Here is a 72,089-nt window from a genome sequence, read left to right on the forward strand (position 1 = left end):
TTGGGATGATTACAATAATATATGCAAAAAAATAAGTGGCCATAATAAGTACAATATTCATGTTAGTCATTAACATTAGTTGTTTTCTATCATGTAGAGACAGGACAATCGACAAATCCAAATAAAAGAAGTATTGGTGGGAGAGAAATGTGATAGGGAACATGTGTGACAGAGAAATGAGAGCAGCAGGACATTTGCTTCCAGAAATTCAAAACAACATAATTTATTAATTATACATTTAGATATTTGTAATACACACATATATAGGAAATAAGTTATTTAGAGTACCTCCATAATTTTGTGTTGAATGTTATAAATTTTATTTTAAAATCATTTAACAAACCCCATTTTGCATTTTAATATTTTAAAATAAAATCCATTATATCAAAATCTCAAGCATCTAAAAATTGTAAAAACCATGGTTCAAGTCAACAATGATGTGTTTTGAGATTCGGTGGGTAAACATAATTTCATTTGTCTATGAAGAATTTACTCTGTTCCCTTCTGGCTTTTTCAAGGCTTTCGAAAGTGATCATTCCTTTTGGCAGCTGCAACTTACTCTTTTCTGTTTCCAGTATGTTCTCAGCTTCACCTTAAATAAAGTACAGAAATATGCAAGGTGACAAAATGGCCATTAGTGTTTTGTGAGAAGGCCAAATTGCTATATTGCAATGACAAGCTGTAACAGTGTTGGAGGCATGCCCCTAAATCTCACATTCACATGTTTCACCCATTGTCCTTAGGGGAAGGAAACTCCCAAAGGAAGGCCATTCTTTCCTTTGGGAGGAAAGGAATTCTGAAGACTCAGAGATAAATGATATGCCATAGATTTTATTTGATAGAAGACAGCATTTTAAAATGTAAAAGAAAAAGAATACCACGTGTAATACTTAGTCCCTTGAAGGAAAGTCAGGATGTTAAGCCTTAGTTGTGTTTGGAGGGGTTTGGGATGGAGAAGCCAAAAAGTCTTTGCTATATTGCCCTTAATATATAAGCGACACACATAAGAGAAAATAAAGCTTATTAAAATTCTACCTTTTCAGAAAAGCTAATCTTTTACCTGAAACCACTTATACCCAAAATAATATTAAATGTTCTTTAGTCTGTATACATACATATACACAAGAATATACATTAAAAAATTTTTTTAATGTTTTATTTTTTATATTTGAGAGAGAGAGGGAGAGAAAGTGAGACAGAGCGTGAGCAGGGGAGGGGCAGAGAGAGAGAGAGACACAGAATCTGAAGCAGGCTCCAGGCTCTGAGCTGTCAGCACAGAGCCCTAGGTGGGGCTCAAACTCACAAGCAGTGAGATCAGGACCTGAGCCGAAGTTGGACGCCTAACCAACTGAGCCACCCAGGCTTCCCAAGAATATACATTTTTATAAACAATTCCTCTTTCAAATAACAGCTAGTACTGTCTTGGGCCCAGTTGAAGACTAATTAGCAAGATTAAAAAAATTATAATCTACATTGTTGACATTCTATAAACTTTCCTTGGGAATGAAGGCAAATGTTTCCTTTAAGTACCTCTATTTTAGCACACAGTTAATTTGTACCCCAGGCCCAAGAGGGTGGGCTTACAATTTTCAAATTATAATGTTTCAACCATCTGCAAACATCTTTTTTTTTTTTTGCCTCTGTCTTAAGTAGTAAGTAAAAATCATTATAAATTATATGTAATTAGATAAGCCTTTGATGACATACTAGATGTTTCCTTGTGATAGGGCCTCACATACTGCAAATTCTCACCATGTGTTTGCAGAAAGGCTGATGATAAATTCAGTCAAATAAGGGTTGTATATATTGGGTCATCACTAGTTAACAGGGCTAAATGTTATAACCTAAACTTTCAAAGATGGCACATTTCCTGGTAAATTAGAGGAGCCCAACATGGGGCTCTAACTCACAACCGTAAGATCAAGACCTGAGCTGAGAAGAGCTGACCGAGCTGCCCATGTGCCCCTATATATTTTTTTTTAAATAGGAAATTCCCACAGTGTGTCTTGAAATTTTAAAATTATATGTTCTGTGGATTCTGATGGACCTGTAATAAAATTACTTCCCAAACATACAATCACAATGTTCTTAGAAAATAAACTTGTTCTCTATTAGTAATATGTTCAAGTGAATGCTGTGTAACAGGCTTGACATTTAATAGTACATATTAATTTTTATGAGGCGCTGAGAATTCTAATGTCCATATAAACAATGAAACAATTGAACTCAAGACTAGTGAGTTTTTCCCCCCATTCTTTTTTATGGTGGTAAATACATATAATACTTACTGTCTTATTAACCATGTTGAGTCGTACAGTTCAGTGGTATTAAAAACATTCATAATGCTGCGCAGGCATCCCTACCATCTATCTCCAGAGCTCCTCATCTTGCAAAATCAGACTAATGAATTCTTAAGCAGATGAGTAGCATGAAACTGAGTAGGTTATTGAAATGAGCTTTAACATTGGTAAATCAGTTGTGTAGTTAGTCTCCTGCATAAAATGAGATTGCACTCCAGAATTTAATTTGTAGGTCAGTGTTTAATTCATTTTCCCATAGTAATAATGCAATCAAGAAATTTCTAGGCCATCAACAAAAAACTATTTAGCCCACAATATAGCTGAACTATGATATGATACCAATAATGCTTGACCCCAAGGAACATTTTTGCAGAGTTTTTGTGTGGAAAATGTATTTCCATCTTCAAATGGGAATTTTTAAGAACATGTAACCCTTGTATCTCTCTAGGCTTGGGAAAGAGAAGTTCTACTCCCTGATTCCAATACCTTCCTATACTTCTTCCCTTCCTGTACCAAATCAGTCCCCACAGAGCTTGAGAGACAGTGATGTGCCCACAGAGCCCATGAGAGGAATATGCTCTGGGTCAAAGGCTCAAGAAGAAGGGACAGTGGCAGTGCTATTTTCTAGGGCAATAAAATCCAGAGTTCTGTGAGAACAGCATGGTGCTGGTGATTATTTAACAACCAGCTCTCCCGGAAAAAAAAAAAGCATATAAGTTTATTATGAACATAAGTTTATTATAAATTTTACTTATATAAAATAAATGTAGCACACAATTTATAAAAAAAATAAAATGTTCTGTATACTTTATCATAAATTTCCCATAGCAAATTGATTCTCAGAATGTTTTTATTGTTTTTTTCCTGAAATATTATATTCATAGCTAATCTATAGTTGTAATTGATGAGAGAGTATAATTCCAACTTGAATGTTTGTTGGTATTTTCATTTATACTAATGAGTAGGACAAAAGTGGAAACAGTAACATATGTTGGAATGTTATTTGTTTGAGAATGATATAGACAACTTAGCTGAATCGGATAACAGTTTTTATTTTATTTTACTTTATTTATTTTTCAGATAACAGTTTTTAAATGTTGGGAGAATATTTCCTCAACTGTTTGTGCTAGTCACAATGTAATAGCCATTGACACAACAAACATTTAAGCACAATCTACAGTATTAACATTTTCTTCTTCACTTCCTTCAGTCTAGACCATGTTGGCAAGCTTTCTTAAAAGGGCCAGACAGTAAATATTTTAGGCTTGTGGGACCTTATGTCTCTATTGCAGCCACTCAGCTCTGTTGTGGTAATGGGAATATATCCACAGACAATTCAGAAATCAATGGGCATGTCTGTGTTTTAATAAAACTTTATTTTCAAAAACATGTGGCCAGCCTGCAGGCCATAGTTTGCCAACCCCTGGCTTAGACAATCAACAAAATAGTAAGTCAAGCCTTGATTTGGTGTTTGCAGATTTCCATGTGTAAATATTCCCACCATGACCAACTTCAGGTTACCAATGGGATGCCACTGAAGTCAGGGTTGTATCTGTATCTTATTGTGTCTGTATATTGTATCTGCATTTCTGCATGCAGATACAGTAGATACACATAAAATAGATACACATAACTTAGGAGTACTGATAATAGTAAAATAATGAAAAACTGATAAGTTGAGTATATATTACCATTGTTTTTAATAGAATTTAATATTATTTTTATAATTTATTTAATTATAAGTTTATATAATTAAATTTTTAATAATGACTGTATTTAACAACCAGCTTACAAATTCCTGAAAATTTGATAGTTCACGTGAGCTGGTATGAGTTGACTCTAGCACGCTGCTGTGAGAGGGAGCAGATATGTTGGTCATTGGAAGCTCAGAGAGAGGGGTCTTGTCAAAATGCCCATAAATGAAGGGACCATAAGGAGAGGATCCTTGAACCAGAAGATGAATCAGAAATAGACTCTGCTTTATCAAAAACTGACCTTTCATTCTTTGGAGAAGGGTTCCATATCCTAAGTCATACTGGTAGGTGAAGACAAAGCCTAATGGAATGATAGGGAAGAGGAAGGCTGGCTTCTTCCTTCTTATTGCTCTGGTTCAAGAACAAAAAGGAATAAATATCAAGAATGGCCTGTAAATACTTATCTCCATACTCAATGAAAAAAAATTACCTGCTTTTGGACGAATGTCTTCCATTTTAGAAGGTACTTAGTTCATTTGAGTATTTTACAGAAATAGAATTTTCTTACCCACAATCTCTCCCCAGAGTCTGCAGTTCTCAAGAGCAGAGTCTATGACTTGCTCATCTTTATTTGATGTTGAGGCTCAGATTAATCATTTAAAAAATGGTTAAGTATTGCTATATCCCCCTTATGGTTTGTGGAGATAAATTAGCAGAGGACTTCTTCTATCTTGGTATCAAGTCAGTCCTGTAACTTATAAAATGGAGAAAAGGATAGAAGAAATCTGAGACACTAGAGGTAGAATTAACAATTTCTACCCTGGTTCTACAGTTATCTCCAAGGACTAAGCTATAAGGGATTACTGTTTTTACATATACATTATATGCAACAAAGTCCTATCTTGGTCAACTTTATGATAATATGTAATGTCAAAAGAAAAAATAAGTAAATTACTTACGACAAGTTTAAAGTAAATAGCAAACATACCCAGCTGTTAAAGAGATGGCTGCAATGCCAAAAAAAGTTCCAAAATATTTGAGGAATTCTCGAGACCAAGCAATCTGCAAAGCCATCTGCCTTTCTCTCATTTCATTCTGCATCATTAGCTGTCTTTCCAGCTGAGGAAGAAACAAATAGCAAAGTCTGGTTACTCATCTTTTGATTTGGAGCACAGAGTTAATAATCTGCTCTTCCAAGGGATTTTCATTCTTCATTTGTTTTTATTCGTCTTTTTTTTTTTTTTAATCTCAATAGACTTTGACTAAAGTTCCTCTGGACAGCTATCCACAGCTGTCACCTTGGCAGTGAAATCTTCCTGGAATATATATACAGACTGGATATGATATTCTTCTTCTGTGTCCTCAGGTCTTGAATGCATGTGATCTGGAACTTTTATTCAACCCTAAAATAGATGTTCAGCCTATTCTGTCACTTGTGAGGAAAGATCTATGTGCTTTTAAATGCAAGTACATCTTATTGGCCATTATTAGAAATTGCATTGAAATCATTTTGCTTTCCAAATTTATCTGGCTGCAAATTGACATTCACTTGATGTAGCAGGTCCATATCATTTTATGATATGATTGTAGAGGGGTATTACTCTGAGACATCAATAGAGATTTTTCTTTGCCATAATCTTCTTTTTGCCTCAAGTGCTTTGTCACTTTAGTCAGTGTCTTTCGCTTCATTGGAGCAGAAAGCAGATACAGCCCAGAGCACAGAAGGAGACTGGATTTCTGAAGGGATATTTAGAAAACAAGAGAAGCAACTGTCTGACAGCCCATTATTTTGAGAAATTCAGATTCTTTTTTTTAAATGTTTTTATTATTTATTTTTGAGAGCAAGAGACAGAGTGGGAGTGGGAGAGGGGCAGAGAGAGAGGGAGACCCAGGATCCAAAGCGGCTCCTGAGCTGTCAGCACAGAGCTGGACATGGGGCTCAAACCCACGAACCGTGAGATCATGACCTGAGCTGAAGTCGGATGCTTAACCGACTGAGCCATCCAGGCACCCCAAGAAAGTCAGATTCTTGAGAGAGAAAAGTTGTTTTTTAAATTCTAAAATCTTGGTACTGTGTATCATTAGCAGAACATAGAGGACAGCAAGCATAGAATTCATGATGTAAACCATAGGGTGGGAAGGAATGAGAACGTGACTCAGTTTTCCCTTCTTGCTGCCTTTCTACTGTAAGAAGGAACTAGAAGAAGAAAGGGAGATTTTAGATTTAAAGATGGGGCTTGGCTCCTTGGCCCCTCTTAGGGGTTGAAACTCTGGAGGGTTGTGATGGATTTAGGGTTTGGGGATCCCCAGAGTGCACCTGTGGGCCTATCTTCTGTTGGGAATTCTGGCAAGGGGCAACTGAAGTGGAGCAGAAATGGTTGCAAGGCAGATCTAGGCTTAGAGCAGACCTGAGAGAGGCCACTCAGTCTTCCTCAGCCGCCAGGGGGTATGGAGAATGTTTGCAGGGTTCCTGTGTCAACCTGAAGAGGGTCATAGAAGGTAGCTGACAATTGAAGGCAGGTCTGGGCTTACCAGATAGTCCACAAAACCTAGAGCCTGGGGACTCCTTAACAGACACTCAGGCAGGGGCCATAAACCACGTGCTGGGTAGGGAAAGTGGCTGGATATCAGGGGATTAGCAGCATCCTAGAGTCCAGAGATGATGGTCAAGCCAACCTGAAACATGGCTGAATACCCTTCGAGGAAATAACCTGGAGCTGCCCAGGTTGATCAAACAGGAAATAACAGCAGAAAAGCCTCCTCCAGCCAGAGTGTTTTGTGTACATGATTAGTTAGCATGTGAAATGCATCCTTGCCATATTACTTACTTAAAAACTTACATGACAGTTCATAGTATCTCCCCCCCAAAATGATGTAGATGCATCAATTAATCATTTGTGTTGTTATCAAAATGCAGCTGAATCCAGTCATGAAACAGATGAACACAAGATCAGTGGTTCTGAATCGTACCTGCACATTGTGAGCCTCTCAGGAACTTTTCAAAATCCCAATGCCCAGGCCCACACCCCGGACCAGTGAAACTAGGTTCTGGAGTGAGGACCAGTCATTAATATTTTTTAAAGGTTGCCAGGTAATTCCAGTGTGCAGCTAGGATTGAGAACCACTGCCTGAAAAAATTCACAGCCTAGGTTTTCCCAACCAAAGATCAAGCTGAAATATCAGTCTGAAAACTGATCCTCTGGGAATTCTCAAAAGATTGGGAACAGAGGGCTTTGTAAGTGTGGTGGAACTAATCTGTACGGCACTATTGTGGTGGAAAGGTGACACTGCATTTGCCAAAGACCTTTAAACTTCACGCACAAAGAGTGAATCGCCTTGTATACAGTAATGAAGCATCCTGGATGGGATTGTGGGACAGAAAAGGAAATTAGGGAAAAACTAATGAAATTTGAATATGGAATTTATTTAGTAGTAGATATACCAATGTTAATTTCTTAGTTGTGACAGTTAAAATAATGTTAGATATTACTGTAGAGTATACTAAGTATGGGGTATTCAAGAACCCTGTCCTCTTTTTTTTTAAGTTTATATATTTTGAGAGAGATGGACAGTATGAGTGGGGGAAGGGCAGAGAGAAAGAGAGAGAAAGAGAGAGAGAGAGAGAGAGAGAGAGAAAATCCCAAGCAGGCTCTGCACTGTCAGAGAGGAGCTGGATGCAGGGCTCAAACTCACAAAACCGTGTGACCATGACCTGAGCTGAAACCAAGAGTCAGACGCTTAACTGACTGAGCCACCCAGGCGCCCCGTCCTCATTTTCTATAAAACTAAAGCTGTTCTAAAATTTAAGTTTATTTTAAAAATGGTTATAAACAAATCTTATTTTATGTGTCTCTTCTAATAAGAATAGAGGCATTCATCTCTGTATATCATATATTGTGATAATCAGTAAGACTGTGTATCTACAATAAACTCTGAGCCTAGCATTAAAGAAAAATCTATGCACACCCTCTCTGTGGGCAAAAAAATTCCTGATGAAAGACATCACTGAGCTATAATTTAATTATCAATTAAAAGTTTATTAATTATGCTTCATAAATTATGCTTAAAATCATAGGCCTAGATCTAAATACATTTCAAACTTCAAATTAATTAATGAATTTTATTAACAAACTTTTTCAGCAGCCATAAGGGATAATTCTATTAATTTACCAATAATAGGCATCATGTAAATAAATGTACATTCATCTTCTTCCCCAAATATTGACACATAAGAAATACGAGAAAAAGAGAACATGTACAGTAAGTTTCCTTAGCAGTTTTTTTAATTAAAATAAATTTTTTTTGTTGTTTATTTTTGAGAGATAGAGACAGAGCATGAGTAGGGAAGGGGCAGAGAGAGAGGGAGAGACAGAATCTGAAATAGGCTCCAGGCTCTGAGCTGTCAGCACAGAGCCTGATGCAGGGCTTGAACCCACGAACCGTGAGATAATGATCTGAGCTGAAGTTGGATGCTTAACTGAGCCACCCAGGCACCCCTCCTTAGCAGTTTTTAACCCAAATCATAAATGTAAGATTCTTCATCCTATTTTAAAAGAATTTTAGATCTTTTTATACTACTAGGGTTTTTTTTGTCTCTTATTTTTGGTATTGCTTTACAAAACAGTTTGAAATTAGAATGTTACTGCTTATGACTTCAGACTCTAATGTTCTTATAGGTTTATCTGATACTAGTTTAACAGTTATAGAACCACAATTCATTTTAAAGAGAACATAATAAAAGGGAACTAGCTTATTAAAAATAATTGTAATAGGGGTACCTGGGTGGCTCAGTTGGCTAAGTGTCTGACTTCAGTTCAGGCCATGATCTCACGTTTGTGGGTTTGAGCCCCACATTAGGCTCTGTGCTGACAGATCAGACCCTGGAAGCTGCTTCGGATTCTGTGTCTCCCTCTCTCGTGGCCCCTCTTCCACTCATGCTCTGACTCTGTCTCTCTCTCCCTATCAAAAATAAATAAACATAAAAAAATTTTTTTTAATTGTACATAGTAGTAGAAACCATATCCTGACTACATTCATAAAACTGTTATATCTGCTCTTTCTTGTGTATTTTATTTAATTTTAATTTATTTATTTTAGAGAGAGAGTGCATGGGCAAGTGTGGGAGGGACAGAGAAAGAGAGACTCTCAAGCAGGCCCCATCCCAGCACAGAGCTGGACACAGGGCTCCATCTCACGACAGTGAGATCATGACCTGAGCTGAAATCAAGTTGGTTGCTCAACTGACTGGGCTACCCCAGGCAACCCCCTCTTGTGTATTTTAATTCTTCAGTTTCTGTGTTTATATATATATTTATATTATACATATATATTTTTAAATAAATATATATTTAACATATTAATATATTTAATTGTTATATTTAAATAATTTAATAAAATATATTTTATATTTTATATAAAAATATATATTTAAGCTTTATCTATCTATTTATTTATTTAGAGAGCACATGAGCAGGGAAAGAGGAGAGAGAGAATCCCAAGCCGACTCTGCACTGCCAGAGAGAAGCCAGTTGCAGGGGCTTAGTCCCACGAACCGTGAGATCATGACCTGAACTGAAATGAAGAGTCAGACACTTAACCAACTGAGCCACCCAGGCACCCCTCTTTGTTTAAAAAATATTAAGAACAGTCACAAAATTACTGACCTCAGTAATTTATCAATCTCTTGAGTTTCAGAAGGGACAATTACATAAAGTTCCACAGACCACTTAATGCAAGTTTCCCCTTAATACAATAATAAAGTGATTAAATTTCACTTGGATGCAGAAAATATTTTCAGAGCTCAAAGAAGGCAATGACATTGTCCTATAAATTATTTTCATTGCATTTTTTTCCATTGGAGCCTTTTCTATTTTTGAGAAATAATTAGACCAATCTTGAAAAAATTCAGTTACTTCTGTCTTTTTAGTTTCCAGTGGCCTTTTAACTTATGCATAATATATTCCCAAGTAACAGAAAAGTTGTGTTTTTATTTCCTTAATTGGGCAATGCCAAAAAGAATTCTGTGTGTCCTGTCACAAAAGAAGTTTTTTTTTTTTTTATCAGAATTGAAAATATTTCATATTTGTCTGGGCCTTTGTTAAATTAACAGAGACATCATTGATACCCCCTAAACTAAAAGCAAAATCAGAATTTCAGATAAATAGAACATAAACTAAGATTGCTAACATGAAGCATCCGTAATGAAAACTGTAACAAGTAGATTTGTCTTTAATTGGCTCTACAGATAGATATATTTTAAGTTTGTTTATTTATTTTGAGAGAGAGAGAGAGAGAGAGAGAGAATGCGTAGGGGAGGGGCAGAGAGAGAGGGAGACAGAGAATCCTAAGCAGGCTCTGCACTGTTGGCTCAGAGTCCAATGTGGGGCTCAAAACCAGGAACTATGAGATCATGACCTGAGCTGAAATCAAGAGTCAACTGACTGAGCCACCCAGGTGCCCTGCTCTACAGATATTTTAAATGCTCAACATCCAGTAAATAGTTTGGGGAGAATCCAGAAAGGAAAATGAGTAATAAATTCAAGTTGTTTTTTTTTAAAAAAACTACTATTTTTTTGGTCAATGACTTATGAAAGTAATTGAACATAAACAAAATCACAGTAGTATTTAGAAGCTTAAAAGCTTTGCTTACAGCATCTTGTTACATATCTTCCAATAAAGATTAAACACAATTAAATCCATTCTTACTCTCAAATGTTTGAAAACAGTAAGGTCTCCCTAAATAAAAGATAAGAATGCAAGTTTGGCAAAAACCTTCTATGTTAAGTTATGGATCTCCCCAATGAGATCAAAAGATGCTAACAAGATAAGCAGAGCCTGGGAAAGAACAAAAGACCTTTGACCTTCTCAGCCATTGTCTAAAAGTCTTTTAAGATCACTCCTAACTGTGTCTGGTACTGAAATTGAAGACAATTCCACAACTTAAGTAAAAAACAATACGGGCGTTTTCTTTTATCCTGGTTTTCCTCATTTTAAAGAGGACATGTTTCTTAGTTTGATAATTAATGTTTCACTTTGTCGATCCTAACTGTGCACAAAACTAAAACCTCTATAATACGTAGAACTAAGAATCTTAGAACCAAGATATGTTTCAAAAAATAAAATCAGAAAATCCTTAAGAAATTGCAGGATGCTTATTTTTACTTCATTGTGGACACTGATTCGCTAATTGTGACATACGATTGAGGACATACGATTCGCTAATAATAGTAACGTGGCTCATGAGGTGTTAAGCACTGTACTAGTTCACATACATTGCTTTTCCCACAAAACCCTATGAGGTTGGTCTATGAGTTGAAAAAAAGGGAATCCATTCCAACTAGTAGTTTAAACAAAATGACAATTATTGCAGGGTATTTAGCAGCTTAAGAATTTCTGGGGGAGCAGTGAAAATCAGTTTGCATTCTGTACTGTCAGGAACAACACAACCAGGAGAATCCTCGGCCAGAACATGGGACTTTTCTGGGGGACCCCCACAGCTACTGTCTCCTGTCACATACTTGGGTCCAAATGCTGAAACTCCACCTCCACATTCCCAAAATACCAGTCACTTCTACAGTGGTTACTACAAGATCCAGTGTCTTCTTGGAGCTTTACCCCGCCCACGTCTACCTCCAGAGTCTCCCTCAGGCATGCCCTACTTGGCAGAACTAGGTTAGATATGAAACCCAGCTGCAAGGGAGTCTGGGAAACTTGCCTGTGACTTTTCCAGCCTTTGTTGTATCCACAGGCACTTGATAAGGGAGTTGGAATGGAACAGAAGTTAAACAGTCCAGTCATTATTAACGGCCACAGGAGGTATTATCTCAGTTTACAGTTGAGGAAACTGAGGTTCAAAGTTTGAGTGATTTTCCCTGTGGCCTCAGTTATTAAATAGCAGACCTGGGATTCTAACCCAGACCTGCCTGTCCCAAAGTCCAAATTTTCAGTCTACTGTTAAGTATACTGAAGTATCAAGTCAGTATAGAAAATAGGGGTGAATGGCAGGGTATGTGATCATCATCTGAAAAACCTTTAGCTTTCCATATATTTGATGCCATAATTTTAGAAAGATTGCATAAAGAGCTCTCAATTGACCTGGGATACAGACTGACCTGAATATTCTGTTTAAATCTCTTTGAAAGAACCTCAACAACTCACTGCCTCCAATTTCTTACCAGCATTTCATGCTCCCCTCTCCTAAGTGATTTCGGTAACTACCACTCTCTGAATGTGAGCATTTCATGGTCCTTACAAGACACCCTTTTCAGTGCCACAGCGGATTTCTCAGAGAACCAGTAGCCACCACCACTTCCAAATAATGACCAGGGTCTGCAGACTTGACTGTCTAAACATTTCTTTGAGATGTGACCTCCCCTGTCCTGTTGCACAGGCATGGGTTTGGGGCTCTGGGATCCCTCCCTGAGAGAGAACAAAGCCAGCCCATGGCTTTGTAAAGAAAATAGTGTCTGTGCTCGAGATGAGGGCAGAACAGGCAGCAACGGAAGTTCTGAAAGGTCAAGACCTGCTCCCCTTCTGTAGACAGGATACAAAAGGAAAAGGAAACTCGTAAGAGCAGATGAGCACTGGAGCCTTTTCCAGAAACGGTCCTTCAAATCCTCTATTTGTTTACTTTGCCCCCAGAATTTCCTGCTTGGTCATCTTCTCTTGGTCTTCCAGTTCCTGGTGATACCATCTCTTCCTGATGACTTTTGAATTCTAAATCTCCATCCTAGAACTCTTTTCAGTGGTAGATCCTATTTCCAGCTGCCTTCTGGGGACCTCCCCTGGGAGAGGGATGGGCAGGTCTTACCATAATATCTCTGCATACCTCCTGAATCCAGTCTCTTTCTTCCGTGCTGCCTTTGTTCCAGCTCCAGCCCAGAGCATCATTACTCATCAAAAAAAGTACAGCGTTACCGCCACCTGTGCTCTCTGGTCCTAGTTTCTTCCCCATCCTGTCCATTTTTTAATACTTCTCTTTTTATATTTGTTTATATTCTTGTCTTAAAACGATTCTTATATTACTTTCCTGCTGAAAAACTTCCACTGGCTCTTTAGTTCCTAGACATGATGTAGCCTTTTAAAATCCTATTCTGGTTCACCTCTAGGGCTTTGTGTCCTGCCACCCTTGTCCTAGACACCAGCCACCAGCCTTCACCTGTGTCAGGCATTTTCCCCTTTCCACACATTTTTGTTTATGGAAAGAGATGGACTTTGGGATTGCATGGACTAGGTTCACATTCCAGTTACATCACTTACTTGCTGTGTGATTGTGGGAAAGAGCCCTGAATGCCTTAACTCAAATTCCTCTATCTCCAGGAGCCACATTAGCTGCCTTACAGGGCTGCTCTCCTACATCCCACGGCATATTTGCAAGGGCTGGTGCGCCACGGGCACTGGTATGTGTAAGCCTCTTCGTCTTGCTGTTTCCTCTCATCTCCTGTCCTTGGTGGTTACCTAGACTTAGAGACTTACTCTTTTCCTTTCTTCGCTCTCTCTTCCCTGGAGAGTTTACCTGTTTTCCTGACTTGAGAGTTTATCTTTGCAGGAGGCCCTCACATCTCTTTCCGGAGTGCTGTCTACTCACTGAGCAATGCTGCCAGCTGCAGCCATCTCTCTACCATTCCTGGCACTACCCTGAGTTCAACACCACCTGCATTTCCCTCGTGGTTCCTCCAGACCAGCTCCTTGTCTTCCTCAGAGGCGCCGTGATTCTCCCAGGGGAATGAAAACTTTTATTTCATTTTCAACTTACTCCCCTTCTTGTTCCCCCCAAGTTCTAGTGAGTCCAGAAATCCCACCCACTTTTCTTTCAAAATTTCCCCTTTTCTCCATTCTTGCTGCCTCCCCTGCTAGCCTTATATGTCTAGATTGCGGTATATGTCTATTAACAAAAGCACTGTGGCACCGAGGCCACAGTAGACACCAGGGCCAGGCTGCCTGCCAGGGAAGCCTAGTTCCATCACTTGCAAGCTGTCTGGATTTTGGTGAGTTCTTGCATCTTTCTGCGCCTCAGTTTTCTCATCTGTAAAATGGAACAAATGACAGTGCCTACCTTTTAGAGTTGTTATAAGTATTCAATGAGCAAATACATGCAGAGGTCTAGAGCAGAGCTTTAATAAGGGTTAAATAAAAGTTAGTTGCTATTATTTGCCTAGAAAATAGATACAAAATTGTAAGATTGATTATTTGAAAATATCAATTCTGCCCCTGGTGCTCCCCTGCTCGAAAACTTCTAATGCTTCTATTTTTGCTTCTCTGCTCAGTTTTCCAGGTCCTTCAGACCATATCTGTGCCCCAGGATGTCCTAACCTTGTTGTCTGCTGCAGCCCCTCCCAGCTTTGGTCAGCCTGGCCTCCTACAGTTTTCTAGATGGGACTCCATTCATCTCTTCCCAGCCCTGTGACCTAGGTGAGTCACGACATATGTATGCTCTAGTTTTCTCATCTGTAAAATGGGGATAATACTAGTATCTACCTCGTGGGTTTACTTTTTTATGGGGCTAAAAAGAAATTATGTATATAGAGCATCTTTTTTTTTTTTGAATTTTTTTTTCAACGTTTATTTATTTTGGGGACAGAGAGAGACAGAGCATGAACAGGGGAGGGGCAGAGAGAGAGGGAGACACAGAATCAGAAACAGGCTCCAGGCTCTGAGCCATCAGCCCAGAGCCTGACGCGGGGCTCGAACTCACGGACCGCGAGATCGTGACCTGGCTGAAGTCGGACGCTTAACCGACTGCGCCACCCAGGTACCCCGAGCATCTTTTTTTTTTAAATATGCCTGTGGTTGGTGGAGGAAAGGATGTTTGTATGGGAAGAGCAGAAGCAGCTTTACACAGTATCAGATGGAAATACATTTCTGTAAATCTTGAAGCCTAGGGAAGTAAAAATATGTTTCAGGAGAAAAAGACAAAATTTGCACACAAGTGACAATATGATTCCTAAAAGCTAATTGTTATTGAGCCATTTACTCCTTGTAACAGTCTGTTTGGCAGAGGTAACAAACATCCCCATTTTTCCAAAAGAGGAAACTGAGGGGTAAGAATGATTAGGTAACTTGCCTGTATCTGTAGTTCTGTTTGTACTGGGTTTTCTTTTACCTCTTAGATGAAGAAACTGTAGCTCAAGAAGGTTAAAAGGCATGTGCAAGTTTGCCAAATGAGTAGTTGGCAGGGCGCAAGCTCCTTCTCTGGACTGTTGATCCATTGTTCTCAGTGAAACCTATCTTCCGTACTATTTTTTTTCAGATAATAAGTCCCATGTTCATTGAGTAATAGAAACATGTTTTATACAACCTAATTCATAAGATGTTTAGTTTACTGCAAATGTAACTTAACCCAACAATAATCAATAACTTCTTTATAGTATGGACTTTAAATGTTGTAATATCTAGTTATGAATGGGGTTGCAATCTCCCAAAGATTAGCCCAGCATCGTAATTTTTGTCAGTTGATGAGGACAGGCCAAAAAATAAGAAATGCAGAAATGCTACATTTTCAGCAATATTAGGAATCATCTGTTCATATTTAAAAGCATTATCCTGAGGTACCTGGATGGCTCAGTTAGTTAAGCCTCTGACTTCAGCTTAGGTCATGATCTTGCAGTTTGTGGGTTGAAGCCCCGTGTCAGGCTCTGTGCTAATGGCTCAGAGTCTGGAGCCTGCTTTGGATTCTGTCGACCTCTCTCTCTCTCTGGCCCTTTCCTGCTCGTCCTCTCTCTCTCTCTCTATCTCTCTGACTCTCACTCTTTCTCTCTCTCTCAAAAATAAACATTAAAAAATAAAAATAAATAAAAAATAAAAGCATTATCCTGAGGACTGAAATATACTCCTTCTAGCAAGAAATTTGCAAAAGATTTCTAACCATTTTAACAGACATTTGTCTAAAAGGTATATACTGCTTTTACTGCAGTATATGGTACAAATGCTGCTGCCTTCATAATAGAATATAGCAAACCAAAGTAGTTTGGTTGTTTGTTTATTTATGAATTTAGTTAGCTAGTAGTTACATACCTTTTTTTAGGTTTGAACATTAGGAACCTTCTTTTAGTAAAGACATAGACTCATCATTAGCTCTCCTGGGCTGTAATCCAGCTGTGCTGTCATAGTTCGCTGAGTGGTCCCAGGCCTCTGCATCTATTTTCTGTCTCCTCCTATATCAAGTGCTTATTTCTCACTCTTAGTAGTAAATCCTCTTCTAAGCACCAGTGTCTCCTGGTTCCCTTTCTTCTCTTTCTCTCCCTCTCAATGATCTGTTGCTTTTGATTGTCTTAGGGGCAGTAAGAGAGCAAAGCTTGTTAGAACTGTGTATAAAGTAGAAGTACATAAATTTCTAATGAGGACATGATAGGGACATCCTATGAGTATGTTATACTTATTACAATTATTATTATAATTATATATATTATATGTATACAATTGTATATAAATATAATTGTTATAATTATTAATAACAATTGTTATAATTATTTGGTTCTTTTGTCTTTAAGTGATTTCTCCTTGTTTCCTCATCATGGGCCAGACAAGAAGTTGTCAGATACATGACTTTGGTCTAATGAGACGCTATTACAGTCACAATAAAATGGAGAATAATATTGTTTAACACCTCTTACCATGATAGCCAGGAAATTTGCAAAGTATTTATTTTCAGGATATGAGCCAAAGCAAAAGAGAAGTAAAAAAAAAAAAAAAAAGATAACACTAACCACACTGAATACAACTATAACCATGTAGATATTCTTTATTTATTTTCCTTTCTGTCTTCTCAATGGTAGTGCTTCTAATCCTACATGTTGATGTCTTCAGGGAATCCTGAAACTGAAGGTCTTTATCCAATAAAAAGTACTTTTGTACTTTCATGTAGTTTTATTACATTCAGAAATGTTCTAAATCTAAAATAATTATTCCAAAATACTTCAGCAGATGGAGAATCCAAGCAAGAAACAAGAGTCATTAAAGGCTATGCTGAGCAAAGACTTTCCCACCTGGCTGGCAGGAGTTTTTTAAAACCTTTTTTTTGACAGGGGCACCTGGGTGGCTCAGTTGGTTAAGCGTCTATGACTCTTGAATCTGGCTCAGGTCATGATCTCACAATTCATGGGTTTGAGCCCACATCAGGCTCTTCACTGGCAGTGTGGAGCCTGCTTGGGATTCTGTCTCTCCCTCTCTCTGCCTCTCTCTCTCTCTCTCTCTCCCTCAAAATAAATAAATAAAGTTAAAAAATAAATAAAACATTTTTTTTTTGACAAGCTGATTCTAAAATTCCCTCGGAGGAGGAAATATACTACAACATGGATGAAACTCAGAATTATTATACTTTGTGAAAGAAGCCAGACAGATACAGTACTGTATAATTCCATTTGTTTGAAATGTCTAGAAAAAGCAGATCTATAGAGACAGAAGGTAGATTAGTGATTTTCCAGGTTGGGTGTTGGGATCCAAGACTTACTGTAAATGAGCACAAGGGAATTCTGGAGATGATGGAAATGTTCTAAAACTGGATTATGGTGATGGTTGCAGAACACTATAAATGTACTAAGAATAACTGAATTGAATCCTTACAATGGGTGGATGTTATACTATGTCAATTATACCTCAGCAAAGGTGTTTAAAAAAAAAAAAGAAATGGGACAGACTACCCTTTCAGCATTAGTCATGATAGGTAAATGACAGCATGTGTTTATTTAAGTTTTTTTTACTGTTTATTTAATTTTGAGAGAGAGACAGAGCGTGAGCAAGGAGAGGGGCAGAGAGAGAGGGAGACACAGAATCTGAAGCAGGCTCCAGGCTCTGAGCTGTCAGCACAGAGCCTGACACGGGGCTCGAACTCGCAAACTGTGAGATCATAACCTGAGCCAAAGTTGGATGCTTAACCGACTGAGCCACCTAGGTGCCCCAGCATGTGTTTATTTTAAATCATTATAAAAAATAAGGAAGATATGTGGTTATATAGTCACCTGACTTCATAATTCTTCCTGTATCTTAAAAAGGCCTTTTGTATTCCACTCTCAGTAAATTATTCAAAAACATCTGAACCACTTGGTAAGGAATAATTCTAGTCAGATGCAAAAAATTATAAATAATTTTATAATAAAACATTCCATCTTTACATTTATAAAAGAAGAAAGGATGGGGCGCCTGGGTGGCGCAGTCGGTTAAGCGTCCGACTTCAGCCAGGCCACGATCTCGCGGTCTGTGAGTTTGAGCCCCGCGTCAGGCTCTGGGCTGATGGCTCAGAGCCTGGAGCCTGTTTCTGATTCTGTGTCTCCCTCTCTCTCTGCCCCTCCCCCGTTCATGCTCTGTCTCTCTCTGTCCCAAAAATAAATAAACGTTGAAAAAAAAAATTTAAAAAATAAATAAATAAATAAAAAGAAAGGAAAAACTGTTTAGCATTTTATATATATTCCTTTTCACAAATCATTACTTTCAAGCATTATATTCCATATTTTTCTATTCTCATACCAAAACACACCAGGTTTTCCTTGCAGTGGCAAGAGGTGGGAAGAATATTGGGTTTTTTTGCTCAGTAAATGTTTCTGTATTTTCTTCAAGTTTTCTTATGTCTGATACTAATATCACTGTCCTTGAGTATTAGATGCTTACTTGCCCTATAGAGGTGCCATACACACCATACTAAATTTTTGGTCAAGAGGGTGAGTTGAAGTGATCTGCCTTCCTTTAAAACATCGCTCAGATATCAGCCCATCACCATTTTTTACAGGGTATTTGGGGAGCTCAGTTTGGATGGTTGTTAATCTGGATATTCTTTTATTTAGAAGAAAATATGTTTGCACAATAACTAAAATCAGAATCCAATTAATATCAGAAAGTTAACATAGCGACATAATTGCTAATAGGAAGAATTCATGGGGTAGGTCATCTCCATTTCTTATGAATTTTTGGCAAACCTTATACTGGAAGTTTCTTATTTAAACCTGATTTCAGTATAAAGACAGAAGTAGGCTGTAGAAAGAATCCATTATTTAGTTTCCTGTTTCTGGGAAATAATACTTCCAATATTCATGTTCACATGTGATTTTAAGAATAAAATACCATTTCATTATTATAAGAAAATAACCATTAATTCCTGAAATGGAAGAAATTGTTATTTTTACATTTTGTCCTTTTCTGATGTGTATGGGTCTAAGAGTTCTACAGAAAGGTGAGCCTGACCCAGTCATAACCAATAAATCTTCGATTTGCTGCTGTTAAATCCCTGCAGAAATACTCATTCCTCCTGCAATATAATGCTAAGTAAAAACCCAAACTGAATAGCCACAGACAGGGAGAGGTCAAATTGGGAAACATAAACATAAATGTAATTAGAGGTTTGTGTTATAAAATGTTCTTCTATAATCCTCATGAATGTTTCTGCTTAATGAGAAAGAGATACATTTTTTGTGATGCGATGTTTATTCACACTGACCTCATTTTTGAAAACTAAAACCTAATTTGATAGTACTGATAAGCAAGCTAAGATGTGAAGTATTAAAAGCAATAGTGGCTTAGTATCAGCCCACAGTGGGAGGGGGGGGAAAGGCCACATAAAAGACAGTGTGGTAGGAAGGGAAAGGCATGAGTTTTCATGAAAGATATTGGCATCATTAATTCTGAGTCTGGAGGAAGACAGCACTCCCTGTACCAAATCCAATAGAAAATCAGTTGGTCTCAGCCACTCTCCCGCTCTCACTCAAAACAAATAAATAAACTTAAAAAAAAGAAATTGTAGGAATATTGAGGATTTGAGCAACTAAATTAACAAGTTAATTTTATGTATATGTGTATAGCCCAATAAACATAGGAAAATATTCTTTATAAATATTTAGTGAACATTGTATTATACCACAATAAAATATCCCAATAAATTCTCAAGTCAAAAATCTCGTAGACCATTTTTAACCATAGTGCAGTAAAAGTAGGAATTAAAACAAATGGATAATGATTATTTATAAGATTTGAGAAAATAAGTTGAAAAATGACTAAAAAAGCCCCCCCCCAGAACTATGAAAATCAACAAGATAATTTAGCAGGATGGCTGAATATAAGATCATATAAGCTCAACATACAAAAATTAAAAATGTTTATATGCCAGAAACCATTAAAAACTATTCATAATATTATAAATACTATATAATACCCAAGAATAAATTCCAACCAGAATCCTATCAGGAATTATCTTAGTGAACTTCACAAGCTTGTTGTAAATTTACTTAGATGAAAAATATGCCAGAAAAAACTATTTTGAAAATTGCTTTACCTGCCAGACATCCAGAGTTACTGTAGCGTTGTGTTGTACATTATGGTAGCCACTAGCAATATATTAACTTGAAATTAATGATATTAATTAGAATAAGATAAAATTCAAAATTCAGTTTCTCACATGCCTTGCTGGAACTTTAGTTTTTACTCTGAAGAAGATGGGAAGCTGCTGGAGGTTATGAGCAGGAATTTGTGTGATTTGATGCTTTAACAGGACCAGTCTGAGAGATGAGCATGTGTGTTCATAGCAGTAATATTCATAATAGACTCAAACTGGAACCAATCCAAATACCCATCAACAATAGAATGGATAAATAAATCGTGGTTTTGTGTAATTGAATACTACAAAGCCTGGAAAAAATGAATTATGGCTACAAGCAACAATATGAATAAACAATGTGGACATAATATTGAATGGGAAAAAAAGACAAAAGAATGCATACTGTGTGATTGCATACATATGAAGCAGTAGCATAGGCAAAACTAATTTATGAGGATAGAGGTCTGGATAATGGTTGCCTTTAAGCAGTGAGAGAGAGAGAGAGAGAGAGAGAGAGAGGCAGGAGGAAGCCTCCTAAGGGCTGAAGATGTTCTATACATTGATCTTGGTGGTACTTATACCGGTATAAACATATGTAGAAATTTATTGACCTGTATACATAGGGTTTGTGTACTTCACTATGTCTATGACATGCTTCAGTATAAGAAGGAAATAAGTTGTAGGGGAACAGTTAGGAGGCTATAGCACGAATGGAGGCAAAAGATGAGGCTTGGAGCAGTGTGGTAGCAATGGAGGTGGTGAGAAGTGGTTAGATTCTGGATATTTTGGAACTTAGAGCTGAAAGTGGTTTTCTGATGGACTGGGTAATGGGGTGTGAGAGAAAGGGAAGAGTAAGAGGTAACCTCAGGTTTGAAGCCTGAGCACAGCATGGTGGTCGCACTTGTGGATATGGGGAAGCCGCCAGGATGAACAGATCTGATGGCTAAGAATGGGATCGGTGGGGTAAGAATAAGGAATTGTGTGTGGTTTGAACATGTTTGAGGTGTTTATGGACATCTAGGTAGAGACGTCAAGTAGACCGTATGATCGGTCTAGGGTAGAAATGTAAATCTGAAGTTATCAGTTATATAGGTGGTATTTGAAATTAGGAGATTGAACGAGATCCCCTATGACATGAGCACAGACAGAGAAGACAACTGTGATATGAGCCAGGGCCACTCCTGGAACGTGCAACAGGGAGCAGAGGAGGCAGAAGAGACTGAGATGGCTTCATTAGCGAAGGAAGAGGGGAACCAGGAGATCGGCTTTCCCAGCATTGAGGACAGTAGTTTCAAGGAGGGAGTGATCAGTGATCAACTGTATCAAGAGTTGTTGAGAAATCGAGTGAGCCAAGCCCTGAGATATTAATTCTGTTGATTAGTGATAATCTGAAACCATGCCTGTCACATTGGTAAACACTCAAATATCACAGGCTATGTGGAGAATATCATGGGGAATATACCTTAAAACCTATATAAACTCATTATTCTTGGCAGGAGATCATATTTTTGCAGTGAAGAAAATAAAAATTCTTCAGAAATGAGGTCACTCTCCTACTCTTTCCCTCTGACTTTCCAAGTTTTGGCTTAAAATTAGCAAGTATATAGTCCTAGGGAACTAGTCTAGCCTTCTATCACCCTGGTCCTAAAGAACATGAAGAACTGAAGTGTTTTCTTGTCTGTTCCATAGTTTAAAGACTGTCCAAACTTGTGATGGAGTGTTCCTCTTCTGGGAAACAGGGCTGCCACTTACTCAACCTCCTGGTGCCTCAGTTTCCCATCTACAAAATGGAAATAGTAATAGTGGCAGTCTCAGTATGTGTAACAAGGATTACAGGGGTTAATATGTTCAGAGAGCTTAGAATAGTACTTGGCATAGAGAAAATGTTAAATAAGCATTAGATATTTATTATCTTATCCTAGTGCTCCTCCTGCTGAAGACCACCAGAAAAGTAAAGTAAAAAAAGTAGAGTTCATTGACTTGTTGCAGCGAAAGAGAAACATACCATAGGAAGTGTGGGGTGTCTCAGTAAGAGACTATTAGAAGAGATTTATAGGACATGGACTTGTGTTAAATAATTTGGGGGAAGGTTCAGAGATCATCTGGACTGAGTGCTGTCGGAAAGGGGGAATAATTCCATGACTGGATATTTTAAGTCTTCTTATCTAGAAGGTGGCAGGAACTAAGCATGTGCAAGTTGTAAATAGAGAAGGAGCAGCCCTCACATTAGTCAGCATGGGGCAGGGGGTCACCCAGTCATCTCTGTAGTTTGGACAATGTCCATTTCTTTGTCTATTTTCTGACATGATTATAGAGTGGTCTTGTCTGATGGTGGTGCTCTCTGAAGCTGCTTATGTTCCCTAGGAGAACACCATGGCCTAACTGGTAGTGCCAGGGCCTAGCTGTCAGGGGTACATTTTTCTTTCTCAGTCTGTACCAACTGCCATGTGCTTTCAGGGGGTGATTAAAAGACTCTGGGAAGATTTTTTTAATTTCTCCTGACAACATCTGAGTAATGAGTCATCAAGGAGGACCTGGGGAGGTGGCCAGAGAGGATAAACTGATCTAGGAAAAATCTGAGGATTTAATCCTAAGTGTACCCATCGTCTCTGCTTTGCAGATGACCCACTCTCTACAAGCTCTTAGAAAGGGATAGAATGTTAGTGGGTCATCCAGAGTGATACCAGAGAGAAAATAGGAAGTGACGGGAGTTTGCCTCTGGCCCTCAGAGAGAAGGGATTCTGGCATGAACTCCAGGGTAGGATGGCCTTCCTTTGTGACCTAAAGCCTTTACAAATATGAAGTGGAGGGACTTGCTTCACAGTACGTGAAACTCACCTCCTCTGAAGGATAGGGACCCTGGGAGGTCTCAATGAAAATGTGCTTCAGGAAAACCTAAGTGACGAAGAGAAATGCCAAGGAGGAGTGAGGAGCAAAGGTGAGGTTTCCAGGGGCCTGAAGTGTAAAATACCCAGGATGGTTGATGAATGTGGCCAGATGCACCAGGAAGGTATCATCTGGATTAGATATTCATTGAAGAAACCAACACAGGCTGTCTAGAAGATTCTGAAACCCTGGTGCCAGCCTTCATCTGCCTCAGGCTAGGATGTTTTTTGGCTTAGGATCTCAGGAACAGCACACTCTGTATCTAGTTAAGTTTATATTTTCATAAACTAGTTATGTCTCTATTTTGCTTACCTTTGTCCATGTAAAATTAACCTGTAAAACCATGGGAGTGCTAAGGGAAGATCTGGACATGTTGACAGAATTGGCCAAGGCGGACTGATGCTAGACCATTTTCAGAATCTGAAGATCACAGGAGAGGCCAAACGGAGGGGCCTTAGGCAGAGACTCAGAGAGGTAGCTGTGGGGCCTGGAGACCCTTCCTACCTGGGCTCTCTCCCACAGGATCCAAGGGCAGAATGCGAACACCAGTACACCATCCTCGCCTTTCTTCTACAGTGTTTATTCTTGGTGGCCTTCCATAATTCACCAAATAAAGGTGGGGTTTGTGACTTTGGAGCCAGGGAGATCCAGACTCTGACCTCAGGCCTTTGGTATTAGCTCTCTGGTCTTAGATGTGGGACTCTACACAGCAGTTACCTCAATCCATCAAATGCAGCGATTACACACCTACCTCACAAATCTTTTGAGAGACAGTAAGTGTAAAAAGGCAAGTCCAGGGTGTTGGAAATAAAGTGTAGTGATGGCAGTCAAATCTACATGTGTGCTGCCTTCCCTGTATCATGTCAAACAGGAACATTTCAGGAGAGAACTTTTTAAATGTCTTTGAAATTCAAAAAGACTAAATCTTAAAAAAAAAAGTTCTGTTGACCACTATAATGGCTAATTGTCAGAAAATTGTTGCAAAGGAGATATTTGTTCTTTTGCCCTACTAGGTCTCCCTACTCTAAATATCAAAGTAGCAGAATTTTCTAAGAAAAACAAATAAAGGATATATAGCATATACCAACAGAAAAATACTTGGCTGAATTTATGTTGGCCACCAAAAGACCTTGGAATTTGGCTCCAAAGATTAAATGTTTGTATGTGCTTAAAGCATCATTCAGTTTATCTATAATCATTGATTTAACACAACTTTATGTGATGCAATATGGTTTTGATTTGTGCTAAATCAAAATAAGATTACTTATCTTTGAAGCATTTGCAATTTTTGACATTTGATCATTCAGGGTGAAACAGAAAAAAGCCAAGATGTCCAAAAACATTGCCTGGGGGGGAAAAGGCTAAGATAACAGAAAGAAGTCATAACAAACTGCAATACTAATTTTATCTAGATTATCACAATATTTTTCATGAGGGCAGTGCACTTTGATTTTATGTCAGAAAATTCCACAAAACTAGTTTGTCACATGTAACGAATTGTGTTGTTGGGTAAAAGATGATGTCACAACGGCTATTCCTTAGTCTTTGGTCAGAAGCAGTGGTAAACTCGGTGTTGATTCAGCACTGCCTTCTCCTCATCACCCTGTGAGCAGTGGCACACATTCCTGAGACTGTCCTCCAGAATCAAAGGCAGGGTCTGTGGCCTTGGAGCAGAGGTAAGGTTGGCCTTTAATTGTATTCAATCATGAGGAAAAAAGGGCAGTCCCACAGCCACCCTGGTATGTTCATTTCTTTTCATATTTTGTCCAGCTCAGCTGTCCTCATCCTTTTAGTAAGCCAAGACACCCTAAAGCTGGCCACTTGTTAGGTTGAGTAGAGAATCTGTGGGAAGGAGGCTTGGTTGGAAAAGCCTCACAGATAATTCAATGCACCTTCCCCTTTCCCACCGCTACCAGGCTCAAGGGGGTAGGGGCACATTCTCCTCAATCAGGTAATCCTACACCAATCTCCATTGCTGCAAGGGTGCACAGAGGTGAGGAGTTGGCCTGGCCTGGGCAGCAATGAACTTCACACCACTTAGAGCTCTGTTATCTGCACTATGAGGTCCAGAAGGAAAGGCAACAAATCTCTTACAACAACAATGCCGGGTACTAGGGTTTAATCAAAACAAGACTTAAACAGTCTGCATGTTTTGGAACAAACCTCTTGATTTTTCAGTGTCTTTGTTTTTTCCTTTCTCCATTTATATTTTGGACATTGTGATAAATTATATAATCTGCTCTCCTCGGGACTGCTCCAGGGAGGGCCTCTTGGGATAAATTAAGTGATACTTGGCAAGTTGTCATAGATGCTAACAATAAAGATGCTATATAATTCTGAGTAATTGCTTAGGGTTGATATGCTTATGTAACTTGTCATTGACAATAAGTCCCAGAAGGGTGTATTTCTTATTTCCACAGCTTATCCTAAATTTTATCTTAAAACTTCTACTTGTGCTTCCCATTTACTATGTCACTCACTACTGTGTAATTATTACATAGATATGCGTAAGCCAAATTGTTTAAGGTTAACTTACATTCTTATATTGGTTAATGCCCTGGATTTTGTGTATGTCTTATGAATGAATAATTGAAGCAGGGAGAGACAAATATGGTTATGTAAAAGTGCGAAAAGTAGTCAGACTCCCTGGTTTGAATCTTGGTTCTACTCCACACCAGCTGCGTAACTTTAGACAAGCTCCTTAACCTCTCTGGGTTTCAGCTTCCTCATCTATAAAATGGTCATAATAATAGGGTCTCTTTACCAGGTTATTATGAAACAAAATAAGAGAATACATAAAATGTATAGAATAATGGCTGGCATTTAACAAGCACTCGGTAAAAATTGGCAATTATTATTCTTATTTTTTTAATGTTTTATTATTATTTTAATGTTTATTACTATAATGGTTAATGTTATTCTTGAGAGGTAGAGAGAGAGAGCACAAGCAGGGGAAGGGTAGAAAGAGAGGGAGACACAGAATCTGAAGCAGGCTCTAGGCCCTGAGCTGTGAGCATGGATCCTGATGCGGGGCCCAAACCCACGAACCACGAGATCATGACCTGAGCCGACGTTGGACGCTTAACCGACTGAGCCACCCAGGCGCCCCACATATATCCCTTTCTTAAGAACTGTGAACATTATTTATATTTATCTTTGTTAAGTCAATTTTTCAAAAATTTTGAAAGGGCTAATGATCTAGAATTTTTGATGTAGTGGCTGAGGTTTATTAAATCCTTGGGAAGTAAGAACTTGCAATCCACATTTACTTGCTGATCAGTTGGGAAGGGAAGGTGGAGAGAAAGTAGAGGAGGCAAAATATATTTATGAGGTTTTCAACATAGTCATTGAGGGGAAAAAATGAATGGTTCAGATGTAAGGAAATGAAGGAAGAGGGGAAAATAATTGGAAATAATATAACTGAATGAACCTTCCCAATATGAGGACTCTTTCATAAGGAGTTTTTTTAAAGTAACTTTCCATTTACAAAAAAGAACCACACATTAGATGCTGCAAACAAAATTCACTATCACTTCCCTCTAACACTGACTTAAACATGCCTGTTTTTTTAATCAACTCCCTTTTTGCCTGAGATAGAGCCTAAGGTTGAACTCTTTGCAAACCACATTCTGATGTGTTACTGGTTCCGAGGGCAGAGATCAGGGGCAGAGGACAGACTTTTATTAAGGCTTGGGTGAAATTAATTATGTAAGCTATAAAAACACGTGTCTGAAGAAGTGAATCTTACCTTGACTAGGTGATCATTACTCTGAGGCATGATATGAATTTGTTTCCAATAATTGGCAAGAGAGCTTCACAGTCAGTTACTTAATCCAGAAGTCATTGAAAGCTTGGTCAGCAGTTCTGACCGTGTCTGTAGATGCATCCACAGTTCAACCATGTCTCTGTAGGTACCTCAACAGTTCTAACCGTGTCCCTGTAGATACCTCCACAGTTCTGACCATGTCTCTATAGGTACCTCCACAGAAACATGGAGCAATTTCATTAGGAAATAAGGGAAGTGATCATCAGGGAGTAAGAAAGTATGAATCAGGGAGCAGAGCATAACGTAGGCAGCAATCGTCAGGGAATAAGAAAGTATGGATAAGGGAGAAGAGCATAACATAGGCAGTGATCATCAGGGAGTAAGAAAGTATGGATTAGATGGGAATGCAAGCTGGTGCAGCCACTCTGGAAAACAGTATGGAGGTTCCTCAAAAAACTAAAAATAGAACTACCCTACAACCCAGCAATTGCACTACTAGGCATTTATCCATAGGATACAGGTGTGCTGTTTCAAAGGGACACATGCACCCCCATGTTTATAGCAGCACTATCAACAATAGCCAAAGTATGGAAAGAGCCCAAATGTCCATCGATGGATGAGTGGATAAAGAAAATGTGGTATATATACAATGGAGTATTACTCGGCAATCAAAAAGAATGAAATCGGGGCACCTGGGTGGTTCAGTCGGTTAAGCGGCCGACTTTAGCTCAGATCATGATTTCGTGGTCCGTGAGTTTGAGCCCCGCGTTGGGCTCTGTACTGACAGCTCAGAGCCTGGAGCCTGTTTCAGATTCTGTGTCTCCCTCTCTCTGACCCTCCCCTGTTCATGCTCTGTCTCTCTCTGTCTCAAAAATAAATAAACATTTAAAAAAATTTAAAAAAAAAAGAATGAAATCTTGCCATTTGCAACTACGTGGATGGAACTGGAGGGTATTATGCTAAGTGAAATTAGTCAGTCAGAGGAAGACAAAAATCATATTGCTTCACTCATATGAGGACTTTAAGAGACAAAAAGATGAACATAAGGGAAGGGAAACAAAAATAATATAAAAACAGGGAGGCGGACAAAACAGAAGACACTCATAAATATGGAGAACAAACTGAGAGTTACTAGAGGGTTGTGGGAGGGGGAATGGGCTAAATTGGTAAGGGGCATTAAGGAATCTACTCCTGAAATCATTGTTTCACTATATGCTAACTAATTTGGATGTAAATTTTAAAAAATAAAAAATAAAATAAAAGAAAGTATGGATCAGGGAGCAGAGCATAATGTAGGCAGCGATCGACAGGGAATAAGAGGAGGAGAGCATAATAAGAGGAGGAGAGGCAGCGATTGTCAGGGAGTAAGAAGTATGCATCAGGGAGCAGAGCATAATGTAGGAGAAGTTGAGAGGAAAACATTATATTCAAGAACATCTTTAGAACAGTGCACATTTCTCTGTGTGATAATCTCTGTTCACTACCTCACACTGCATTTTCCTTTGTCCTTCTGCTGTATAATTTGGAAGCCCATCTCTTGGAATAGGCACTAAGGACCAAATGGAGACGTGGTTTCTTATTCCTAATTTGCATGGTTCTCATTTTCCCAAAAAATCCTCATGTACACATTGACTCCCCCCAAAAGTGGGTTTTTTACTTGGTCATGTATTATTAAGAAATGCACTAGGGCTGTATTCTTTAACATAATACCTTCAATCATACTTTGTAATTCTAAATGAATCTGTCTCTGGGTGGTTTATGAATACTAACAGCAACACCAAAAAATGTATTTAAATAGAACATTTTCACATATGAAAGGCTATTTTTATTTTTACATTTAAAGGCTCTTAACATCTAGAAGGCATTTAAAAATATTAAATGAAGAACTTTTTTTTTAAGTATATTTATTTTTGAAGGGGAGAGAGACAGAGCATGAGTGGGGGAAGAGCAGAAAGAGAGGGAGACACAGAATCTGAAGCAGGCTCCAGGCTCTGAGCTGTCAGCACAGAGCCAGACACGAGGCTCTAACTCACAAACCGTGAGATCATGACCTGAGCTGAAGTCAGATGCTTAGCCGACTCAGCCACCCAGGCGCCCCTTAAATGAAGAACTTTTTAGGAAGGACTGAAACCTAGCAGAAAACTGCTTTTGCACTCTAGGTAATCCCTGCTGGAAGGCTGTGTAGAAATAGGTAGTATTTTGTTGTATTTATATCATAATAGGTCTCATTGTAAGAGATAGAAGCCAGTTTGGATAAATTTAAAGCTACAACAAATTTGTCACAGCAGTAGGAAACTAATACAGTGCCCATACATCATTTGAATAAATAATATTGCCCACACAATGGAGTACTATGCAACTATTAAAGAAAATGAGAAAAACCTCTGAACAGCTTTGGAGTGACATACTGTTAAATGTATAGGCAAGGTATAAAAGGGTATCATTGGTACACTACCCTTTATGTAAGAAAGAAGGAGACAAAAGAAAATACGCACGTATCAGTTTATTGTGCAAAAGAAGTGCAATAAGGATAATTGAAGACTAGAGAAATTAGGCACCTATAGGTTGAATGTGGGAAGGGGCTATATAAAAGAGAGGGGTGGGAATAGGTTAGCTGGAATGAGGAGGGAGATACCCTTCTTGGAGCGTGTCTTGCTGTATAGCTTTGATTAGTAGAACACAGTTATGTTTTATATATCCCTCTACCCTACAACTAATTAAAACTGACCAGACATAGGGAGAATATAAAGTATAAATATTGCAAATGAATAACCTAACCATTCTGAAGGAGCCCAGGAAGAACTAACCCAATTCACAGGAAAACAGTATTTTGAATGCATATTTATTGTAAAGGGGAAAAGAACAAAAAATGTACTTTAGTTAGTGAATCTGTTTCTCACCGGGGTATATATTGGCAATTTTAGAATTATTTTATTTGTCTACTAGGAGTGAAGTGAATATATTATGGAAAATAACAGCCAGGTTTCTCACTGTCTGATAAAGAACATATGAGGATAAGGAAAGACTAGAATGAGGCGTCATAATGGATTGATCAGAGATATCAGCATGAACTCCTGGTTTAGTGTATGTGCATGGGTTAGTACATGTACATGTCTTTGCTGAATAGGTCCAGGAACAATGACCATAGCAACAAACACATCTAGAGCCCAGGTCTTGATTTCTAAGTACTATTCTCCAATTAAGAGGAACCAGGACTCCTTGAATAAGTGGTTAATTCCAGACCTGGGACAGGGACAATATATATGGACTATCTTTTGATCACAGAAAATAAAAAAAATATTCAAAAAACGTTGGGGTATGTCAAAAGGACCTAGGAGCCAACTTGAAGGAGTTTCCAATAGCCAAGACAATAATTTAAACCATAAAGTAAATAATGGTGGTACTAGATTATAACCCATAGGATAAAATGTCCATGAGACCATATTGCTATAAATAATTTAGGTGAAGAAGGAACAGCTTTTCCAGTGAACAAATACAGATGGAATGAAGAAGATACAAAAATCACCACTAGGCAGATACTACAGTAATAATTGTTGCATGTAAGATCCCACCAATGGGTGCGGAAATCAATGGACACAAGTGTGAGTAGTAGCAAGATATTAACTGAGTCTCAAAGTATCTCCCCAAAGGTATTTATCAATTAGAAAACCAAAAATAGTAAGTTTACAGTGGAGAGACCTGCTAGGCACCACCTTAACCAAGTGACCAAGGTTAACATTACCAGTAATAAGACATACTGACATCAGGTATCCTCTGATGTGGTGCAATGAGAAAGACACAACAGCATTCTGTGGTTTAAGAATAATAGCAAAAAGTGCACAACCTGAATCTAATTGTCAGGAAACACTAAAAGAACCCAAAGTAAAATAAATTCTTCTAAATAATTGACCAGGACTTATCCAAAATACTTATCATGAAAGCGAAGGAAGGAATGAGGAACTGTCACAGATTGGAAGAGACTAAGGAGACACAACAGTTAAATGCAGTGTGAGATCTTAGATTGGATCCTGGAACAGAAAAGGGACATTAGAAGAAAAATTGGTGAAATATCAAAAAGATCAGTTGTTTGGTTCATTTTATTGTGCTTGTATTTCCTGGTTTTGATCATTGTACTTTGATATTATAAATTGTTAATATTAGAGGAAGCTAATAAATGAAGGGTATCCATAAACTCTCTCTGTATTAGTTTTGTAATTTTTCTGTAAATCTAAATTTTTATTATTTTTATTTTTTTAATCTTGTTCTTTTTTAATGTTTTTTTTTAATTTTTAAGAAGTATTTATTTTTGAGACAGAGAGAGAGACAGTGCGAGTGGGGGAGGTGCAGAGAGAGAGGGAGACACAGAATGCAAAGCAGGCTCCAGGTTCTGAGCTGTCAGCACAGAGCCTGACTTGGGGCTCAAACCCATCGACTGGACCATGAAATCATGACCTGAGCTGAAGTCAGTCGCCCAACTGCCCCAATCTTTCTTTATTTTTAAGAGAGAGAGAGAGAGACACAGAGCATGCGCGGAGGATGGGCAGAGAGAGGAAGGCAGAATCTGAAGCAGGCTTCAGTCTCTGAGCTATCAACACAGAGCCCAATGCAGGGCTTGAACCCACGAACTGTGAGATCATGACCTGAGCCAAAGTCGGACACTTAACTGACTGAGCCACCTAGGTGCCCCTTATTTATTTATTTTTTAAAGTTTATTCATATTTTTTTGAGAGAGAGACAGAGAGACAGAGAGAGAGAGAGAGAGAGAGAGACAACAAGTGGGGGAGAAACAGAGAGAGTGGGAGAGGGAGAAAGAATCCCAAGCAGGCTCTGCACTGTTAGCACAGAGCCCGATTCAGGACTTGAACTCACTAACCATGAGATCATGACCTAAACTGAAATCAGACGCTTAACCAACTGAGCCACCCAGGCACCCCTAAAATTATTTTAAACTAAAACATTTATTAAAATGTGGTTTCACTATTATTTTGTACTTAATAAGATTATTGAAGAATAATGACAGTTTGAATTGTTACCCTTATGTTAACTATTAGAGATATTTATAGGGGATATTTTTTTTTGTCTCTTAAAAATTCTCCTCCTCCTGCTGCCCCACATTCTTAATTATCTTAAGGAAGAAAATGAAGTAGAAACAAGACACATATGAGAAGTGTAAAGATTTTAACAGCAAGCCTGCATTAAATTATTTTTAGAGTAAGGTAGGGTAAGAGGGAGAAAGAATACATGTTATGAAGATTTATAGAGAAAACAAAATTATTAAAGCTATAGTACCATTTTTTAATTAACAGTTTTGTGTCCCAGACTCTGTATATATTGGCCATTCAGAACATGCTTTACTGAGTTAATAAATAAGTAAAGTGACCACCCTTGTTCAAGCAATGAAAAACTAAAAATGAATTAAAATTCACTCTGATCAGATTTATGAAACAGAATTATAGTTGAGGGAAGCAAAGAAAAAGAAAAGCCTTCTGGCAGTCTATAACTGGATTCATTGATCTCATTTAAGTTTGTGAACAAACCTAAAACCATTGTGTCCCCTTTAGAGAACTGATTGAAGGGTCCTGGACCCAATGTCAGCAGGGAAAGGCTAGGTAGCACAAGATCAGCTTGGTGGCTTGACCCTTGTCATTTAGTTGTTTCCCTTTGTAGAGATAAGTACCTGTGGCATCAATGACCTCATTATTTCACTTTCATTTCCTACCCTTCCTGAATATGGACAGAATATAGGAAATCATAACTATTTTCATTAACTCCTCTAAGTGATTCCATTAAGTGATTAATATTTTGCCCCACATTTAAAGAGATTTGCTGAAGATTTTTAGCAACCTCTTTAAAAGTCAACTAATGTATTCTATGTATTTACCAAATCCTTCATAATGTAGTTAAATTAACTTATTCCTATCCATTTCAACTTTAGTAGAAAAGAAACTGGAAGGTTGTCACTGTCTTGAACTTCAGGTACTTGAAGACCACTAATAGGCCAAGATGCTCTTTTCAGAGAGCCTGAACCTGATGAACAGATTCGTCATCTGAGTCAGTTACAGATTTAGTATGTGACTCCTAATCTTAACTGTGCAGTGCCTGACTTCTTTATGTTCATAAAGAATGAGCCTCCTGCTAACTGGATATCTACATGCAAAAGAGTAAAGTTGAACCCTTACTTCACACCATATAAAAAACTAACCCCAAATGGGTCAAAAACCTAAATATAAAGCTAAAACTATAAAACTCTTAGAAGAAAACACAGAAGCAAATCTTTATGATTTTGGATTTGACAATGGTTTCTCAGATATGACACCTAAAGTACAAGCAACAAAAGAAAAAATAAATTGGATTTCACAAAAATTAAAAACTTGTATTCATCAAAGAACACTGTCAAGAGAGTAAGAAGACAACCCAAAGAATGGGAGAAAATATTCTCAAATCTTGTTTGATGATGATCTAGTGTCCATCATGTATAAGCAACTCCTGCAGAGTCAAAAACAAAAACAACCCAATTTAAAAATGAGCAAAGTTTATAGCAGCACTCTCAACAATAGCCAAATTGTGGAAAGAGCCTAAATGTCCATCAACTGATGAATGGATAAAGAAATTGTGGTTTATATACACAATGGAATACTACGTGGCAATGAGAAAGAATGAAATATGGCCTTTTGTAGCAACGTGGATGGAAATGGAGAGTGTGATGCTAAGTGAAATAAGCCATACAGAGAAAGACAGATACCATATGGTTTCACTCTTATGTGGATCTTGAGAAACTTAACAAAAACCCATGGGGGAGGGGAAGGAAAAAAAAAAAAAAGAGGTAGAGTGGGAGAGAGCCAAAGCATAAGAGACTCTTAAAAACTGAGAACAAACTGAGGGTTGATGGGGGGTGGGAGAGAGGGGAGGGTGGGTGATGGGTATTGAGGAGGGCACCTTTTGGGATGAACACTGGGTGTTGTGTGGAAACCAATTTGACAATAAATTTCATATATTGAAAAAATAAATAAATAAAATAAATAAAATAAAAAAATAAAAATGAGCAAAGGACCAGAATAGACATTTCTCCAAAGAAGATATATAAATGGCCAAAAAGTCTGTGAAAAAATGTTATTAGTTATTAGGAAATTTCAAGTCAAAACCAGAATGAGAAACAACTTCAAACCCATTAGAATGGGTAGAATTAAAAGAAAAGAAAAGAAAAAGGAAGATAACAAGTTTTGTCAAGGAAGTGGGTAAATAGTAACCGACATACCTTTTGGTAAGAATGTAAAATGGTACACCCACCAAGGGAAACATTTTTGTGGTTCCTCAAGAAGTTAAATATAAAAGTAGGTGATCTAGAAATTCCACTCCTAGGTATATACTCAAGAGTTGAAAAGCAAATGTTCAAATAGAAACCTGTATAAGAATTTTCATAGCAGCATTAATCACAACAGCCAAAAAGTAGAAATATTAATGTCTGTAAACTGATGAGCAGATAAACAAAATGTGGTGTATCTACACAGTGGAATGTTGTTTAGCCATAAGTAGGAATAAAGCTCTGACTCATGCTACAACATAGAGGGACCTTGGAAAGATTATGTTAAGTGAAATAAGCCAGACAAAAAAATAATATTGCATGATTCCATTTATATGAAATGTCCAGAACAGACAAATCCATACAAAAGCAGATTAGTGGTTGCCAGGGATTGGGGTGATGGGGAGTGACTGCTTAATGGGCATGGGGTTTCCTTTTGAGGAAAATGTTATGGAATTCAGTAGCAGAGATGGTTACACAACATTGTAAATGTCACTGAATTGTACACTTTAAAATGATGAATTTTAGGGGCGCCTGGGTGGCTCAGTCAGTTAAGCATCGGACTTCGGCTCAGGTTATGACCTCATGGATCATGGGTTCGAGCCCCGCGTTGGGCTCTGTGCTGACAGCTCAGAGCCTGAAGCCTGCTTTGGGTTCTGTCTCCCTCTCTCTCTGTCCTTCCCCCACTTGTTCTCTCTCTGTCTCTGTCTCTGTCTCTCAAAAATAAAATAAAAACACTTAAAAATTTTATAAAATAATGAATTTTATATTATTTGTGTTTTACCACAATAAAAATAAACCTCAAGAATAAGCATGAGTGAGGGACAAAGGTAATGGGGATAGGGACTGGCCACAATGAGTTTCAGAGGGGTAAGTTGAAGAGAGTTCTAAATCTAAGTTGGTGAGCTTGTGTTGACATGGTGATCTTTTAGTCAGGGTACTTCCTGGCCACTTCTGGTTCTGGAATCATCTCCCACTTGCTCGTCCTTCCACATACAGAGTTGGCTGCTTTCCTCCTTCTTCACTCCCTACTTTACATTTTGGGCTCCTTGTTGCCACAAGACTCTCTACCAAGCAGACACTGTACTCTCTTGTTTTCCTCAGAACATTAAGCCCTTCTTATTTCAAGAAGCTTTCACCTCAAAAAAAACAAAACAAAAGCAAAAAACAGATGAGAGGGCATAAGAATGGCAGGTTGTTGGGAGTTACAGGGGTTTAAGCAATTTCAGAAAGTTCTCATAATAGTTATTGCTGTTCTAATTTTTATATATTTGAAAAAGCATGTATTGAGTATACATTATGTTTTATGTTGCAGAAACAATCCTATCAGAGTCCATGCTGCTATATAGACAAATTACTACAAACTTAGTGGCTTAAAATAACACAAATTACTATCTTATACTTCTGGACATCAGAAGTCTGACACAGGTGCGAATGGGCTAAAATCAAGGTGTCTGCAAGAATCTCCTTTTCGAGAGTCTAGGGGAGAATCTGTTTCCTAGCATTTTCCAGTTTCTCCAGGCCACCTGCATTCTTTGTGGGGGATCCCTTCCTCCATGTTGCAGTCCAGCAACATCACATCTCTCTCTCTCTCTTTTTAATTTTAACTCCAGTGTAGTTAATGTACAGTGTTATGTTAGTTTAAGGTGTCATTATAGTGATTCAACAGTTCTGTGCATTCCTCACTGCTCATGTAAGTGTGCTCTTAATGCCCTTCACCTATTTCACTCCTCCCTATCTTGCCTCCCCTCTGGTAGCCCTCAGTTTGTTCTCTACAGTTAAGAGTCTATTTTTTTGTCTATTTTTTTCTTTGCTCACTTGTTTTGTTTCTTAAATTCCACATTGGTATTTATCTCTCTCTCTCTCTCTCTCTCTCTCTCTCTCTCTCTCTCTCTCTCTTTCTCTCTTTTTGTCCTCACCTCTCCACTTTTAAGAATTTGTGTGTTTAGGGGTACCTGGGTGGCCCTGGGTGGTCGGTTGAGCATCTGACTTCGGCTCAGGTCATGATCTCACGGATCGTGCGTTCGAGCCCTGCGTCAGGCTTTGAGCTGTCTGCACAGAGCCCAGAGCCTTCTTCAGATTCTGTATCTCCCTGTCTCTCTCCCCTTCCCCTGCTCATTCTCTGTCTCTCTCTGTCTCTGTCTCTCTCTCTCAAAAATGACCATTAAAAAACTAAAAAAAAAAAAAAAAAAAAATTTGTGTGTTTAGATTGGGTCCACATGGATCACCAAGGATAATTTTCCCATCTCAAGGTCTGTTCCCTTAATCACATCTGCAAGGTCCATTTTGCCACAAGATAATATATTCACAGTTCTAGAGATTACTGTGTGGACATCTTTAGGGAGCCAATGTTCTGCTTACCACATACATACACACAAACATCTGGTTATTTGCAGCATGACTCACCCTTGATGATAAATTCCTTGAATTTAGATGATAAGTTCCTTGAATATAGAGCACATACCTTAGGCATTCCTGAGTCCTGCTTAGCATACAGCACATTATTTTATATATATTAAATATGTATTTTTTGGTTTATAACTATACCTCATTTCTTTAACACCAAACTAACAATAGACATACAATCACGTATTTTTTAAATCTTGAGTTTGTTGTCTATACACAGTAAACGGTGAATAAACTACCTGATTTATCTTTACATGGATCATAACTGGTTTGCTTACAGAGTTCTAGAGCACAGCAAAGACTTATGGAATCTTCCCTCATTCTTTCTGCTTTCCATTTTCAGTTTCCATTCTGTTATATAATATCAAAATGCTTTTCTGGCCACTCAAGAGATATGAAATTAGTTTAGGTATGCCATCTAATGGCATTTTAAGAAAGTATTCATTTTTCTTTGATACTTCGTTTACTTGAGTATAGCCACCATCATGAGTAAGAGATGCTAAGCAAAGCAATGGGAAACTGAAGTTTGCTGATGATATGAAAACATCATTCTAACTAGTAGTATAAATCCCCTCTAGCTCAACTTGAACCAAAGTTGTAATGAAGAGAAACCTTTCTGATTTGAAGTCTTTTACAAATTCTTATTAATCAGATTCCAGTGACTGATTTAATTTCCTGATTAGCTTACTTAAATTGAAAACTATTTGGTTCCATCTCCAATATGCATTGTGTTAAATCCCTGCCAATCATTGATTATAATTATGTAGCATCATGGAAAACGAAGGGCAAAGACCTCAAACTAGACTGTGCATTACAGTCTCCTGAAGAGCTTAGAACAGTGACAGCATGCCCAGCCAGGAAGAGATCTGATTGGTCTGGGGTGGGACCTAAATATCCCAAAGCCCTGAGTGAGTAGAATGTACAGCCAGTTAAGAACCTGGGCACTGGTATGAGATGTAGCTGAATCTCTAATTCTTGTTCTTTTCCCTGAATGAAAAAAAAAAACCCACCCAATAATATGGAATGATTGAGTTATTATTTATCTCCTTTTTTACCAAAAAAAAAAAAAGTAGAAGTAAGAAAAAAACCTGGGAAAAGTATTCTAGTCATTAGGCTTTTCTTTAATAAGAGTTTTGCTTTATTTCTTCTCTTTATCCCTTTTATTGAGATGCCATCAAACAGGAAAAGCACCAAAAGACATGCCGTCATGGGCTAAAGGCATTAGTACATATGATGTTTCAACTGGGATTTTTAAAAATATTTTAAAGAACTTACAAAGACAAGAAATCTTCTACCCTAGTGGCCCATTCCTTACATTTTCTGAGTCCTGCCCAGTCCCAGGGGCTCTGGGATATGAGGTCAATTCCAGACCGGCTTTAACTGTTTGGGCTCACTCAACATATAGGATGGAACCTGTAGGTAGCTTCAGGTGTATTGTGATAACAAAATTCTTCAATTTAGTAATGGGTTCACCGGTACTCATTTTATTATGCTTCGTAACTTATAAATATATTCTCTAGAATGTATCAAATGTTTTGTGATACTTTTTTTTTCAATAAAGGAATAGCTCTAAACCCTAAGAAAGATGTTAGAAGTTTAATTCCTTTAAACAGGAAATATTTGAGGACCCACCTAATCTTCCAAAATTTCTACAGATTATGTTTCTCTCTAGCCTGTCCCAGTTAAGATCAGAACTCAAGTAGCTTTAAGGTGGAAAGCTGCTTTAATAGTGTTGATCTACATTCTTTTTATCATCCTTCCTTGAAATTAGAAGATAAATAATAAAGTATATCCTGATCAACAAAGAAAAACTAATCATCCTAACCAAACACATGTTGGGAGAATCAAACTGCATGGGCCATTCCTGTACTTTTTGCTGGGTAGGCCAAGGATATAGGGTCTGACTGTTCTTTACATGGGCCATTACTCAGGGTTGTGTTTGCAGTGAGAAACCTTGAGAAATGAAGTAACAAGTCTTACCTAAGAGCAGCCTGGCTGACCAGTCACGGTAAAAGTAGTAGATTCCATAGCTCACTGTTCCTCCGCTGTGTCCCGAACCCATTGTACCCACCTCAGCATCCAATTAAGCCAGCCTACATGCCCTCTTGAGACTTGAGGGGCACAGGGAAAACTCATGCCAACCTCAAGCTCATGCTGCTTACTGTGCTATGAGTAGTGAAGTCCTCTGTCTCTGATGGAAGTGTCTCCTGTATTCTGCCAGCGTCCAATAAATAGTAACAGGCTAATTTGTTATCTTGCAAATAGGATAAAATCCCACACCCTTCACATATCCTGACTTCAAGGGAATGGATGTAAAAATCTATAGTTTCCAAAGATCTTGGACAAAAGACTCTCTGGGCATATGACATTCTTGGCTGGTTCACATGCCTAATGTTTAATCTCCCCTAGGCCACTTTTCTGTGTTACAAAAATTCAGTTTCCATTCTTTAAATTGTCCCATTCCCCCAAAAGAAATCGTTGTCCTGCACAGGACACTCTTAATAGCAATCATGGCAGCAACCATGAATACTTATAAAGTGAAAGACACTGTTTTGAGGACTTGAGGCATTGTCCCATATACTCTCTTTACACGACCATCATTTTCCTCAAAGCAACCTTGTGAAGGGGATACTGTTACCTCCAGTTTATAAACCAGGAGGCTGAGGCACAAGTCATACAGTTAGGGGTAGAGATGGGATTCAAACCTAGCTGGTCGGTCTTTAGCCCTCACTTTTAACCACTCACCATGCTGCCTCACAGTAGGACCTTCTATCCCCAGGGCCATAATGAACCCCAGAAGCCAAGAGATCTTTGAAACCTTAGGAAAATAATTTCAGTCAAACCTTTACAACGTTTCATAATACTTCCTGACAATTAGGCAGTTAGACAATATCAGGCAATTAGACAATCTTCTACTTTGCTATCAGCCTATGTCTAAATCCAGTGTCAAGTTTTCACAGTGTGTATTAATTTCCTATTGTTGCTATAACAAATTATACTTGAAGCTTAAAACAGCATAAATTTATTATCTTATAGTTCCGGAGTCAGAAATCCCAAGCGGGCTGTGGGACTGTGTTCCTTCTGGGCTCTAGGAAAGAATCCACATCCTTGCCTTCTCCAGCTTCTAGAGGCTATCTGAATTCCTTCTTTGGCCCTTCACTCTATCTTCAAAGCCAGCAGTGTAGCATCTTCAAATCTTTTTTTTTCTCTCTGACTTTGACCCTCTGTCCTCTCCTACCCCTTATTTTTTTTTTTAACATTTATTTATTTTTGAGACAGAGAGAGACAGAGCATGAATGGGGGAGGGTCAGAGAGAGAGGGAGACACAGAATCCGAAACAGGCTCCAGGCTCTGAGTGGTCAGCACAGAGCCCGACGCGGGGCTCGAACTCACGGACCGCGAGATCATGACCTGAGCTGAAGTCGGACGCTTAACCGACTGAGCCACCCAGGCGCCCCATCTCTACCCCTTATAAGGACCATTGTGATTACATTGGGCCCATCCAGATAATCCAGGATAACCCAGGAGCTTCCTTAGCTCAAACTCCTTAACTTAATCACATTTCAAAGTCTCTTTTGCCATGTAAGGCAACATATCCACAGGAGGTTAGGATGCACATATTTGGTGAGGAGAGGGGCATCGTTCTACCTCCCCTACACTCTAAGCAGTTACGTCTTCCTTTGGTATGGAAATTTTTATACTAGGATCTAGACTGGAGATTTAAACACGCCCATTTACCAGATAATTAGTAATCCATTTCATCTTGGCTCCGAGGATAGAGGCCCATGAGCATTTTACCTTTTGGGGCCAAAGAGAACAATACTGCTGGAGTATGTCATAGAAACTTTAACCACTGTAACAACATAAAAACTTAATTGTTTGAAAATGTACCTGGAGTCGAGCATTCATAAGCATAAACTCCTGTTGGTTTTTCATGTTTTCATTCATAGATTTTGAGAATATAAACCCCATCTTCACCTAAAATGTAAAAAAGCAATGAGGCTTAAAATGATATATTCTACATGTATCCTCATATAGGATGCTTTGGACTGCCCATATAACAAATACCAGATACCATATAAAAATGTAAAAAAAAAAAAAATCAAATTCTGAGCTAGGAACACAGTGTGGATTACAGTCCTTTGTTCTAAGTAGCTGTCTGATCTTGGGCAAACTTAACCAGCATGGCCAACATTTGCTAGCCTACGACCAGCTGACTGAATGAAGATGATTTCAGAATCTCCTCCTTCTCTATAGGTATACAGCTCCATGTTTCCTGATTTTGCTTCCCACTGTAAATCTTGAAGAACTGAATACTTAAAAACAAACAAACTAAAAGATCACTCTCTCTTCTGTGAGGGACAGTTGTACAGACCTTCTATACAACTGGATGACAGAAACTTTGCTTCTGAGAAGGGATGATTCAGAAGATGCACTGAGGACACCTTGAAGACAGATTTCTCTGTGCTCCTTGCATTTGTGTCTAGGAAGTTTTAGGTGTTTCCAGGTCACTATGTCAACACTCTTCCTGTGATCCCTGGCCCTCTCCTATATACCCCTATGGTGTCACCCACTGGTGATATCCCTTGGCCATCTTCTTCTGGCTTCACCTTTCTTCTCTTCAGCTTCTACTGAAGGTCTCAAGAGGGGAAGAACATAATGACACTTAAATGTCCTGGGAAAAGCAATTTTTAAATGAATACATGGTATTGCCTATCTTATTTATCATGCTTAGGAAGTTCTTAAGTGCTCTATCACTTCTAGGGAGCCAAAATTTCAATTTTTTGTTCTTAATCCAATTGGGTAGGTACAGAAGGCCTTCGGTTTATTATTAATTTTACTTTCAGAAGATTGAAAAAACTTAGGGGAGCTACCACCGCTCTCCCCTCAATAATAGTGCTGATTCTCTTTGGTAGGCTACCAAGCAGGTTGTGAACCTCATGTCGGACCGACCAGCCTCAGTGCTTTCCAACGGACCCACACTCTTCTGTAGGAAACCCAGCAGAGCTTATGCTTTTCACAGCCTTATCATGAAATAGTGGGTTCTGGCTAGCTGGGGAGAAGATGCTGGGGGAGGGAGGGAATTTTGTGCCAGGTGGTAGAATAGTTATCCTTGCTAACTAGGTTCCAGGCGAGTGGGCACTCCAAGCCAGACTTCAGTGACTTCCCTGTATTCTTGCCAAAGATGCATTCTTGATTTACAGGGACCTCAGAGCCAGAGTCAGCCTCAGTGCTGGGCATAGGAGGCTGAACAACTCACTGGAGAGAAGAGGCAGGTCATGAGGTTTCTCTTCCCCTCTGCCACAGCCCCATTCCATCCCCTGTCCAGAGAGTTAGAGGCCACCCACTGAGGGTAGGGAGATGTAACAGAAGTTCTTTCCTTTTTCTGAACTTTGGCACCCCGAGTCAGTTGTCTGCAACAGCAGGCCAGAACTTGCTTGAAGGAAGTAGCAATATATTATCCATCTTGGAAGTCCCCATGATGTCTTTTTCCCATAAATGTTTTCATAGAACATGAGTGATACAAGAGAAATCAAGCTTAGGTCACTTGCCATTCTTTTTTTTTTTTTTTTTTTTTTTCCTGCACATAGGAGTAGATGATTGAATTTTTACATATGTTACAAACATTTATGAAGGAAACAGCTGTCCTCTAATCCCATTCCTACACACACACTCTCATCCTGTAAATTATAGAACTGTGTCTCTTGCAGTGCCCCTGTTGAGAAGGGGGTGGCATCTCTCCTGAAGTGGAGAGACAGTGCTCACATCAGCCATCTAGGGAGGAGAAACTATCTGGAAGGTTAGGGTATAGACTTACCTGTTCCTGGGCCTCAGTTTCTTGGTCTTGCTCCCAAGGGTTAAATGTAGAATCCAATCAGGATGAAGAAGTTCCCTGTGGTCCCCAAGGGAACCCACACCTGAAAATAAGTGTACCACACCTTGTGAACTATGTCCCAGAGTTCAGTATCTTCAACCTTCCTCTCCGTCCCCACCCTAACAAAGGCATTGTCCAAAATCTAAGCGGTTCCTTAGGGTGTCCAGAATACTTTCAGCTTTCTCCCATTCACAAAATATTTATCAGAAAATAAGCAAGAGTGATCTTGCAATAGGGATAACTTTGAATTCACCAAATTGAATCAGGTGTCTTTCAAAAATTACAACTTTATCACTGGTGACAAATGTCTTACTACTTACAGCTTAGATACCAGTGTGTCTCAAGGGGCTGAGAATGCTGATTCGGGTCCCTTCTGCCTTCATTTTTCCTTTGATTACTCCTGAGACCTTAGAAAGGGCTCTTCAATGCCTCAGGCCCTCAGCTATGCCATCTTTAAGATGGGAAGAGGTATATCTGAGGAGAATAAGTAGGGGCTGCAAGTTCCAGGCAGCCCTACTCCTGTCACCCCTGGGAACTATGATTTGATTTTACTTAAGAAAGGAAAGAAAGAGAGAGAGAGAGAGAGAGAGAGAGAGAGAGAGAGAGAGAGAGAGAGAAAGAAAGAAAGAAAGAAAGAAAGAAAGAAAAAAGAAAGAAAGATTCATGACCCATGCGTGACCTGTTATCCTAATGTCTGTGCTGATTCATTTCCTGATCAAATGGTACATTACCTACATTTAAGACTAGTGGCACATTACAATAATTTCCTGTACGTTTTTGCATCCCTCTCAAATTAGGTCACTCCCCCCCCTCCCCCCCCGCGAATTCCAGCTCGGAACCCATAGCTTCCGGGAGGTTTTCCCTATGGTAACTCCACCCGCGCTCCCTGGACCCAAATGCCGTAACTTGGGTATTTCCTGCAGTGGTATGCGGATTTCCGCGGATAATGCTCTGCCTCCTTTCCCAGCTCGATTACATCGATTCTGGAGAAGCCAGGGTTCCTTGCGAGGAGAGCCCGCTCTTTCGAAACGAGGTTGGGGATAGCGGTCAGCACCCGGGAGGACGAGAGGAGAGCCAACTAGGGGTGCTCCCGAGGAGCGGGCGCCCCGCGCTGCCCGGCAGGCCCGGGACCCCGGAGCTCGTCGCCGGCAGAGGCGGCCGCGCGGACTCCCCCCTCCCCATTGGCCTTCGGCCAGTCCCGCGGGCCCGGCGCTCACTCACTGGGCAGCAGGCGGCGGCCGAGGTGCGGACAGTAATCGCAGCGGTGGCCTCCAGGCCCGGAATCCCCTCCACCGAGACTTGACCGGGACTCGGCGGGCGGAGCCTCGGGATTGGACGGCCTTGACAGTGATTCCAAGGGTTAGCCAATCAGCGCAGCCCGTGGCTTCCTGAAAGACGCCCCTCTCCTGCCCGAGGCCTAGTGTGCTGTGTCCCGCCAGGTGCCCGGGAGAGAATGGCGAGATCAAAGAGGCAAATTCAAACCAACAGCGGCTCAGCTGTCAGGTTTTGAGGGGACGAAGAGGCCTCAGTGAGGTTTGTAAGTGACCCATGTATGAGAGAAATCCCTGCTCCCGCGCCCAGCTGAGCTTCTAAAGAGTTTAAGGAGCCATCTCGTTACTCTCCAGAAGTGGTGTCAACCACACTGTTGGGTCTGTTTTCCAGAAAAGAATGTGTCTGATGAGAGGTTGTCACTTAAACATATGATCCGCAGTTGCATTTTTTTTTTAAGTATAGTTGACACTCAATGTTACATTACATGCAGGTGTATATCGTGATTGACAAGTCTATATACCGTGCTCCCCACAAATGGACCCGCCATCTGCCCCATACAACCGGATTGCAATACCATTGACTATATTCCCTAGGCTGTCCCTTTCATCCTCGTGACTTCTCATCCCATAACTGGGAGCCTGTGTCTCCCTCTCCCCTTCACCCATTTTGCCCATCCCCTTACCCCCCCCCCCCCAATCTGGCAACCATTGGTTTCTTCTCTACTTATGGGTCTGTTTTTACTTTTGTTCGTGTATTCATTTGTTTTGTTTTTTAGATTCCACATATAAGTAAAATCATATGATATTTGTCTTTGACCTGTCTCACTTAGCATCATACCTTCTACCTGCATCCACACTGTTACAAATCGCACAATCTCATTATGGATGAGTAATATTCCAGTGTGTGTGTGTGTGTGTGTGTGTGTGTGTGTGTGTGTGTACACCACATCTTTTTGTCCATTCATCTGTCAGTGGATACTTGGGTTGCTTTCATATCTTGGCTATTGTAAATATCGCTGCAGTAAACATAGGGGTGAATATATCTTTTTGAATCAGTGTTTTTATTTTCTTTGGGGAAATACCCAATAGTGTAATTACTGGATCATATGGTAATTCAGTTTTTAATTTTTTGAGGAACCTGCATACTGTTTTCCACAGTGGCTATACCAGTTTGCATTCCCACCAACAGTGCATGAGAGTTCCTTTTTCTCCACATTCTTGCAAACACTTACTTCTTTTGTTTTTGATTCTAGCCATTCTTACTAGGGTAAGGTGATATCTCATTGTGGTTTTGATTTTCATGGTTTTGATTTCCCTTGATTAGTGATGTTGAGTGTCTTTTCACATGTCTGTTGGTCATCCGTATGTCTGCTTTGGAAAAATGTCTGTTCAGGTCATCTGCCCGTTTTTGAATTGGACTGTTTGTGTCTTTTGGCGTTGAGTTGTATACATTCTTTTTATATTTTGAATATTAACTGCTTATCAGATATATCATTTGCAAATATCTTCTCCCATTCAGTAGGTTGCCTTTTTATTTTGCTGATGATTTCCTTTGCCATGCAAAAGCTTTTTACTTTGGAGTAGTCCCAGTGGTTTGTTTTCTTTTGTTTCCCTTGTTAAGGCCAATGTCAAATAAATCACTGTCTATGTTTTCTTCTAGGAGTTTTATGGTTTCATCTCTCATATTTAGGTCTGTAATCCATTTTGAGTTTATCTTTGTGTATGGTGTAAGAAAGTAGCCCGGTTTCGTCGCTGTCCTAGCTACATTTGTTGAAGAGACTTTGATTTCCCCATTGTATTTTCTTGCCTCCTTTGTGGATTAATTGGCCATATAAATGTGGGGTTTATTTCTGGGCTGTCTATCCTGTCACTGCACAATAGTATGGTACTGCACAATAATAGACACAAAGCTCCCTGTTCCCTTTGAGTAAGCACCAAACCAACCTCCTAGGCTTGCCTTAATGCTGTCAGCACTGACCCTTAGTATTCTGGAGCTTGGGTCCTACATTCCAGATGCTGTTTGTTGAATGGCTGGATGGGGAAATCTTACCAGCATTCATATTCCCAACTGTGGGAGTGGGTGTGTTGTCAAGGTATCCTTTGTGCCACAGGAGCAAAGCCATATGGAACCTCGATTCTTTAAGGCAGGATATCAACTGATGAAAGAAGCAGGGAATAGTATTTGAGTGCAGAGACCCTAGCATAAGGACCCCTAGATTCTATGTCAAACTCTGTCACTGTCGCTTCCATAAATCTCTAAAACTATATTATCTCTACAATAGGACTAAAAGCCTTAGAACTTATTGGACTGTGAGGACTAAATGACATAATGTATTTAGGCAATTCTCACAGTGTCTGGCACATAGTTTGTATTCAATAACCAGTCATAACCAGCAATAGTTGGGAGCAGAAGGGGCCAGAGGGGTGGAACAGTTACTAAAACCAGGCAAGAGCCACAGGTGTGGCTGTAGGTGAGGGCTACCCAACAGAAGCTATGCTGTTCAGCAGAGGAAGGCAGTCAGTACTAACCATTAGCCCAGCAGGGTGAGATTCTGTCATTGGAGCCACTGCCACACCCTCAGCTCCAATTGAGGACAGGGTGGAAAAGAAAGGCCCGTCTGTGTCCTCTCATGCTCCAATATCCTGCTGAGGTCTTCCATTAGCTGGATCTACCCCGAAGCCAAAGATGAGGAAACCAGGCTCATGCAGTTTTTAGAGGTCAGCCTCCTAGGCACAAAGACTGCTGGGACAAATGGAAAATGTCCAGCACACCATTTCTACAAACTTTGACCATGTTTGGAAGTCCTAGTTCAAAATAAAGGAATGTTTCTACCACAGGCCTCAGCTGTGGTTCTATTGAATTGGAAGCTGGATCTGCCCCCTTCATCATTTTGGTTTCTCACTGTGATGGAATTGGGATAACTGATCCCAATTACCAAGGAGAAATTGGGTTGCAGCTGTACAATCAGGGCAAGGAGAACTCTGCACGATGACCAGAGATTCACTGGGCATATCTGAATACTCCCATGTGCAGTACTAATGGTCATTAAATAACTGCAGGAACTTGATAAGGTTGAGACCACTTAAATTTCAGAACATGCAGAAATTAATGTTGTATCACCACACCAGGCAAAAAATTCCTGATCTACAAAGGAACCACATAGGGCAAGGGAAACATAAATGAAGTAGGAAGTTATAATTATCCATTTTAGCCTTGCAACAAGCTGTTGAGACAAACAGACATGTAAAATGTTAATCATTTCTTCCTTGCCCCTCTTTCCTTGTTACTTTGTGTCAAGAGTGCTGGTGGAGACAAATATTACAATTTAGTTTCTAGGTCAAAGTATACCCAAATTGACATCACCTCAAAGCAGTATAGTGGTTGGTAGGCTTCTGATTCTCATGTGTAGGGGATGAGCTTCTCTTCACCTGATCAATGGCAAGAATAATTGCTGAGTGGCAAAACAGGCAGACCATTTGGGTTTTCTGTTTGCCTTTCCTCATATCCACTCTTCCTCCCCTTCCCTGTTCTATGCCTCTAGAGGCAGATCTTTTTGGAGAGTATCACCTGGGCTCACCACAACTCATTTTGTTTCCATTTGTGTTTGGACACTTCGAAGAGGAGACTGGAAGCAGGAGGAAAGAGGTAGGATATGTTTTCTACTTTCCTTCTCTGTTTGGGACTGATGACATAGTAGTGGCTGGGTCCTTCCACAATTGGAACTCTTGACCAGAGGCCTCTCTTCTGTGGCTGTAGCTCATGGAGCTCCGGAAATGCTTTCCTCCTTTGCATGTTAGTGCAGAGATGGTATGGACTTCCCACGGTTGCTAGTTGTTGATGGTTCAGGCCCAACTTCATGGTTCTCTTAATCTCACCCACACCCTCTTAAATAGTGTATTCATTAACATCTCTTCAGTTGAACCGAGTAGAATTCCAGTTCCCAGTGGAAACCCAATGGATGCACTTCAAACGATATACCTACATTATACTCTTATACGTATGATATTGTTCACAATTTTATTTTTTTAAATGTTTATTTATTATTGAGACAGAGCATGAGCAGGGGAGGGGCTGAGAGAGAGAGGGAGACACAGAATCTGAAGCAGGTTCCAGGCTCTGAGCTGTCAGTACAGAGCCCAATGTGGGGCTCGAACTCACGAACCACGAGATCATGACCTGAGCCGAAGTCAGATGCTTAACCGACTGAGCCACCCAGGTGCCCCAATATTGTTCACAATTTTAAGATAGAAGTGAAAAAGTGACCATAGAATATATACCTTTGGAATTAAGAGAAATCTAGGTATAGTTATTGAACACAATGGAATACGGGTAAGAGGATTAAAGGAAATTATTTCAGTATCAAATGACATATAACTTTGGGTGTTTGGGTGGCTCAGTTGGCTGAGTGTCCGACTCTTGATTTCAGCTCAGGTCGTGATGCCAGAGTCATGGGATTGAGCCCTGTGTCGGGCTCCATGCTAGATGTGGAGCCTGCTTAAGATTCTCTCCCTCTCTCTCCTCCCATCTCCCACTCTCTCTCTCTTAAAAAAAAACAAACATACAACTTTAATGAGTATGTGTGTTATTTATAACTGTCTGAATTACTGAATGTTTGTATGTTTTTACACACACACACACACACACACACACACACAAATAGGTGCTTTTAATCATTTTGCATGGTAGCATGATTTTCATGTTAGATAGCATTCATACATCCCACTTTTTAAAAGTAGGCTCCACACCCAGCACGGAGCCCAGCACAGGGCTTGAACTCGCAGCCCTGAGATCAAGACCTGAGCTGGGATCAAGAGTTGGACAATTACCCAACTGAGCCACCCAGGTGCCCCCATATGTCCCATTTTTAAAAGGTGTATGACTTTCTGCAAGTGTGTATACAATTTTCATTGTTGGATTTTTTTTTTGCTACTGTCAATAACACTGTGATAAACAGCTTCATATATAAACCTTCATATATAAACCTTCATATATATAACATAATCAATATGTTGATTGTAAATACCAAGTTGAGTAGTACACATATTTTAGAATTGATGTAAAATCCTCAACTCATTGAAAGTCCTTCCCCCAGGACCGTAAAATTATTCACCATTTCCCTGTATACCATAAAGTAGTTTTTAAACAAACAACATTTTTGAAAATTCAAGGTATGTATGGTAGTATTTCCTTTTAACAGAGATGCTTTCCCAAGGACTATGAATTTCTCCATTAATCTGAGAATGAGGTTTAGCCAAGAGCCTCGGTCTGTGAAGGAAGGCATCTAGGTGCACAGTGTGGGCTGAGGCCAGAAGCTCTTCAGTAGTAAGCTATTCTGGAACAGTTTCCCAAGCTGTGGGGAACACGGTCTAAATTACAACCTTACACTTGAATCATGGAACATGTTTATACATTTGAACCAACAGAGAACATCACTGAGTTTTGTACGTTCTCCTGCTTCCCCCAGCCCCTGGCAATTCCTAATCTGCCTTCTGTCTCAATAGATTTGCCTATTCTGGACATTTCACATAAATGGAGTCGTACAACGTATATGGTCTTTTGACTCTGGCTTCTTTCACATAGTATAAGGTTTTCAGGTTTCATCCAAGTTGTGGCATATAATACTGCTTCGTTCCTTTCTATGGCTGAATAATATGCAAATGTGTGGGTGTACCATCTTTTGTTTATCTGTTCAAAATTGATGGATGTTTGGGGGCACCTGGGTGGCTGGGTCAGTTACTTCTGACTTCAGCTCAGGTCATGATCTCACGGCTCATGAGTTTGAGCCCCACGTTGGGCTCTGTGCTGACAGCTCAGAGCCTGGAACCTGCTTCAGATTCTGTGTCTTCCCCTCTTTGTCCCTCCCCCACTCACGATCTGTCTCTCTTTCAAAAATAAATAAACATTTAAAAAATTTTTAAATTGATGAATATTTATATTATCCCTATCTTTTGTTATTATGAGTAACACTACTATGAACAGTTCTCAGGCAGATATAGATATAGATATAGATATAGATATAGATATAGATATAGATGTTGATATACATATAGATGCAGATATAGATATAGATATATGGGAGTGGAATTACTGGGTCAGATAGCAAGTGTGTTTCAGGTTTTTTTTCATTTTTTTAGTGTTTATTTTTGAGAGAGGGAGAGAGAGTGGGGGAGGGACAGAGAGGGGAAGAGACAGAATCGGAAGCAGGTGGCAGGCTCTGAGCTGTCAGCACAGAGCCCAACGTGGGGCTTGAACCCACGACCCGTGAGATCATGACCTGAGTTCAAATCAGATGCTTAACCCACCGAGTCACCCAGTTGCCTCTTTCACTTTTTGAGGTTGAACAAATACACAGTGCCAGCAGCAGTAAGCAAGGATACCAATTTCACTGCACACTTGTATATAGTTAAGAGCTTAGGCACCAAAGTGCCTGGGTTTGAACCTTGGCTGTGCCACTTCTGACTGTGGAAGCTTACACATGTTACTTAAGCACTGGTGCCTCAGTATCCATATCTCTGAAATAGGGGTGGTAACGGTACCCTCCTCATAGGATAAAACTTAAGGAAGCTAATATATGGAAATTACCAAGACAGTGTCCGACATGTATAAAATCTATGTCTTACTATATTAATCTTTACTATAATGATTGCTTTTTGTTTTGTTAATTTGATAGTTGAAGAAAGTGATGATATAGTTTGCTGAGGTGTGCCATTGAGATGGCGTAATCGGAGATGACAGTAATTTAAGGGGGCAGCAGAGTCAAGGAAAGCTTTTTACAGCAGGGGCGAAGGGTGATTATATTTCAGAGTGTAAAGTGAATAAAACCAAGGCTTCACATGGTTCAGTCCAAGCATGTAATGGCTTTCTAAGGAAATATAAACTGACAACTGAAATACTGAAAAATAATACATAAGCTTACTGAAGAATTTCCTGCAAATGTTCTCCTCAGCCTGTTTAACAGACTCCAAGATCTTCTCTATATATTTCTCTCGTTCCTGCTTTTTTTCCACTCACAGTACCTATTTATATTTCTCCTCCTTCTTCCTTCTTCTCGACTATGAAAAGATCACTAGACTAGACCCGGGTTGACTTCCTCTTTCTCCAGCCCATGTGGCTCACATGACTCTGTTCTCCGCCTGTGACTCTCAGCCTCCTGCACCCCTGAGGAATCAGCACAAATACCCTTTTTAAAAATTTGAGAACAGTCTCTGAACTCTGATGAATAAGGTGATCCACTTTATTATCTATTACCTTTCCTTTTCAACTCTTCACAAGAAGGGCACAACATATGTCTGTGCTACCCAGGGACACCAAAAAATCATACCCAGACCTCAGTCTTAATTCTGTTTCTGTTGTTCCCATGGCAAGCATCCCTGGAAATGCTGTACCACTTGGCCTGCTATAGTCCCATTGATTTCTTCTAAGTGAATCTGGGAACAAGCATTTCAACGTTAGAATGTATTCTTCCCCATGTCAGCTCCCCATCTTCCTCTTGCCCTCCATAAACACATGAAAAATGATGACCTAACCGGGTTAAATCATTTGTGGTTACAGCAGGCATTAATTATCCCCTTTACCAAAACCAATCAAATGAGGATTATTTCCAGAATTATTGGAGTCTGTGAAATACAGGGTGACAGATACCAACCCTACTGCACCAGAAGCAAAACTAGGACTACCTTTCCAACCCAAACCTAGGCCAGCCCTCATGGGTGATGGGGAAACTGCTTATCTTCCCTGCCCATCTCTCTTTCTCAAAACAGAAAGGCCTTAGTGTCCTTTCAGTAAAAGGTGGGGAAAAGAAAAAAAACAACTACTTCTCATTCTTTTATGATGAGTCTGCAGTCAGGAGTGGCAGATTAAGTAGGTTCTCAATCCTGTGACTTGGATGTGACTATAACCTTTGAATAAGCACTTACTCAGACCAGAGAAGAAAAATCAGTTATTTCCTTCAAAGGAGAGGCTTTGAAGACTTTTAGGTATTGAGAACTCACATAGCTCTTGGTTTAAATCTCAGTGTGAGTATAAGATAATACTTCTGGAGGCAATTCTACAAGAGACACTGGAACTAAATCATACCCTTAAATCAAGTGAAATGACTCCGAGGGGACTGTTTGACTTGTATAACATTCACTTATGTAATTTTTAGTCTAGGATATTAAATCAATAAAGAATATTTTCTAGTATCCTCTAAAAGGGTATCTCCCACTTGTAAACTTTACTTTTAGTGGCCTTCATTTATTGAGATACCTTAGAACTAAGTTATTTCCCATAGAGTCCCAAAGTCCCACAGCATTGATTCAAGTCATAAGTATTTCTGTGGGTTTATTAATTCCTGAGGACAGGGGACATTGTTGGAGATCTCATCTTTGTTTTCAAGTGCCCACAGCATGGGAGCTCCCCTTTGAAGGCTAGATAGAACTCTTCAATTGGCCAGCCCATCCCCAGCTGAGGACAGGGAGGAAGGAGACAAATACAGTGTAAAGTGAGAGAAGCATCTGAACATGGGTGTCAGGAGATGACAGCTGCTTCTCTCTGACCATCCCCGTGTGTGAATTACTGCTGTATTTTAAACACTTGTGTGACTAGGGCAAAGTGTTATCAATGAAATCTGTTTGGCACAGATGTACAGATTATGAACAGATGATGAAGGAGGAAGCCGACAGAAGGCAGGAGTTGGCAGATAGGGACACAGAGAGAGAGATGGGCATAACACAGGGCAGCAGTTTACAGTTGCACACGATCAAAAATAGAACGTGGAGACACATTTGGATATTCTATCTAGTAATAAAATGCATTTGTAAACTTTCAATGCAAACCAAGCAGGTTGTTGATATTCTTAAAGTCTCTTTATTTTATCCTGTTTGTGATGATCAAGAAAGTTTACTGGAAATTGCTCCTTCACCAGGAAATTGCTAATGGCACTTCAAGCCCAGTTGTTCAGAACCTACAGTCTATCCTCCTTTTAAGAACAGAACAAAGATCATCTCTCTCGTTTTAAGGGCAAATGTGGAAGTGGGATAGGCAGAACTAGAGTGAAGGGTGGTACTGATACTCGTTAACCAAATTACAGGAAAGGGTGCTACGTCTGCACTTGCAAAGAACTCTTGGTTCAGTTTTTCCTTAAACATTATACCATCAGTTTTCAAAACTTTAGTGTGCACATGAACCACCCAGGGATGGTGTTGAAATGTGCATGTCCAGACCAGCCCCAGGAGAACTGGATTCAGCAGAGACCTGGATTCTGTATTTAAACACCTACGCCAAGTCAACTGTGATGCGAGTCAACCTTAGAAACACCCTGAGAAATGGCACGTTGGCAATGATGAGTTTTTTCCTCTAAAAATGAATAGAGTAAGAGCAGCGAGAAAGGATATGGCAATACTGAAGATGATCTGGATGTCTCATCCCACACCTTCGGCTTCTCACTGGTCTCCTCCTGTCCCAGCACTTGTCCGTCTACTTTACCCAAATCACAAAGTCAGGATTGTTTTGATTCTCATGTATATTTTTACGTTTTTAAATTTTAATTCCAGTATAGTAACATACAGACTCTCATATATTTTTTGAAGTGATAAATTCTCCTTTTTTCTAAACACATCCTGGTTTTTTTGTTTGTTTGTTTTTTAGTATCTCCAGAAGATACCAAAAACTTCATTAAGAACCTTGATAAGCTGTATGGGAAATCAATGGCTGAAGGGTGAAAACAGGTGGGGAAGATGAATAAGATCAGCAATCATCAAATTACTAATATGTAAATCACTGAGCAGCAATCTGAGTAAATACTTTCCATTCCCATCATTGAGTTCAGAGAAAGGCAGATTCCATTCACTCTCTGCCTTCTCTGTTGATCATTATGTAGACCCTGGACATCACCTTAGTAAAGCAAACAATAAACTAAACACCCTCCCTCCCCCCTCCTGTCAGTTTGAAAAATTATTCATAGATCATAGAGGCCATCTAAGAGGATATTACTTAATCCTCACTACTACTCAGTAAATTGGTTGCTCAGGATAACTTAGCTAGTTAGCAGCAGGTGGCTCTAGAGACAGTTTTTTTCTTTCTTTTTTTCCTCACACAATAGTCATGACCACACTCACAGGTCATGAAATCTTGTGTCCTGGGTCTTGACTCTCATTTTTAGGAAAATGAAAGATAAAATAGAAAATATCAGACAAAGTTGGGATAATACTGCCGTATTCCACTATGTGGCCTCAAAAAGAAATTTGAAAGAGGGAGCGTCTCAGCTGAATCTCCAAGTATATTTACAATTTGATTGAGGCTAAAGAGAATTTCACACTCTCTACCAGATTTTTAAAGCAGTATCATCCTCAGTATTTTTCTAGGTTAAAGAATAAAAACGTGATACTCTTGAGAATGTGAAGTCTTACTTGGGAAGCAAATGCCATAACCAAGACAGTGGACATCTTGATATTCATCCGTTATGCAGTATTTTGAATTGCAGTTGAAATTAATAAGCAGGAAAGTCAAAACAATGAAGAGTTCAGGTTACCAATTTAAAATTACAAAGAGAGGGAGACAAAGATGAGAAGGGAGGGAAGAAGGAAGGAGGAAGAGAGGGAAGCACCTACAAGTCCAGCAATGGGGAACGCTTAAGTAAATTGTGCCATCACCCTCTGTGTGACTCACATGGTTTTTAGCTAGTCTCCTCCATGGGTCTGGAGGGTTTTCCTAATCTTCGCCTAGAATGTGCTAACCTAACCTGAACCCCCAAGGATGGCAAGACAGCAGGGATCGAGAGCATTCTTAAAAGATGTAACCGGTGATGGGAAGTTCTTTTCATGTCAAAGCAACCTAAGTTTCATTATGTCGAGGAACTTTGAGGAAGTCCTCAAAATTCACGTATTAAAAGTATATTTCCTATTACACACACCCGTACTTTCTAGAATAAAAACCAAAGCCATATGGGCTTGCCATTTTACTTCGTATGTATTGTGGAATTACATCCAGCTACGACAGGATGTACCATCTTGTGAAAAGCTTTTATCGGAAGGCTGTGGGGGTTGGGGGGTGGGGGGAACCTGATGGGCAGAACGTCGGGTGTCTGGATTCCTGAAATAAAAGCCGTCTGAAGTCTTTGTAATCAGCTCAGACGTCAGTTTGTTTTCAACCTTTGTTTTATTTTTTCAACCTCTGTTTTAAAAAAATAGGTCGGCATTATTAGATTGCTTTAATGCGGAAGCTTTTCTCTTTAACAGCTGATTTACAAGAACCCGGGCCTCTATTTTCGCTTTCGGTTTCTACTTTTTCTCCTAGAACGCAACCGCTAACTCCCCACCACGAGCCCAGCCTAGAGAACGGATCAAGGACGAAGGGCGCGCCGGCGTCTCAGGGGCGGGGTTGCGGCCGGGTGGGGCGGAGCCCCGCCCCGCCCCGCCCCGCCCCCCGCCAGCTCATTAGCGCGAAAACCCGCGCCACCTGCTGCTGTAGCAGCTCCGGGGACACCGCGTGCGGAGGCACCGCCAGTCTCCCCGTCGGCAGGTAGGGAGCGTCCTTCCCTCATGGGGTGCCCACCGCGGGATTCGCTGGCTGTCCCGGTTGGGGTTGGCGCTTTAAAAAAATGCTCTGTGTACCTTTGGAATGGAGAGGGGAGGCGGACGAGGGAAAGCGTTGCTGGTTGGATGGGGCAATAGAGCAGATCAGCTGCATAGATTAATAGGAAAAGCTAAAACGTTTGGCCTTTCGCCAGGTGGGATTCAGTTTTGCTTCATGTCAGTTTTGTAAGTATAAGTTTCCGCGCGTTCCTGAATATGGTCCTGACTTAGGTAGCAGAGTCTAGGGGGAAATTCCTAGGCTGGAGGTTGGACACCTGGGTCCTCGTCCATCCTCAGCTGCTCTCCGAGTACGTCGTACACCTGCGGCATCTCCTAAGGATCCCCTCCTACTGTAAGATCCAGGAAACCTCAATAGGAGTTCTTCGCGCTGCCTGCGCTGAGGACCTGCAGGAGACCTGCAGGCTCCAAATGGAGCCTTTGGACACATTGATCATGGTCTTTGTCTTATAACACATTGTTTCACCTTGTTTGCATCTAAGAAATACCTTGTATGATTTTCTGTGGATTAAACAGTCTTCTAAAATGTGATATATCTACCCACACATACTCACAGTATGTATGTGTATATATGTGTATGTATATGTGTGTGTACATGTAGATACAGTTTTTTTACTGGCTGCATTCCATGTTACTGGGTAACCAGGCAAAATTAATATCCCATTCTGGACATAAGATTATTTACAGTGTTTTGAGTATCTTAGCCATTCAGTGAACATCTTTGAATGTAAATCTGTGGGATATTGCTGATTATTTCCTTCAGGCAAACTCTTGTAAGCTTAACTACTTAGGCAAAGAGCCTGAATATTTTAAAGCCCTTTTTTTAAGTTTTTAATGTTTTTAATGTTTATTTTATTTGGGGGGTGGAGTAGGGGCAGAGAGAGAGAATCCCAAGCAGGCTCCGCACCATTAGCGCAGAGCCTGACGTGTCTCGATTTCCACCAACCATGAAAGCATGATCTGAGCCGAAATCCAGAGTCAGAGGCTCAACCCACTGAGCCACCTTTTGAGGCAAATTGAAAAATCACCTTCAGGATAGTGCCACTTTCCATTGAAGTTGCCAGCAGTTTTTAAGGACTATGATAGTCTAAAGAAAAAATTAGCCTTTTTCGGTGGAAGAGAGTAGGCAGAGGTTACAGGACAGTAGTTAGAGTGTAGTCTTACAGGAAGCCACAGAAGTACTGCTGGGATTTGAAGTCACCTGGGAATCATAGAAGAGGGTCTCAGGGTGACCGAGGGAAGGGAGTTGGGCACAGGGTTTAGCTGGGTTTAATAGGTCAACTCTCTTGATCTATTGATGGGGTGGATTTTCATTTTGGAGTTACATTGTCAAACTCTAGGAAAAAATTTTTTTTTGAAAATCAAATTATAGTTCATTTACATCAGGTAAAAGTCAAAGGAAACTCTAAAACAAACAGATATCAAGACACTGCTTACTCCTACTTATTGAGAAAGGAAGCTTGAATTCTTTTCCATCTTTTCCTCCTACCCTGGCTACCCTTGGGAGATGGAGGGGGTAGCATCAGTTCCAAAGAATTATACTGAGTTCCCCAGGCACAAACCTGCTTCCCCATCCGGAATGAACCATCATTTCTTTCCTAGTTCAAATTTCCTTGCTCTTTGAATGCTCTTGTTGGGGAATCCAGATATACCATCATAGTTTCTTACTTGAGGAAGATGTCAGTGCTCTCTTAGACCAGCTGCCCTGATGTTCCAGAGGGAATCCCAGGCAGGCTCCACACCATCAGTGCAGAGCCTGATGTGGGGTTCAAACTCATGAACGATGAGATAATGACTTGAGTCAAAATCAGAAGTTGGACACTTAACCGACTGAGCCAGCCAGGTGTCCCAGAATGTTCTTTGTCCTCGATCAACAATTCCACTTGGGGAAAGTCTATCCTAGGACCTAGCATGGGGCTGAGCACACAGTAGGCACTTCCCAGATATTTGCTGTATACACAAATATGTATGATATTTTTAAACAATCTTATGCCTAACTATAGGGGAAGTAACCATTATGGAAACAGTAAGATACTTAGGAATATCATTCAGTAAAATGGAAAATGTTTGTATTGTAATACTAAATGAAAAAAAATGAGTGTTAAATGTAGGATAAGGTTATAATTGTTTTTAAAAAAATTCATAGGGGAAAGGACTAGACGTAAAATATTTGCTAGAATGCTCATAATGGTTTCTCAGTCTTAGCACTGTTGACAGCTTGGCCTAGACACTGCTCTGCTGTGGTGGCTGTCCTGTGCTTTGTGGGATGCTCAAAGACAGCATTCTTGGAGACCAGCAATCCTCACCCCCACCCCACTGCACTTGGACACCAAAAATACGTCCTGGCATTAGCAATTGTTTCCCAGGTTAAAGTAATGGAATAGTGGGTGATCTTTCCCTTCTTTTCTCATTTTCTTCAATGTGTTTATATTATTCTAATAATGAACAAAAAAACAGGAAAATAAATATCATTATTCTCCCTCAACTCTGATGCTTGAGGTTCCAGGGTTCTGTCCCTTCTGCTATTCTGCCTCACAAACATTCTGCAGGTTGGCAGGATGAAATGCTTCACTAAATTCATTTTTATGTTTTTCTGATAAATAAAGGGAAACATATCCATTTATTTGAAAATGTGCACACACAAAACACCAAAGAAATCATTAGTAAGATCATCTACTTTTTTTTTCTTTTTCTCCCATTCTTTCTTTTAAAAATTATAAAAAGGTGAAAACCTGCTTATCATCCCTTTGATTTCACTCCTAGAGATAATCACCATCAGCGTGTTGGTATGGATTTTTCTGGGTATTTCCTATGTCTAAACACACACACACACACACAGATTTTTCTTTGTTTTCACTACAGTAGATTTCTGCTACATATACTGCTCTGCAAATTATGTTCTATAGCTTTGCAAAGTCACTACAATTCTATCCTTAATGGTATTACATTGTATGACTATAACAAAATTTATTTAACCCTTTAGGCTTTCTGGAGTATTCCCCAGTTTGGGACTAGTGTTAGTAGTATCATCAGTTAACATGTATTGTTTATGTAGGTGTTCTTGTAGGATATATTTCTAGGAGAGGAGGTGAGAGCTCATATATCATATATACATTTAAAATTTTAATGGGCATTACCAAATTGCCATCCCAAAAAGGTTGTATAACTTCACATTCCTACCATTAGTGAGAAAACCCATTTGTCCGTTTCTTACAAACACTAAATATTAGGAATCTTTATAATTTTGGCTAGGTTGATAAATGAAAAATAGTAACTAATGTAAACTTATACTTTTTAAAAAACTGTTGAGATTAAACATTCTTTCCTGTGTGTATATGTCATTTGTACTTCTTATTCTCTGACCTGTATGCTAGAACTTTTTGCTCATTTTCTGTTGAGTTGTATGTAGTTTTCTTTTTGATTTTTAGGAGCTATTTGTGTATTAGCCTAAATCTTCTGTCTTATATATGTGTAGCATAGATTAATTGATCAGTTGTGAGTTTTTGTATGTATACAAGAGGTCAAAGAGACCTTAAGAGGGAAAACTGACTTCTCAAAGTGTGTAAATACATGTATAATACAAGAGGGAGAATGTGTTAATAAAGAATAGAAAGAGTGACTGTGAGTCATTAACATCTTAGTATGAATTGGTTGGAGCCTACTGTTTCTCCTTCTCACTCCTGCTACTTGTAGAACCAATTTTATTGAGAGAATAGGATTTATAATTTGGAATAAGTGAAGGACAGAAGAGGAGATTTAGAAGGATGGCCCCTGGGAGAGAAGTGGCGTGGTTGGGATAGTGATATGGAAGGCTTGAGTAGTTAAGGGTAGGATGAAAATATTCAGGTGCCATGGAGGGGGAAAAAAAGAGTTAAAAGGTGGGAGGTGTGGAAGTCAGACTCTCCTTTGAAATTTTTCACAGAGCAGGTTTGGATTTCCAGATATGTTCCACTGCAGAAAAAAACATGAAATAGTTGAGAGGGTTTAGTGTAATATTTTCTCCTTGGCGTCTTTTGAGTTCTAGTATAAGTTATTTTCAGACCTTGTAATTACATTTAAAGATTCTGGGAAGGGAAGGAAAAATAAGATAAAAAGAGAGAATGGGACAAACCATAAGAAACTCTTAAACACAGAGAACAAACAGGGCTGCTGGCGGGATGTTGGGTGGGGGGATGGGCTAAATGGGTAATGGGCATTAAGGAGGGCACTTGCTGGGATGAGCACTGGGCGTCATATGTAAGTGATAAATCACTGAATTCAACTTCTGAAACAAAAAAATAATAATAAATAAAGATTCTCACCATAGTAACTTTTTTCCATTTTGCTTTGTATGACTGTGATATTAAGTAAAGGTATTAAACTTCTAAATTCCCTATTGCACTTCCACATTTATGAATCAGTCATTGTCTGGTTATCAGAAGACTATTTCAGTGAGAACTGCCAAGACCTGTCATCATTGAATAAAGCATTTTTCTTTTTGTGTTTTCCATAATTCGGTCACTCCAGAAAAATGAGGATATTTAGTGTCTTTGCATTCATGGCCTACTGTCATTTGCTGAAAGGTAAGACACCAGATCGTTTCATTAGGTTCTATATTTGAAATATTTTACCATAAGCTAAAAACTAAAATAATTATTTTAAATGGATGTCATTTTTTTTTAGAGAACATTCTGTTTTTCCTTCTTTATTTCATAAACCCATTTCATTGGCCAAAGATACGGGGAATATGGTCAAACTGAAAGAAAGAAAACTTATCCATTAGCTATTTGTCTATTACCCATTATCCATTTCCCAGGGATAATTCCTGAAAATATCTGGGGAAATGGTCTATGTATGTACTTTTATTCATTTATTTTAAACAAGAATAGGATCGTTATATCCACCTTCCTCTGCAACCTGCTTTTCCCAGTGAGTATATTCTACAGAAGAATTATAGTATACGTTGAAAGTGCCAGGGTAACACAGTACTGGCATCCTCCTGAGACCCTCCCTAAATCTCCATACCCATGTACCTCTGGCTGGACAGCTGGTCAAGAGTTTAGGACAGTAAGAAAAGAGGACTGTTGGAATCTATCATTCAGACTGTCTAGAAGGTAAATAGGTATCCAACCAAAGGACATTATGGGGGTATCCGTATGAAACCAAGTCTTCCTGGTTATAAGTACACCATCACCATGTCATATTTCTACAGTAATACAGGTTTATGATTTGGGGACAGCAGCTTGTTTAGTGGATTTTACTATTCTCACTCATGGATGAGATTTAGGGTTCCAAAGTGTGCTCCAAAGCCACTAGATAAAATATGTATTTTAGGGAAGTAAGTCCTTGAACATAATGATCACATAAGTGACCAGATAAAGTGTTTGTAAACCCTGCGTCAGTCTGCAAATTTTTTGAGGAGTTTCCCATCTTCTGAAGACTGATCATCTTTCTCTTCAGCGTTTACGATCACAGTGTCCAAGGACCTGTATGTGGTAGAGTACGGCAGCAATGTGACAATGGAGTGCAGATTCCCCGTAGAAGAACAATTAGACCTGGTTTCACTGATCGTCTACTGGGAAATGGAGGATAAGAAAATCATTCAGTTTGTGCAAGGGAAGGAAGACCTGAAAGTTCAGCACAGAAGCTACAGTCAGAGGGCCCAGCTGTTGAAGGACCAGCTCTTCCTGGGGAAGGCCGCGCTTCAGATCACAAACGTGACCCTGGAGGATGCCGGGGTTTACTGCTGCTTGATTGGCTATGGCGGTGCTGACTATAAGCGGATTACTTTGAAAGTTCATGGTAAGAGTAGTCCCCAGGTGAAGAGGGCCCAGTCTTGATGAAAACCGTGTCCTGGTGCTGGGAACATTTCCTTCTTGCAAGTGGACCTCGATATCCATGGTGTCAGTCTGTTCATTCATTCCTTCACACACTCATCAGGGAGCATTATGGGAACGCTTCCTATTCAACAGCCCCCAGGAATCTAGAGCCAAACATGGCAGGGCCCTTCTTCAGTTCTCCTAAATATAAATTTCTAGTATTTATTTTTTTATTATTGTGAAAGTAATATATGTATTTGCAAATAATTCAGATACTATGGAGGGGAGTAAAATGAATTACAAAAGTGCCCTTCCTCCATTCACTGCCATTTTCCATGGCACACAAAGATGGCAACCACTGTTCGTGTGTCCCTCCAGGAATTTTTTTATTCCACTATAATTTCTTAAAATTTTATGAAGTCTGCCATCATTTTCCTTCCTTTATGCCTCTCCGCATCAAGTCCCAATTAATATGTTAAAAACAAACCCCACTATAAGGTTTACATTCAGAAAGACTTGAAGTCAGTCTATGTAGGCAAAAAATAATCCTACCATATACAAAGGAAACTATTCTTCAGAGACAGTGTAAACTAGGCTCATTGGGCATATATTCATCTTGAAAATATGTACCACTGTTATCTTGGAGTGTTGCAGAGGAACTGTGAATATCAAATTCCTGGGTACTGACCCATAGATACGTCATCAGGTCACTTAGGTTCAAAGTTTTGCATTGCCACTAGCTAAGAAAAGGAAAACACCTTCAACACTTTACTTGACCCCTACTGCTTTCACTGTTTAGATTCACAGAATTGAAACATGGAAGGATCCCAAGTAAGAGAAACTAATCCAAACTCCCAAAGAACAGAAATCTCCCCCAAGGGATCTTTTGCTCATATGCTTTCCACAGCAACATCCTGTCCATAGGCTTATTGAAATTATTATCTGATACTAAGCTGAAATCTGTTCTCTCTAGTCATAGTTTTGAGATTATCTGCCTGCCTTTTTTGTTTACATGATGATCTTTTAGTATGTGACCAGAATCTAATCATTACCCTCCTTGCTCTTTCCATTCCTGGTTTACCCACCTTCCATTGGAAGATCAATTTTATAAGTAGAAAAAGTTTATATTGATCATAAAGGGATAACTGATCATTATAAACTCAAAATCAAAATTTTGTAGGAATTCGGGGAAATGCATCTATTTTATGGCACATTACTGAGTCTCTGATTCTGGCTCAATTAGTGCTACTGTTGTCAAGAAGATGTCACTTGTCTTGGGAAGTAGATCTAATTTTCATTATATTTTACCATATACTTCCCCAGAACAGCAAGCTGGTGAGATCCCAGGTTGGGATTTTCAACTTTCCTTCAGTCTGTCAGCAAATATCAGGCACTAACTGTTTCATGGCATTGAAGAAATTATCAAGACTTAGCCCCATGAATGGCCAGCATGGCTGGATCTGGGTTGGAGAAAAAGAGCAAAACCCTGTGGTCAGGTAAAAGGAAGTATAGGGTATAAATTTCTGCTTCCAGAAAAGAGGGTCTCTCATCAGCCATTAGGGGGTATGCAGAGAGTGGAACAGTTGTCCTGTAGCGAGTGTGAGTGTTCTTTTAGGTCCTCTGGGCTCTGTAATGTCCCTTGTTGATCTGTGACTTCCTTTGCTATGGTTCAACATAATAGAAAACCTTATAGCCTTGATGGTTTTTCCAAGGAGGGGTTCCTAATGGAACAAAGCAGATGAACATCCAGGTTTGAGGGTCTGATTTATTTTTGTTTCTTAAAGTTTATTTACTTATTTTTGAGAGAGAGAAAGAATCCCAAACAGGTTCCATGCTGTCAGCACAGAGCCCCAACACAGGGCTTAATCCCATGAACTGTGAGATCATGACCTGAACTGAAATCAAGAGTCGGATGCTCAATTGACTGAGCCACCCAGGCACCCTGATTTGTTTTGACCATTCCATTTTGTATTATAAATTACTAAATTTGGCACCCTAGTCCCATCCCTCTTGTCATCTGTACACAGTGGTCTTGGGTGTTGAGTTGAACTACACTTGAGAGCAAGCCAGCCACCAAGCTTCGCATGCACTGAGGCAGAGTCATTCGTGGAAATGTCCTCTTTCATGAGCTTCACAACTCAAGCAGGTTAGAATTCCTGAGTCATCTCCATATGCAAATGATTTCACAGTAATGCTGTCAGGTTCCTCTCCCCCATCACTGTTGACCTGAGTTAACAGCAGCTTTCCCACAGAGAGTTTACTCACCCTGGGATTTTAAAGGGGAAGCATTTCAAAACTGAAATGTGTAAGAGTTTAGTTTTAGATTAACTCAATTATTATATAGTTACCCTGATAAAGCTCATTTGTTCATACAAACCAAGGATTCATGTTGTCATTCCCCACCAACCCCATTTCTCCCCCCAGATTCACCAGCCATCCCCATTTAGGTGTTCTCTGTAGTGTTCCTCCCCATCTAATGTATCACAGAACATACTTATCCCCATCTAACACATCATATAAATGTGCCTGTTCTGTTTGTTATCTCTCTCCTCTTTCTTGAATATATTTCGCACAAAGGCAAAGATTTTGGTTTGTTTAATCACTGTTTTATCCCTAGGACTTGGCATACAAGAAGAGTGTGACAAGAACACACACACACACACACACACACACACACACACACAATATTTGTTGAATGGGGTGCCTGGGTGGCTTAGTTTGTTAAGCATCTGACTCTTGATTTCATCTTAGGTCACGATCTCATGGTTCATGAGATCGAGCCCCACGGTGGGCTCTGTGCTAATAGTATGGAGCCTGCTTGAGGTTCTCTCTGCCTCTCTCTGGCCCTGCCTGGCTCTCTTGTGCATGCACACATTCATTCGTATTCTCTCTCTCTCTCTCTCTCAAAATAAATAAACAAACATGAAAAGAACATAAAAAATATATTTATTGAATGAATGAATGAAGTATTTCCTCAAATAGGATAAGCCTAACCTTTCTGAAACATGAGCAAGTTTGAATATGTGAAAATGTATTTCTGAGTCTGTTCATGAGGAATTGTCAGTACTTTCTGAAGAAGACTGTCTGAGGACACTTTAGAGGTAGTAAGGAGAGGAGCAGCAGCAGCTCTAAGTAGCTGTCCTAGTAGTAACTGACACGCATGTAATAGCTATTGCATCCCAGGCCCTGTCCTAAGCACTTTTCCTATTTAACTCACTTAATCCTCAAATGACTCTATGGGGTAGGAGGTCCATCATGGGGTAGGAGGATGCATGTTTTCATATTCGACTATCTCTGCAATCTAAGTGTGTCTTTCAATAGATGCCATCTTGGATTCAGTGATGGGTATGGTGTGATTCTCATTTTATGAATAGAGAAACTGAGCTCCAGGGCACCTGGGGGGCTCAGTTGGTTAAGCGTCTGACTTTGGCTCAGGTCATGATCTCACGGTTCGTGGGTCCGAGCCCTGCGTCAGGCTCTGTGCTGACAGCTCGGAACCTGGAGGCTGCTTTGAATCCTGTGTCTCCCTCTATCTCTGCCTCTCCCCTGCTTGCAGTCTGTCTCTGTCTGTGTCAAAAGTAAATAAAACGTTGAAAAAAATATTTTTAAGAAACTGAGGTCTAAAGAAATTAAGTAATTTACCCAAGTTCAACTATTAGGTGGTAAAGCCAGGTTCTGAACTCAGGTAATCTAGCTCTTATGTCTCTGTCCTTAATGACCAGGTTTTACCCCTTGTATTTATCCCTCCAGGGTATATATGGAATTGTATATTGACTTCAAAACTACTGTGAACTTTTCTTGGTCTTGATATGACCACTGGATTAGCACATGTGTGCTCTATATCTAGTAAACCAGTAGTCTGTAAATGTTTTTGATAACCTATCCCATCAATAAAGTAGATTAGCTAATATGTGTGTGTAGTTATAAAGGATGTACTTGTGCTAATATAAAGGATATAGCATAAGAAATTGACTTTTTTAAAAGGTAAAAGAAGTTGAACATTGCTAATTTCATATGGTTCAACCTACTGCATTGTGCATTCCATAAATGTACAAAAATAGGGGACTCTGGGGTGGCTCAGTCGGTTAAGCATCCAACTTCAGCTCAGGTCATGATCTCAGGGTTCGTGGGTTTGAGCCCCACCTAGGGCTCTGTGCTGACAGCTGGGAGCCTGGAGCCTGCTTCAGATTCTGTGTCTTCCTCTCTCTGCCCTTCCCCTGCTCACATTCTTTCTGCCTCTCTCTCAAAAACAAACTTTAAAAATATGTACAAAAATAGAAAATTTTAAAGGATGGAATAAAAATTTAACATACCATATTTTTAATGCCTCGCTAATTATGATGATTCACTATCATTAGCTAATACTTCAAGGTGAAGTTCATTGTTAACAAAGTGGATGGTCTTGACAATCTTGAGGGTTTTTTCAGTTTCAGGTGTACAATTTAGTGATTCAACACTTAACATCCAACATTAGGTGCTCATCACAACAAGTGCCCTCCTTAATCCCCATCACCTATTTCACCCATCCCTCCACCCACCTCCCCTCACGTCCCCTCTGGTAACCATCAGTGTGTTCTCTATAGGTTAAGAGTCTGTTTCTTGGTTTGCTTCTCTCCTTTTCTTTATGCTCATTTTTTTTGTTTCTTAAATCCCACATACCAGTGAAATCATGGTATTTGTCTTTGACCATCTTGTTTCACTTAGCATAATACTCTCTAGCTCCATCCATGTCATTGAAAATGGCAATATTTCATTATTTTTTTATGGTTGAGTAATATTCTGGTGTGTGTGTGTGTGTGTGTGTGTGTGTGTAGTGTGTTGTGTGTATATATATGCCATATCTTCTTTACCCATTCATCACTTGATAGACATATGGGCTATTTCCATAATTTGGCTATTGTAGGAAACAGTATGGAGGTTCCTCAAAAAGTTAAAAATAGAACTACCCTATGCTCCAGCAATTGCACTACTAGGTATTTACCCAAAGGATACAAATATACTAATTCAAAGGTGTACGTGTATCCCAGTGTTTATAGCAGCATTATCTACAGTCTTTAGGTTTTTCAAACCATCACCTTGTCAGGTCCAATTAGGCATTTACTGTTTTAACTTCATAAAGTGTCATTCCTGCCACTTCCTTGTGGTTTGTGCTTGAATTCTTAGTATTATCTTCCATCTTCAGTTTCTCTGCAGAGAAACTTTTAATTAGTTGTTCATTTTGTAAGCAGGTTCAGTCTACTTAAAATTAGATAATCGATAATAAGCCCAAAATGAGTCACTATTCTCCCTTTGGTGTTGTAAGACCTCCCTCTTCCCATATGACCCTCGTGTGGCATATGAAGCAAGCCTCAGTATCAATTAGCAAAGCTTTAAGCTTAGATTATTTCTTAATTATTATGATAAAAATATGTATAAGTGGAAGTTCTCATATTTTCTTCTTATACCCAAATACGTGTGCTCTACTTTAGAGACTGATACCGTGGATATCTAACCATGAGTAGAACCAATGCACTTATTTATTGGGCACTTAGAGGTATACCACATTTATACATTTTCTTAGCATGAAGCAACATTCTCCTTTATTATTCCATTAAAAATTATAATAGAAGAGTAAAAAAGCAAACTTTTTACCTATAATCCTTTACCATTATCTGTGATTTTACTCTTGAAACTGAAATTGTCCAGAGATCAAGCTCTGTGCTATGTGAACTAGAACCTGTTATGGTAATATTATTGCAGGAGGTATATAATCAGTGGATTGATTGATTGATTTATTATTTTGAGAGAGAGAGAGAGCGCATGCAAGAGCAGTGTGTGGGGTAGAGGGAGAGAGACCACGTTAAGCAGACTCCACGCCCAATGCGGAGCTTGACGTGGGACTCAGTCTCATGACCCTGAAATCATGACCCAAGCCAAAAATCAAGAACCGAGCCACCCAGGTGCCCCAGTGGATTTATTTTTCTTAAAGAATTCTTGAACATAACAGATACAATGTTGAGGACCCAAGTACTCATGAGAACCATTCTTTATGTGTTTTGAAATTGTCATTATGTTGATTTCCAGTGTTTCTATTTGTGGTTTCATTAAGAGCACAAAAACATCACATCATTATTTCAGTTTTGTTTCTGGTTGTTTTGTATCAAATTTCTGTGAATATATCTTATAAAGCCATTGTTAGGCCTTTAGTAAAGGAATGGAAAGTTAAGGCTCTGGGTGAACCGCTAGTTATTTCACTGAAGCATTAGAAATAAAATAAAGATTACCAGCATAATAATGACTCGTTACCATGCTTGTAATGAAAAAACATGAATAAAGGTCTTAGGTGATGTAAATAGACTAAACAATCTACTAGACTAGTCAGTACACATGGTATCTTAATCCTAAAAGGGTCCTAAACTGATGAGCTAAATTTTAATCGGTGATCTAAAATTTAAACTTTATATCTTGAGTGTAATAATTATTTAAATGATTTATTAAAATAGCCAGCATAGTGGCACCTGGGTAGCTTAGTCAGTTAAGGCATATAACTCTTGGTTTCAGCTCAGGTCATGATCTCATGGTTCGTGAGTTTGAGCCCCATGTGGGGCTCTGTGCTGACATTAAAGAGCCTGCTTGGGATTCTCCCTTTATCTCTCTCTCTCTCTCTCTTTCTCTCTCTCTCTCTCTCTCTCTCTCTCTCTCTCTCTCTCTCTCCCCCCCCCAAATAGATTTTAAAAATAAATAAAGAATAGCATAAAAATGTTCAAAAAAGTAAGTACCATAATATGGAATTCTGGATGAGATCCTAGAATAGAAAAAGGACCGTAGGGAAAAACTAGTTAAATATAACAAAGTGTGAAGTTTAGTTAATAGTAATGTACTAACATTGGCTCCTTAGTTATGACAAATGTACTGTAAGATGTCAGCAGTGGGGGAACTGGGTGATAGGTATGTAGGGACTCTGCATTATCTTTGGTGTAAATCTTTCTGTAAATCTGAAACTACTTTAGTATCAAAAATAAATTTAACCTTTAAAAAGTATTATCAGGAACACATAGCAGATTTTATAATGATATCATACTCTTTTTCATACCTAATTTCTGATCCTTGACCTACAGTTGAAAAAGTGAATATTATGCTAAGTGAAATAAATCAGGAAGAGAAAGACAGATATCATATGTTTTCACTCATATGTGGAATTTGAGAAACTTAATAGAGGACCATGGGGGAAGGGAAGGGGGGAAAATAGTTTCAAACAGAGGGAAGCAAACCATAAGAGACTCTTAAATACAGAGAACAAATTGAGGGTCAATAGGGGGAAGGGGGAGGGGAAATGGGTGACAGGCATTGAGGAGGGCACTTGTTGGGATGAGCACTGGGTGTTGTATGTAAGCAATGAATCATGGGAATCTACTTCCAAAGCCAAGAGCACATTGTATACACTGTATGTTAGCTAACTTGACAATAAAGTATATTTAGAAAAAAGAAGAAGAAAAATAGTAAAAAAAAAAAAAAAGTGAGTGGCACATGAAAATCAGATTTTCTGTTTATTAAATTAAGTCTAAGAAAACTGTGCTGGCCAGCTGAAGAGGTTCAATGTTATGAAGATAGATTTATGGCAACAAAAAGAAAATATCCAGGAATAAACTTAAGAAGAAATAGTTTGGCCCTTTGTAAAAATTATAAAGCTTTCCTGAGAAACATACAAAGACTTGAGTAAATGGACAGACATACTTTATATTTGGATAGAAAGACTATTGGTTTCAGGAAGACATTTCTCTTTAAATTAACCTGTACATTTACTTGAAGTCTAAATAAAAGCAATATAATTTTTATGGCAAGGTAGTTGTTCCTGTAAGTTCAAACTTAGCCCAGTTGTGAATAGAAGAGTTGAAGGAGGGGCGCCTGGGTGGCTCAGTCGATTAAACATCCAACTCCAGCTCAGGTCACGGTCTCACAGTTCATGGGTTCAAACCCCATATTGGGCTCTGTGCTGACAGCTCGGAGCCTGGAGCCTGCTTCAGATCCTGAGTCTCTCTCTCTCTCTGCCCTTCCCCCACTCACACTCTGTCTCTCTGTCTCTCTCTCAAAAATAAATAAATGTTCAAAAAATTTAAAAAAAGAGTTGAAACAGAACTAACAGGGGTTCCCCACTGCTGAGACGTCTGAACATTAAGCTTATTTCTCTGAGAACCAGCCAGAATTGATACTTTTTCTAATGTAGACAGCACCAAGCTACATACATAGTTTTGTCCTAAATAAAAGCCCTGCCTTCTTTTTGCTCATGACCTAGCCCCATATCGAAAAATCAACCAAAGAATTTCTGTGGATCCTGTCACCTCTGAACATGAACTAATGTGTCAGGCTGAGGGTTACCCGACCGCTGAAGTCATCTGGACAAACAGTGCCCATCAAGTCCTGAATGGCAAAACCATCATCTCTGTTTCCAACATGGAGACAAAGCTTTTCAATGTGACCAGCACGCTGAGAATCAACACAACGGCTAACGAGATTTTCTACTGCACTTTTCTTCAAAGATCAAGTCCCGAGGGAAACAGTACTGCTGAGTTGGTCATCCCAGGTAATATTCTGAAATGTCTCAACTAAAATGTGCCTACTGCTGTCCCCTGGCCTCTAGCACGATGCGTGTTCACTGTAGGCATTCATGTGTTAAATAGATGAATGCATGTATTACACTATATTTAAAAAATGCTTCCTCACCTCCACTCATCTGAGTCTATTGCTATTTAATAAGCATTCAGCAAATTGAATACGCCCTATGTTCTAGTTATCAGGGGTTCATAGAAAAGTAAGACACCATTCACACCATTCAGGCTCTCCAGGAAAAGGAAAAGTTAAACAGATAAGGCAACCCCATTCCATGTAGGAAATGCTCTTGTGGCTGAGGGGTCTGGGGGAGTATCTGAAAGGAAGACTCAACACAGGCAGGGTTACAGGAGTCCAGATCTGAGCACATCAGAGCTGCTCCTTTCTTTCCAGGGTTTCTCTGGTAGCAAGCAAATGGAAATCTATCCTATTCTAAATGGTACAGGTCATTTCTCCCCATCTGTCCCCCAACCCCAGATATAGTCTATGACATTCCAACTCAAAGCAGTCTGCTGAGCACGTAAGACATAGGAGACTCAATTTCTGCATGTGTCACGCTCCCTCTACAGCAATAACCTGTCAGGCAGGGTTATCCTAGGGGTAAATGAGCTACAGCGTGTGAGAGGGATTTGAGACTCTTGCCTGCATAGACTCCGTTACTGTTTTCCTTACTACCCTACAGAAGTGGGTAAGGTGGGATACAGGTGAGAGGCTCAGACCTTTAGAGAGAGACAGGAGAGTACGATGTTAACGTAACCCCAGAGGTGTTCTGAGAAGCACTTCTCAACGCCCCCTCTTCTACTAGATGTTATCAGTGAAGCTTCAGTTACTTAAGAAAAAACAACTAAGAGGGGTGCCTGGGTGGCTCAGTCGGTTAAGCGTCTGACTCTTGGTTTTGGCTCAGGTTATGACCTCATGATTTGTGAGTTCGAGCCCCACTTGGGCTCTGCACTGGTATTGTGGAGCCTCCTTGGGATTCTCTCTCCCTCTCTCTACCCTTCCTTCCCCAGTTTGCACTCTCTCTCTCTCTCTCTCTCAAAGTAAATAAATAAACTTAAAAAAAAAAAAAACTAAGAAATTAGGTGGAAAGGTCAAACAATAGGAAAAGGTAATTAATACCGGATTGGTCCTATGAATGAAAAGAGCAAAAAAAGTTTAGAAACTTAGAGATGCTCTTACTGGGTTATGAGTCACTTTGGTAGGGGCTGCTCTCATGGGCCCCTGCCATTTAAAGCTGTTTTATGACAGCTTATTTGTGGGAAGGCTTACAGTAACTCGCCTAATTGCTGGTGTTTGTTTCCTCATCTATAACCTGTGATTTTATTTTAATATCTTACATGCCTAACTCAACTTACTTTGAGATTGAAATAAAATAGATATAAACAGGTTGTAAACTGTAAGCTCTTAAAGAAAGGTTGACCACTGTGTGGTTTTAAAGCTTGAATTAGGCCGTCAGGGATCATGACTAATGGTTAGGAGATGGGAATTAGCAGTATCTGAGCATCATGTGCTGAGGGAACCCCTTTTCCTCCTGCACAGAACCCCAGACAGATTGGTGACAGGTACCAGTGATTGGATGGCCTGAGATGTTCAAACTGAGAAATAAAAGGTAGCCTGAAATGGCCTTTAGTGGCGGCCACACGTACGGGGAGGCAGGAGCTCTCTGCCAGGACCAGGTAGCCTTCATGTCCCATCTCCACCACGTACAGCAAGCCATTGGCTTCTGCATTAAAGAATGCGAGGAGAATAATGAGGCTCCCAGGTGGTACTGAGCTGCTGTGGTGAGCACTTCACAAACGCTAGCCTCGCAATAAATTTATTATCATTTCCATTTTGTGGGCAGGTTAAAGGATTTGCCTGAGACCTCAAAGCTAGGGAGTGGCAGCAGAATTGAACTCCAGGCCCGTCTGTCCAAAGCCTGGGCTTCTTTCTCTTTTCCGTGCTGTTCCCATTCTCATGTCGAAGGCATCTTGCTGTTCCGGCCACTCGCTGGCCTGGCACTTTTGGCCACCTCAAGCTAATCTGAATTAAACTTCAAGGATAATTATTCTCTCGACCCCTTCCCGTCAAAATGTTATCTTTAGTTTCTCTTTCTCTTTTGTTTTTCAGAACCATTTCTGGTTCCAGCAAATGAGAGGACTCACTTCATGATTCTGGGAGCCATCCTGTTGTTTCTTGTCGTGGTCCCGGCTGTCACTTTCTGTCTGAAGAAACAAGATGGTATATCTTTTATTGCAGTGGTGCCCACCGGGCATATGGGCAAGCGTATGGGGGGCTGTTGTTGTCACAGTGGCTCTTATAGGCAGAGCCAGGGCTGCTAGGTCTTGTGTAATGTGCAG

At 39.6% G+C, this 72,089-nt stretch overlaps 2 protein-coding genes across 6 annotated transcripts in view; one reads left to right on the forward strand and one right to left on the reverse strand.

Moving 5' to 3' along the window:
- Positions 1-207: 207 nt before the first annotated feature.
- On the reverse strand, positions 208-43,894 carry PLGRKT (plasminogen receptor with a C-terminal lysine). Of its 4 annotated transcripts, none has more exons than XM_027041154.2 (6): positions 43,746-43,894; positions 42,468-42,567; positions 40,541-40,627; positions 4,983-5,113; positions 4,296-4,405; positions 208-592 (listed from the first exon to the last, which is right to left on the reverse strand). In XM_027041154.2, the coding sequence occupies exons 3-6, from the start codon at positions 40,619-40,621 to the stop codon at positions 471-473; spliced, it is 444 nt and encodes a 147-aa protein (XP_026896955.1). In that variant the 5' UTR covers positions 40,622-40,627; positions 42,468-42,567; positions 43,746-43,894; the 3' UTR covers positions 208-470. The 4 variants fall into 4 exon arrangements, with proteins under 4 accessions (XP_026896955.1, XP_026896957.1, XP_026896958.1 ...); XM_027041156.2 differs by having other exon boundaries at positions 43,742-43,786; XM_027041157.2 differs by lacking the exon at positions 43,746-43,894 and adding an exon at positions 43,204-43,222.
- An 11,301-nt stretch (positions 43,895-55,195) lies between these two features.
- The window catches only part of CD274 (CD274 molecule), a 22,893-nt gene continuing 5,999 nt past the window's right edge, over positions 55,196-72,089 (forward strand). For both annotated transcript variants that reach the window (XR_008291314.1, XM_015064482.3), the window contains exons 1-5: positions 55,196-55,295; positions 59,873-59,928; positions 60,806-61,147; positions 69,437-69,724; positions 71,860-71,970. Coding sequence is in view for 1 of the 2 variants with exons in the window: in XM_015064482.3 (XP_014919968.1) it covers positions 59,877-59,928; positions 60,806-61,147; positions 69,437-69,724; positions 71,860-71,970 (793 nt within the window). In the remaining variant the exon portion in view is untranslated. The remainder of the gene's footprint in view (positions 55,296-59,872; positions 59,929-60,805; positions 61,148-69,436; positions 69,725-71,859; positions 71,971-72,089) is intronic.

This window comes from Acinonyx jubatus, chromosome D4 (genome assembly GCF_027475565.1).
Source record: "Acinonyx jubatus isolate Ajub_Pintada_27869175 chromosome D4, VMU_Ajub_asm_v1.0, whole genome shotgun sequence".
NCBI lineage: Eukaryota > Metazoa > Chordata > Mammalia > Carnivora > Felidae > Acinonyx > Acinonyx jubatus.

What these genes read in the sequence shown, in the direction of transcription:
- PLGRKT (XM_027041154.2), bottom strand. Translation starts at nt 40,621, where the DNA reads ATGGGGTTTATATTCTCAAAATCTATGAATGAAAACATGAAAAACCAA. An exon ending in TTATGAATGCTCGACTCCAG is followed by an intron (nt 5,114 to 40,540) that starts GTACATTTTCAA and finishes TTTCTTCCTCAG; the next exon opens with CTGGAAAGACAGCTAATGAT. An exon ending in GCCATCTCTTTAACAGCTGG is followed by an intron (nt 4,406 to 4,982) that starts GTATGTTTGCTA and finishes TTCTTGAACCAG; the next exon opens with AGCAATAAGAAGGAAGAAGC.